Source organism: Phoenix dactylifera, unplaced genomic scaffold (genome assembly GCF_009389715.1).
Source record: "Phoenix dactylifera cultivar Barhee BC4 unplaced genomic scaffold, palm_55x_up_171113_PBpolish2nd_filt_p 000333F, whole genome shotgun sequence".
Taxonomy (NCBI): Eukaryota; Viridiplantae; Streptophyta; class Magnoliopsida; order Arecales; family Arecaceae; genus Phoenix; species Phoenix dactylifera.
Window position 1 is genome coordinate 407,452 of NW_024067796.1, and position 62,549 is coordinate 470,000.

Below are 62,549 nucleotides of genomic sequence, written 5' to 3' on the forward strand. Positions count from 1 at the left end.
AGACGTCTCGGCTGTCCCTGAACTTTTTCTTTCATCTCAAAAATTCTTCAATATGTCCTTAAAAAATCATGGAAACTTGCCTAGACATTTCTTAACAATATTCTTAATAAAATACATGAAATTCTCAATTAAATTGTTAAGATAAATGGAATTATACTCTAGTGTTTTGTATTCATCAAAATCCATTAGGGGGTCAACAATCTCCCCCTTTTTGATGATGACAAAACACTGAGTATATGCAAAATTCGAATTTTAAACATATACACAGTATTTGATCAGATGTACAAGCATAATGTTTTGATTAGAGCTAGATACAGTGTGCATAATTCAAAATAGTCAATTTTTAGTTCTATCATTATGCATAAGATTGATCTTTATAGCTCTTAAGCAATTTTAGCATATCAACTGAATTTGAATTAAGTTAAAATTTGAAAGCTAAGTTCTTTTTGACTCCCCCTTTCTTTTCCAGAAGGGCAATTATCTAAAAGCCAATATTTTTCAATTTTATCTTTTCTAATTCAACTTTGGAGTATGAATTTCGTATTTTGCATTCCAATGTATCCAATATCCATATTGGTTCTACTCTTGGTTCTACTCCCCCTTCTATATATCTACTCCCCCTTTTTGTCATCAACAATGAAGGGGACAAATTATCCTTCTATGAACTACTCAAGGAGATTCAAGTTGTGCTCCCCCTGTCCAAGTTATTTCTATTAAAGAATTTTAGTCATTCATATCACTCCCCCTTTGTTTTGGAATTCATTTCAGACTCCTCTTTTTGTTTAACATAGTTATCACAAGATGTGCTCCCCCTGTGTCATATACATGGATAAGTTGTGTTGAATTTGAATACTTAAGGTATGTTATGAGATTTTTATGGCACATCACAAGAAACACATACACAGTCACAGAATCACATACACAGTAGCACATACACAAGGTTTCAAAAGAAATTGTATTCATGTATCATTGTAAACCTTTGAAGTCAGTACATAGTTAAAAGAAGAAATCATTACAAGTATTGATTTCTACTACAAAAAGTGTTTCAAAATAGCCTAGGGTATACAAAAAGAAGATCCCTAGATGTCTACAAAAAGTCCCTTATCGGCGACGTTGCTCATAAGCCCTACAAGCTGCATCTATAAATGCATTGATTGAATCCATTAGGGTCTTGAACTGATCTCCCTGTGACTTATGGAAGGCTGCCACGAGTGCTTCAAATTCTATGGTTGCCATTTCAATTCTTCCTCTAAGTTGGGCAACCAAGGTGCCCACATTTCCTCCTGGGCTTGTCAACTCTTTAAGACTCTTTGAAATGGTCTTCAAGCTGTCCTTTAGCTCAATTGATCTGATTGTTTGGGTGGCACCCACACCAACTATTTCTTGCGTTGTAGCTTCAATTTGAGCTCTAATTTCCTTCAGCTCTTGTAGAAGCCCTTCATGTGAAGCTCTGATGGGGGCCAACTCAGTAGAGATCATGGATCTCATTTCCTCCCTGTTGACCCCCTAATGGATTTTGATGAATACAAAACACTAGAGCATAATTTCATTATATCTTAACAATTTAATTAAGGAATTCATGTGTTTTATCTAGAATATTGTTGAGAAATGTCTAGGCAAGTTTCCATAATTTTTATGAATTCATTGAAGAACATTTTGAGTTAATGAAAAAGTTCAGGGACAGCCGAGACGTCTCCTGATGGTTTCAGAGACGTCTCTGGCACAAACAGGAAGAACTGGCACACTTGGAGACGTCCCCGGCACCTGCCGAGTCGTCCCCGCGTTAGCGGAGTCGACTCTCTCAGTAGCGGAGTCGACTCTCTCAGTGGCGGCAGAAAGGCAGTTTTCAAGAGATATGCGCGAGACGTCCCCACAGTACGCCGAGTCGTCCCCGCAGGTAAAAAGGAGAGTTCCCGAGTCGTCCCCAAGATAGCCGAGACGGCTCTCTCAGGGTTTTCCAGAGAATGGTTTTTTCGGTGATAAGGCAGCGGAGTCGACCCTGAGACAGCGGAGCCGTCCCCATGCATAAAGTGCAGACGAGCCGAGACGTCCCCTGAAAGAGCGGAGTCGACTCTCTCAGGGAATTCCAGAGGACATGTCTTTCGGAGATAAAGAAGCGGAGTCGTCCCCAAGGCAGTGGAGTCGTCCCCACTCAAAAAGTGCAGACAAGCCGAGACGTCCCCGTAAAGTGCCGAGTCGACCCCAGACAACATAAAAAGTAAAATCCTGTAGGCGAGACGTCCCTCGTTGTAGCGGAGACGTCCCCGGAGCGCCTGGGACGCGACTGACAGCTTTTCAGGTTTGGTTTGAATTTCAAATCCTTCTCTTTTTGTTTCTAACGGATATATTTGCTTTTTGGGCTATAAAAAGGGACCTCTTAAGTGGTTCTCAACAACTCTTCACCAACCAAAAAGCTAGATCATTCAAGAGAGAAGTTAGAAAGAAAAGCTCAAGGGAGTGAGTGCATTCAAGGAAGGAAATCAAGTATTCTCAAGTCTCCCAAGCGATTTCAAGCTCAACCACTCTCGTGCGCTCGGGATTCGAAGCTCACACTCAACCCTACGCGCTCCACCTCGGAAGAATCAACATTTCCCACGCTTCCAACGGCAAAAGGATTCTTCCGGGTTACATTATTCATAATTGTTATATTTGCTTCTCAGAGCTTTTATTTCCTTTTGTAAACTCTTTTATTGTGGTGCTTGTTCCAGTCAAGGGACTTAGAACAAGGGAAAGGCGTCCCAAGCCTAAGAGAAATTGGGGGTTTTAGGGTTTGTTGTGAGCCCGGTGTAAAACAACGAGTTGGGTAGTGAACTCGCAAAACTACCGTACTGTAATCTTGGATTATAGTGGAAATTCCCAAAGGCGCTTTGGGGAGTGGATGTAGGAGCGGTGAAGGCTCCGAACCACTATAAAACCGTGTGTTTGTGGTTGTCTCTTCTTATCTCTTTATCTTTATTTTAGTTCTTATATTAGTGTGTTTTATTTTTAATTAGGCAAAAAGTTTTTAAAACACCCAATTCACCCCCCTCTTGGGTGACCATCTCTGGGCAACAAGTGGTATCAGAGCAGGTGCTCTGTATATTTCTTGAAAGACCTAACCGTCTTAGCCAAAGATCTAGATGGCAACACCCTTTAACAATGTTCCTGCCGAGGGGCAAGCAACCAATAGACCTCCACTCTTCAATGGGACAAATTATACCTATTGGAAGACGAGAATGAGAATTTTCATTCAAGCACAAGACTATGCCTTGTGGAGGGTTATAGTCAAGGGACCACAAGAACCATCACACGTGATGAATGGCGTTCGAGTTCCCAAACCTGAGGAGGATTGGGATGAGAATGATGATAGGATGGCTCAACTCAATTCTAGAGCCATGAACTCATTATTTTGTTCTCTAGATGTAAATGAGTTCAATAGAGTCTCTACATGCAGTTCCGCTAAGGAAATATGGGATAGGCTTGAAGTTACCCACGAGGGTACAAATCAAGTCAAAGAGTCCAAAGTGAACATTCTAGTTCACAAGTATGAATTGTTTAAGATGGAACCTAATGAAACCATTACATGCATGTTTACACGTTTTACCGAAATTATTAATGGTCTAAAAAGCTTGGGCAAATCTTACACTAACCCCGAACTTGTGAGTAAAATTCTCAGGTCACTGCCAAAAGCATGGGAAGCAAAGGTCACGGCGATTGTAGAAGCCAAAGACCTCAACACCTTGGGGCTAGAACAACTCTTGGGCTCATTGATGACGCATGAGCTCACGATGAAGCAGCATGAAGAAGAGTTGCCAAAGAAAAAGACAATCGCACTCAAGGCTACCTCAAGTGTATGTGAAGAAGAGAGCAGTGAGAGTGAAGAAGAAAGTCAAGATGAGGACTTGGGTTTGATAGTAAGGAAATTTAAAAAGTTCATGAGAAGAAAGAAACCATTCCCAAGAAAGAAATTTGGAGGGAGAAATGATTGGGAAAAAGAAAAAGAAAAAGAAAGAGACCCAATCGTATGCTATGACTGCAAGAGACCGGGACATATTCGTTCCGAATGCCCACAACAAAAGAAGCATTTTGGAAAGAAGAAGAAAAAGGCATTGAAGGCAACATGGGATGACAGTGACACATCATCCTCCGAGGAAGAGAAGGAAGAGACCGCCAATCTATGCTTCATGGCGCTCGAAGATGACGAGGTATGTCAAAACCCAACTATAAATTTTACTTTAGAAGAATTATATGATGCTTTTCAAGAACTTATGGGTGATTGTAGTATGTTAGGAGCAAAGAATAAAGAATTAAAAGCCTCAAATCAAAAACTAAAGGAAAATATTGAAAACCTATTAATTGAAAAGGAGAGCGTTAAAAATATGAACACTACTAACCTAAAAATCGAAAATTCAAGACTTAGCACTGAAAATGAAAAGGCAAAAACACTAATCAAGGAATTAAATCTAAAAGTAAATTCCCTACTCAATAGTAATACCTCACTTGCGCAAACTGTTGAATCTCTTAAAAAGGATATGAAAGAACTAGTTAAAGAAAATTTGAATCTTAAGAATGAGGTACATAAGTACAAGCCAATTGTTGAAAAATTCACACAAAGCTCTGAAAAATTAAATCTTATTCTCTCAAATCAAAGAGCTGTTTTCAATAAAGCCGGATTAGGATATAAAACTAATAAGCAACAAAAGTATCTAAAGAATTTCTTTGTAAAAGCAAAAGACGTGAAAACTGAAAAACCAACATGCTTTCTTTGTGGAAAGAACGGACATAAAGCCTACTCTTGTATTCAAAGAAAAATCCAAACTAACAAGAGTACATTTGTAAAAGCTAAAAACATAACTAAAGTATGGGTGCCTAAGGGAGTCAACTACACTAACCACGAAGGACCCAAGAAAACTTGGGTACCTAAGAGCTTCACATGATCATTCTGCAGATATGCCTTGCAGCCGGAAATAAAAAGAGAATGTGGTATCTTGATAGTGGTTGCTCAAGGCATATGACCGGTGACAAGAGTCTCTTCGTCACCTTGGAATCAAAAGAAGGAGGAATAGTCACATTTGGAGACAATGCTAAAGGTCGAATTATTGGTGTTGGTAAAATCTCCATATCACCCTCCTCATTTATAGATAATGTATTGTTAGTTAATGGACTAAAACATAATTTATTAAGTATAAGTCAATTTTGTGACAAGGGCTTTAAAGTGTCATTTGAATCATCACTATGCATAATTAATAGTCCAATTGATAATGAGATCATACTCACAGGACATAGGCATGGAAACGTTTACATGGTAGATCTTGATGATCTCACCATGAGGGATGGCCAATGTCTTGTAGCCATGAATCCCAAAGTCAATGAGACTAGTTGGTTATGGCATCGTAGGTTAGGGCATGCTAGCATGGATTTAATCTCTAAATTGATCACAAAGGATCTAGTCAAAGGACTACCACAAATAGACTTTGAAAAGAATAAAATTTGTGCGGCATGTCAATTAGGGAAACAAACAAGAAGTTCTTTCAAGTCTAAGAACATAGTCTCAACATCAAAACCCTTAGAACTAATTCACATGGATTTGTTTGGACCCACTAGAACTGCTAGTCTAGGGGGTAAGAAATTTGGTCTTGTCATTGTTGATGATTTTTCACGTTTTACATGGATTTCATTTCTTGCACACAAAGATGAGTCCTTTCCCGCTTTTATCAAGTTTCATAATAGGGTTTCAAATGAACTCAATCTTAAACTAAAAGCAATTAGGAGTGATCATGGTACCGAGTTTGAAAATCAGTATTTTGAAAAATTTTGTGAAGAAAATGGTATCAATCACAACTTCTCGGCACCTAGGACACCTCAACAAATGGGGTGGTAGAAAGGAAGAATCGCACACTAGCAGATATGGCTCGTACCATGTTGTGCGAATTGGATCTACCAAAGTATTTTTGGGCTGAAGCAATAAATACTTCATGTTATATCTTAAATCGTGCTTTAGTTAGATCCATCTTAAAGAAAACACCGTATGAGTTGATAAAAGGTAAGAAACCAAATATAAGTTATTTTCATGTTTTCGGTTGTCGATGCTTTATTTTGAACAATGGAAAGGACAATCTCAGTAAATTTAGTGCTAAATCAGATGAGGGGATCTTCTTAGGTTACTCCTCATCTAGCAGAGCATACAGGGTCTTCAACAAGAGAACTCTCGTTGTTGAAGAATCCATTCATGTTGTTTTTGATGAAACTAATGGAGATTCTTCTAGAAAAGAAGAAGATGGTGATGTAGGTATACTTGAAGACCAAATGAAGGAACTCTCCACTCAAGACAAACAACATGAGGATGAGATCAAAGAAGATACAAATCAGCGAGATGAAGGAGATCAACCTCCATCAAGAAATCAAGATCTTCCTAAAGAATGGAGGTATGCACATGGTCATCCAAAGGATCTAATCCTTGGTGATCCTTCACAAGGTATAAGAACTAGATCCTCTTTAAGAAACACTAGTAATTATCTTGCCTTCGTTTCGCAAATAGAGCCTAAATCACTAGAAGAAGCTGAAAAAGATGATAATTGGATGAATGCTATGCAAGAGGAATTAAACCAATTCGAAAGAAATGAAGTTTGGACTCTAATGAAAAGACCCCCTAATGTTTCAATTATAGGCACCAAGTGGGTGTATAGAAATAAACTAGATGAAGATGGAATAGTAATAAGAAACAAAGCTAGGCTAGTGGCCAAAGGATATAATCAGGAGGAAGGAATAGATTTTGATGAAACTTTTGCTCCTGTTGCTAGGTTAGAGGCTATTAGACTGCTTTTAGCATATGCATGCTTCATGGATTTTAAACTCTATCAAATGGATGTAAAAAGTGCATTCTTAAATGGCTATATAATGGAGGAAGTTTATGTAGGACAACCTCCAGGTTTTGAAAATCACTTACATCCAGATTATGTGTATAAATTGCATAAAGCATTGTATGGACTTAAGCAAGCCCCTAGGGCATGGTATGAAAGGTTAAGTAATTTCCTAATTGAGAACAAATTCAAGAGAGGAAATGTAGACAAAACCCTCTTTATTAAAAGAAAAGGAAATGACTTATTGCTTGTACAAATTTATGTGGATGATATAATTTTTGGTGCTACTAATGATAGTCTTTGTCAAGAGTTTGCCAAGCTTATGCAGGGAGAATTTGAAATGAGCATGATGGGTGAGCTCAACTTCTTCCTTGGGTTACAAATAAAACAATCAGAGGAAGGCATCTTCATCAGTCAGTCCAAATACATCAAGGAAATGCTGGAAAAATTCAAGATGAAGGATGCAAAGGAAATCAGCACACCCATGGGCTCAAGTTGCAAGCTAGACAAAGATGAAAAAGGTAAAAGTATAGACTGCAAATTATACAGACGTATGATAGGCTCTCTACTTTATCTTACTGCTAGTAGACCAGATATATTATTCAGTGTTTGTATGTGTGCTAGATACCAAGCATGTCCTAAGGAATCACACTTGCAAGCTGTTAAGAGAATTTTTAGATATCTAGTAGGGACATCTAATGTAGGCTTATGGTATTCTAAACAATCTGACATAAACTTAATTGCTTATTCCGATGCTGATTTTGCCGGGTGCAAACTCGACAGAAAAAGCACAAGTGGCACATGTCAATTCTTGGGTGCCAATTTGGTTTCTTGGTTTAGCAAGAAACAAAATTCAGTTGCTTTGTCCACAGCTGAGGCTGAGTACATTGCAGCTGGAAGCTGTTGTGCCCAAGTTCTTTGGATTAAGCAACAACTTGAAGACTTCGGTGTCAAAATGGATAATATACCAATTAAATGTGATAATACAAGTGCAATTAATTTAACAAAAAATCCTGTCCAACACTCTAAGTCAAAGCATATAGAGATTAGGCATCATTTTATTAGGGATCATGTGCTGAAAAATGATGTGATGATTGAATATGTATGTACAGAAAATCAATTAGCTGATATCTTTACAAAGCCCCTTTGTAAAGAAAGATTCAATTTCTTAAGGAATGCCTTGAGCTTGTATGATCCTAGCAAATGAGTTGAATTTGTATTGGATTACTTTGCTACTCAAACTAGTAATCAACCTCAAGGTAGACATAAGTGAAAACATGAATTCATCTAAGCTAAATGACGAACTGTTTGACTTTCCGGAGGATGGTTACCCTCCCTTGGACTCTTCATGGAGATATTTTCAGAACCTATTTCATAGGTATTCGAAATTTGGTCAAACATTCCTCATTTCAATATTAATAATTCAAAAAATTATCAAATTATTATAGGTTGTATCATTAAGGGGGAGGATCACAAACAAATTCACTCTAAGTTTATCAAAAGAGGTCATGTCGATTAGGGTAATTAACCAAAATTGGGAGAAGATAGAATACAGTCTGAAATTTTTCAGTGCCGGAGACGTCTCTGGCAAATCGCAGAGACGTCCCCCCAAGGGGAGACGTCTCGCCTTAGTCGCGGAGACGTCTCGGGGACCGAATGAGGGCTTTTTAAATAGGTCGAAATCGCTCGAGCCGACTCGAGCTTTCTCCCTCATTCCCGACCAAAACGGAAAACCCTAGCCTCCATTTGCTCTCCACCTCAAATCCCAGCCTCCGTTTGCTCTAAATCACAAACCCTAGCATCCATGGCACCAAAGAAAGCTAGGACAACCCGTGGGAGGCGACCTAGAGTAGCGGCCGACGGTGAGGAACGGCGGGAAGAACCCTCCGCGCCTTCTCCTCCGGTTGCTCCGCCGACCACGACGATTTCCTGTGCAAATCGCACAGTCACGACTGGTAGGTACATCGATTTCTCCTTTTTAGATCATGAGGGGTTCTCTATTGGAGAGAGACTCCGAGCTCAAGGGTGGGAGCACCTTTGCACACTAAATACCTCGACCTATCCCGGCCTAGTTAGAGAGTTTTTTAGCAATATGGCATTAGGGGACCAAGGGTACACTGGATGTGTCCGGGGGACATTAGTGGAAGTAAATGAAGATGTCCTATCCACTGTCCTACAAATCCCTAAGGACGGTGAGGCTCCAACCTCACTTTCCCAAAGGGAATTAGCCCTAAATCTGCTGTTAGGACAAGAGGACTGCGGCCCTCTTGATGTTATCAACTCCCAAGACCTAAACGCCGAAATGAGATTACTTTTAAGTATTGTCAACCGGGTCTTGTTTCCCAAAACCGGTCGCTTCGATTTTGTTTCGGAGCGAGATTTAGCTATTATGCATCATATCCTACAAGGGATCCCTCTAAACCTTCCTAGACTCATGCTAAATTACATTGCCCTATGTCATAGGTATTCTAGATTTAGTATACCCTATGGCATGATCTTTACCTTAATCTTTAAACACTTCAAGGTTCCCATTCCAACAAATGAACCTGCAAAGGCCTTGAGAAACACCGACTACTATAATGAGGGCACAATGAGAAGAATGGAGTTTCATAAGATAGATGGGTCGTGGGTCAAGGTTCCAAAAAGAAAAGCACAAACCATAGAGCCTGAAATCCCACATCATGAGTCTGACCATCACTCTCCTCCACCTAGCCACATGAACATCCCTGATATTCCCTCCAGCTCAGCTGGACCTTCCACATCCATGCCACCACCTCCTCCAGTCAGTGGGCCCTCCTTCCTATCAGAGGATCAGATGCACACCTTAGCATCTGCCATTTGCCAGCAGATAAGGGAGGAGATGAGATCCATGATCTCCACAGAGTTGGCCCCCATCAGAGCTTCACATGAAGGGCTTCTACAAGAGATGAAGGATATTAGAAGTCAAATTGAAGCTACAACACAAGAAATAATTGGTATGGGTGCCACCCAAACCATCAGATCATTAGAGCTCAAGGACAGCTTGAAGAGCATTTCCAAGAGTCTTAAAGAGCTAACAAAGCCAGATGGCAATGTGAGCACCTTAGTTGCCCAACTCAGAGGAAGAATTGAAATGGCAACTATAGAGTTTGAGGCACTTGTGGCAGGTTTCCACAAGTCACAGGGAGATCAATTTAAGACCCTCATGGATTCTATCAATGCATTCATAGATGCAGCTTGTAAGGCTTATGCACAAAGTACAACTAGTAGGCCCCATGAGCAACGTCGCTGATGATGGATATCTTGTAGGATCTTCTTTTTGTAAATCCTAGGCTATTTTGAAACACCTTTTGTATTAGAAATCAATACTTGTAATGATTTCTTCTTTTGACTATGTACTGACTTCAAAGGTTTATGATGACATATGAATAAATACAATCTCTTTTGAACACTTTGTGTACATTGCCAATTCTGCGTATGTGTTTCTGTGATTGTGTATGTGATTGTATGATATGCCATAAAAATTCTTACCACATACCTTGAGTGTTCAAATTTGATACAAAGAAACAATGCACATAAAACAGGGGGAGCACATCTTGTGATAACTATGTTAAACTAAAAGATAAGTCTGAAATGAATTCCAAAACAAAGGGGGAGTGATATGAATACATTAATAGAAATGACTTGGACAGGGGGAGCACAACTTGAATATCCTTGAGTAAAATGAATGCTGAATTCCACTATAAATTGAGTCTTAAGCACCTAAGGATAATTTGTCCCCTTCATGTTGCTGACAAAAAGGGGGAGTAGATAGTATATGGAATGCAAAATTTATAATAGATATTGAATATGGAGATATTGAATGGGGGAGTAGACATGGATATTGAATATGGAATGCAAAATTTTTAATCATACTCCAAAGTTGAATTAGGAAAGATAAAATTGAAGAATATTGATTTTAAGATAATTGCCCTTCTGGAAAAGAAAGGGGGAGTCAAAAAGAATCTAGCTTTCAATTATCTTCAGCATCAATATTTCATTTTAACTTGATTCAAACTCAGTTCATATGCCAAAATCATTTAAGAACTATAAAGATCAATCTTATGCACAAGGAAAGAACTGAATTGAGTGATGCACATTGTATCTAGGCCAAAATATTATACTTGTACATCCGATCAAATACTGTGTATATGTTTAAATTTCAAATTTTGCATATACTCAGTGTTTTGTCATCATCAAAAAGGAGGAGATTGTTGACCCCCTAATGGATTTTGATGAATACAAAACACTAGAGCATAATTCCATTATATCTTAACAATTTAATTAAGGAATTCATGTGTTTTATCTAGAATATTGTTGAGAAATGTCTAGGCAAGTTCCCATAATTTTTATGAATTCATTGAAGAACATTTTGAGTTAATGAAAAAGTTCAGGGACAGCCGAGACGTCTCCTGATGGTTTCAGAGACGTCTCTGGCACAAACAGGAAGAACTGGCACACTTGGAGACGTCCCCGGCACCTGCCGAGTCGTCCCCGCGTTAGCGGAGTCGACTCTCTCAGTAGCGGAGTCGACTCTCTCAGTGGCGGCAGAAAGGCAGTTTTCAAGAGATATGCGCGAGACGTCCCCACTGTACGCCGAGTCATCCCCGCAGGTAAAAAGGAGAGTTCCCGAGTCGTCCCCAAGATAGCCGAGACGGCTCTCTCAGGGTTTTCCAGAGAATGGTTTTTTCGGTGATAAGGCAGCGGAGTCGACCCTGAGACAGCGGAGCCGTCCCCATGCATAAAGTGCAGACGAGCCGAGACGTCCCCTGAAAGAGCGGAGTCGACTCTCTCAGGGAATTCCAGAGGACATGTCTTTCGGAGATAAAGAAGCGGAGTCGTCCCCAAGGCAGCGGAGTCGTCCCCACTCAAAAAGTGCAGACAAGCCGAGACGTCCCCGTAAAGTGCCGAGTCGACCCCAGACAACATAAAAAGTAAAATCCTGTAGGCGAGACGTCCCTCGTTGTAGCGGAGACGTCCCCGGAGCGCCTGGGACGCGACTGACAGCTTTTCAGGTTTGGTTTGAATTTCAAATCCTTCTCTTTTTGTTTCTAACGGATATATTTGCTTTTTGGGCTATAAAAAGGGACCTCTTAAGTGGTTCTCAACAACTCTTCACCAACCAAAAAGCTAGATCATTCAAGAGAGAAGTTAGAAAGAAAAGCTCAAGGGAGTGAGTGCATTCAAGGAAGGAAATCAAGTATTCTCAAGTCTCCCAAGCGATTTCAAGCTCAACCACTCTCGTGCGCTCGGGATTCGAAGCTCACACTCAACCCTACGCGCTCCACCTCGGAAGAATCAACATTTCCCACGCTTCCAACGGCAAAAGGATTCTTCCGGGTTACATTATTCATAATTGTTATATTTGCTTCTCAGAGCTTTTATTTCCTTTTGTAAACTCTTTTATTGTGGTGCTTGTTCCAGTCAAGGGACTTAGAACAAGGGAAAGGCGTCCCAAGCCTAAGAGAAATTGGGGGTTTTAGGGTTTGTTGTGAGCCCGGTGTAAAACAACGAGTTGGGTAATGAACTCGCAAAACTACCGTACTGTAATCTTGGATTATAGTGGAAATTCCCAAAGGCGCTTTGGGGAGTGGATGTAGGAGCGGTGAAGGCTCCGAACCACTATAAAACCGTGTGTTTGTGGTTGTCTCTTCTTATCTCTTTATCTTTATTTTAGTTCTTATATTTGTGTGTTTTATTTTTAATTAGGCAAAAAATTTTTAAAACACCCAATTCACCCCCCTCTTGGGTGACCATCTCTGGGCAACACTCCCTCATCTGCTGGCAAATGACAGATGCTAAGGTACGCATCTGGTCTTCTGATAGGAAGGAGGGCCCACTGATTGGAGGAGGTGGTGGCATGGATGTGGAAGGTCCAGCTGAGCTGGAGGGTATATCAGGGAAATCCATGTGGCTGGGTGGAGGAGAGTGGTGGTCGGACTCCTGATGTGGGATCTCAGGCTCTAGGGTTTGAGCTTTTCTTTTTGGTACCTTGACCCAAGACCCATCTACCTTTTGAAACTCCATTCTTGGCATTGTGCCCTCATTATAGTAGTCGGTGTTTCTCAAGGGTTTTGCAGGTTCATTTTCGGGAATGTGAACCTTAAAGTGTTTAAATACTAGGGTAAATATCATGCCATAGGGTATACTAAACCTAGAATATCTATGACATAGAGCAATGTAGTTTAACATGAGTCTAGGGAGGTTTAGAGGAATCCCTAGTAGGATATGGTGCATGATAACTAAATCTCGCTCCGAAACAAAATCGAAGCGACCGGTTTTAGGAAACAAGACCCGGTTGACAATACTTAAAAGTAATCTCATCTCGGCATTTAGGTCTTGTGAGTTCACTACATCAAGAGGGCCGCAGTCCTCTCGTCCTAAAAGTAAGTTTAGGGCTATTTCTCTTTGGAGATGTGAGGTTGGAGCCTCACCGTCCTTAGGGATTTGCAAAACAGTGGATAAGATGTCCTCATTAATTTCTACTAATGTCCCCCGGACATATGCAGTGTACCCTAAGTCCCCTAAAGCCATATTACTAAACATTTCTCTAACAAGGCCGGGGTAGGTCGAGGTATTGAGGGTACAAAGGTGCTCCCACCCTCGGGCTCGGAGTCTCTCTCCAATAGAGAACCCCTCATTATCTAGAAAATGAAAATCTATGTACCTCCCGGTTGTCACTGTGCGATTTGCACAGGAAATGGTTGTGGTCGGCGGAGCAACCGGAGGAGACGGTGCGGAAGGTTCTTCCCTCCGTTCCTCACCGTCGGCCGCTGCCCTAGGACGCCTCCCACCAGTCCTCCTAGCTCTTTTGGGTGCCATTGAATGGAAATCCTAGGGAAATGAGGAGAAAGAGGCTAGGGTTTGTGTTGGAGAAAAATGGAGGCTAGGGTTTTTGTTTTTGTCGGGGATGAAAGGGAAAGCTCGGGTCGGCTCGAGCTGTTTCGACCTATTTTAAAAACCCTCGTTCGGTCCCCGAGACGTCTCCGCGACTAAGGCGAGACGTCTCGCCTGGGGGGACGTCTCTGCGATTTGCCAGAGACGTCTCCGGCACTGAAAAATTTCAGACTGAATTCTATCTTTTCCCAATTTTTTATTTAATCACCCTAATCAACATGATTTCTTTTGATAAACACAGAGTGAATTTGTTTGTGATCCTCCCCCTTAATAATACATCCTATAATAATTTGATAATGATTTTTGAATTATTAATATTGAAATGAGGAATGTTTGACCAAATTTCGAATACCTATGAAATAGGCTCTGAAAATATCTCCATGAAGAGTCCAAGGGAGGGTAACCATCCTCCGGAAAGTCAAACAGTTCGTCATTTAGCTTAGATGAATTCATGCTTTCACTTATGTTTACCTTGAGGTGGATTACTAGTTTGAGTAGCAAAGCAATGCAATACAAGTTCAATTTATTTGCTAGGATCATACAAGCTCAAAGCATTCCTTAAGAAGTTGAATTTATCTTTACAAAGGGGCTTTGTAAAGATATCGGCCAATTGATTTTCAGTACATACATATTCAATCATCACATCATTTTTCAGCACATGATCCCTAATAAAATGATGCCTAATCTCTATATGCTTTGACTTAGAGTGTTGGACAGGATTTTTTATTAAATTAATTATACTTGTATTATCACATTTAATTGGTATATTATCCATTTTGATACCGAAGTCTTCAAGTTGTTGCTTAATCCAAAGAACTTGGGCACAACAGCTTCCAGCTGCAATGTACTCAGCCTCAGCTGTGGACAAGACAACTGAATTTTGTTTCTTGCTAAACCAGAAAACCAAATTAGCACCTAAGAATTGACATGTGCCACTTGTGCTTTTTCTGTCGAGTTTGCACCCGGCAAAATCAGCATCGGAATAAGCAATTAAATTTATGTCAGATTGTTTAGAATACCATAAGCCTACATTAGATGTCCCTACTAGATATCTAAAAATTCTTTTAACAGCTTGCAAGTGTGATTCCTTAGGACATGCTTGGTATCTAGCACACATACAAACACTGAATAATATATCTGGTCTACTAGCAGTAAGGTAAAGTAATGAGCCTATCATACCTCTGTACAATTTGCAGTCTATATTTTTACCTTTTTCATCTTTGTCAAGCTTGCAACTTGAGCCCATGGGTGTGCTGATTTCCTTTGCATCCTTCATCTTGAATTTTTCCAACATTTCCTTGATGTATTTGGACTGACTGATGAAGATGCCTTCCTCTGATTGTTTTATTTGTAGCCCAAGGAAGAAGTTGAGCTCACCCATCATGCTCATTTCAAATTCTCCCTGCATAAGCTTGGCAAACTCTTGACAAAGACTATCGTTAGTAGCACCAAAAATTATATCATCCACATAAATTTGCACAAGCAATAAGTCATTTCCTTTTCTTTTAATGAAGAGGGTTTTGTCTACATTTCCTCTCTTAAATTTATTTTCAATTAGAAAATTACTTAATCTTTCATACCATGCCCTAGGAGCTTGCTTAAGTCCATACAATGCTTTATGCAATTTATAAACGTAATCTGGATGTAAGTGGTTTTCAAAGCCTGGAGGTTGTCCTACATAAACTTCCTCCATTATATAACCATTTAAAAATGCACTTTTTACATCCATTTGATAGAGTTTAAAATCCATGAAGCATGCATATGCCAAAAGTAGTCTAATAGCTTCTAATCTAGCAACAGGAGCAAAAGTTTCAACAAAGTCTATTCCTTCCTCCTGATTATAACCTTTGGCAACTAGTCTAGCTTTGTTTCTTATGACTATTCCATCTTCATCTAGTTTATTTCTATACACCCACTTGGTGCCTATAATTGTAACATTAGGGGGTCTTTTCATCAGAGTCCAAACTTCATTTCTTTCAAATTGGTTTAATTTCTCTTGCATAGCATTCATCCAATTATCATCTTTTTCGGCTTCTTCTAGTGATTTAGGTTCTATTTGTGAAACGAAAGCAAGATAATTACTGATATTTCTTAGAGAGGATCTTGTCCTTACCCCTTGCGAAGGATCACCAAGGATTAGATCCCTTGAATGACCATGTACATACCTCCATTCCTTAGGAAGATCTTGATTTCTTGATGGAGGTTGATCTTCTTCATCTTGCTGAATTGTATCTTCTTTGATCTCATCCTCATGTTGTTTGTCTTGTATGGAGAATTCCTTCATTCGGTCTTCAAGTATACCTGCATCACCATCTTCTTCTTTTCTAGAAGAATCTCCGTTAGCTTTATCAAAAACAACATGAATGGATTCTTCAACAACAAGAGTTCTCTTGTTGAAGACCCTGTATGCTCTACTAGATGAGGAATAACCTAAGAAGATCCCCTCATCTGATTTAGCACTAAATTTGCTTAGATTGTCCTTTCCATTATTTAAAATAAAGCATCGACAACCGAAAACATGAAAATAGCTTATATTTGGTTTCTTACCTTTTATTAACTCATAAGGTGTTTTCTTCAAGATGGATCTAACTTATGCACGGTTTAAAATGTGACATGCGGTATTTATTGCTTCAGCCCAAAAATATTTTGGTAGATCCGATTCGCACAATATGGTACGAGCCATATCTGCTAGTGTGCGATTCTTCCTTTCTACCACCCCATTTTGTTGGGGTGTCCTAGGTGCCGAGAAATTGTGATTGATACCATTTTCGTCACAAAACTTTTCAAAGTGCTAATTTTCAAACTCGGTACCATGATCACTCCTAATTGCTTTTAGTTTAAGATTGAGTTCATTCGAAACTCTATTATGAAACTTGATAAAAGCGGGAAAGGACTCATCTTTATGTGCAAGAAATGAAACCCATGTAAAACGTGAAAAATCATCAACAATTACAAGACCAAATTTCTTACCCCCTAGACTAGTAGTTCTAGTGGGTCCAAACAAATCCATGTGGATTAGTTCTAAGGGTTTTGTTGTTGAGACTATGTTTTTAGACTTGAAAGAGCTTCTCGTTTGTTTCCCTAATTGACATGCAGCACAAATTTTGTTCTTTTCAAAATCTATCTTTGGTAGTCCTTTGACTAGATCTTTTGTAATCAATTTAGAAATTAAATCCATGCTAGCATGTCCTAACCTACGATGCCATAACCAACTAGTCTCATTGACTTTGGGACTCATGGCTACAAGACATTGGCCATCCTTCATGGTGAGATCATCAAGATCAACCATGTAAACATTTCCATGCCTATGTCCTGTGAGTATGATCTCATTGTCAATTGGACTACTAATTATGCATAGTGATGATTCAAATGACACTTTAAATCCCTTGTCACAAAATTGACTTATACTTAATAAATTATGTTTTAGTCCATTAACTAACAATACATTGTCAATAAAAGAGGAGGGTGAAATGGAGATTTTACCAACACCAATGATTTGACCTTTAGCATTGTCTCCAAATGTGACTACTCCTCCTTCTTTTGATTTCAAAGTGACGAAGAGACTCTTGTCACCGGTCATATGCCTTGAGCAACCACTATCAAGATACCACATTCTCTTTTTGTTTCCGGCTGCAAGGCATACCTGCAAAATGATCATGTGAAGCTCTTAGGTACCCAAGTTTTCCTGGGTCCTTCGTGGTTAGTGTAGTTGGTTCCCTTAGGCACCCATACTTTAGTTATGTTTTTAGCTTTTACAAATGTACTCTTGTTAATTTGGATCTTTCTTTGAATACAAGAGTAGGCTTTATGTCCATTCTTTCCACAATGAAAGCATGTAGGTTTTTCAGTTTTGACATCTTTTGCTTTCACAAAGAAATTCTTTAGATATTTTTGTTGCTTGTTAGTTTTATATCCTAATCCGGCTTTATTAAAAACAGCTCTTTGATTTGAAAGAATAAGATTTAATTTTTCAGAGCTTTGTGTGAATTTTTCAACAATTGGTTTGTACTTATGTACCTCATTCTTAAGATTCAAATTTTCTTTAACTAGTTCTTCCTTATCCTTTTTAAGAGATTCAACATTTTGTGCGAGTGAGGTATTATTATCGAGTAGGGATTTTACTTTTAGATTTAATTTCTTAATTAGTGTTTTTTGCCTTTTCATTTTCAATGCTAAGTTTTGAATTTTTGATTTCTAGGTCAATAGTGTTAATATTTTTAATGCTCTCCTTTTCAATTAATAGGTTTTCAATATCTTCCTTCAGTTTTTGATTGGAGGCTTTTAATTCTTTATTCTTTGCTCCTAACATACTACAATCACCCATAAGTTCTTGAAAAGCTTCATATAATTCTTCTAAAGTAAAATTTATAGTTGGGTTTTGATATACCTCGTCGTCTTCGAACGCCATGAAGCACAAATTGGCGGTCTCTTCCTTCTCTTCCTCGGAAGATGATGTGTCACTATCATCCCATGTTGCCTTCAATGCCTTCTTCTTCTTCTTTCCAAAATACTTCTTTTGTTGAGGGCATTCGGAACGAATGTGTCCCGGTCTCTTGCAATCATAGCATATGATTGGGTCTCTTTCTTTTTTTTTTTCTTTTTCCCAATCATTTCTCCCTCCAAACTTTTTTCTTGGGAAGGGTTTCTTTTTCCTCATGAATTTTTTAAACTTCCTAACTATCAAACCCAAGTCCTCGTCCTCACTTTCTTCCTCACTCTCACTACTTTCTTCTTCACACACACTCGAAGTAGCCTTGAGTGCAATTGTCTTCTTCTTTGGCAAATCATCTTCATGTTGCTTCATCGTGAGCTCATGCGTCATCAATGAGCCCAAAAGTTGTTCTAGTCCCAAGGTGTTGAGGTCTTTAGCTTCTACGATCGCCGTGACCTTTGCTTCCCATGCTTTCGGCAAAGACCTGAGAATTTTACTTACAAGTTCCGAATTAGTATAAGATTTACCCAAACTCTTTAGACCATTAATTATATCGGTAAAACGTGTAAACATGCATGTGATGGTTTCATTGGGTTCCATCTTAAACAACTCATATTTGTGAACTAGAATATTCACTTTGAACTCTTTGACTTGATTTGTACCCTCGTGGGTAACTTCAAGCCTATCCCATATTTCCTTAGCGGAACTACATGTGGAGACTCTATTAAACTCATTTACATCTAGGGAACAAAATAATGAGTTCATGGCTCTAGAATTGAGTTGAGCCATCCTATCATCATTCTCATCCCAATCCTCCTCAGGTTTGGGAACTTGAATGCCATTAACCATGTGTGATGGTTCTTGTGGTCCCTTGACTATAACCCTCCACAAGGCATAGTCTTGTGCTTGAATGAAGATCCTCATTCTAGTTTTCCAATAGGTATAATTTGTCCCATTGAAGAGTGGAGGTCTATTGGTTGCCTGCCCCTCAGCAGGAACATTGTTAAAGGGTGTTCCCATCTAGATCTTTGGCTAAGACGGTTAGGTCTTCAAGAAATACACAGAGCACCCGCTCTGATACCACTTGTTGCCCAGAGATGGTCACCCAAGAGGGGGGGTGAATTGGGTGTTTTAAAACTTTTCGCCTAATTAAAAATAAAACACACAAATGTATGAACTAAAGTAAAGAAAGAGGAATGAGAAAGGTCAATCGCAAACACAAGGTTTTATAGTGGTTCGGAGCTTCCACTGCTCCTACATCCACTCCCCAAAGCACCTTTGGGAATTTCCACTATAATCCAAGATTACAGTCCGGTAGTTTTGCGAGTGCACTACCCAACTCGTTGTTTTACACCGGGCTAACAACAAACCCTATAACCCCCAATTTCACTTAGGCTTGGGACGCCTTTTCCTTATTCCAAGTCTCTTGACTGGAACAAGCACCACAATGAAAGGTTTTACAAAGGATTGAAAAGCTCTAAATAAGCAAATATGACAATGATAAACAATAGAACCCGGAAGAATCCTTTTGCCGTTGGAAGCGTGGGAAATGATGATTCTTCCGATGTGGATCGCGTAGGCTTGAGTATGAGCTTTGAATCCTGAGCGGAAGAGAGTCGTTGAGCTTGAAATCACTTGGGAAGCTTGAAAGCACTTGATTTCTTCACTTGAATGCACTCACTCTCTTGAACTTCTCTTTCTTGCTTCTCTCTTAAATGATCTAGCTTTGGGTTGGTGAAGAGTTGTTGAGAAGCACTTAAGAGGTCCCTTTTATAGCCCAAAAAGCAAATATAGCCGTTAGAGATAAAGTAAAAGAGATTTGAAATTCAAACCAAACCTGCAAAAGTTGTCAGTCGCGTCCCAGGCGCTCCGGAGACGTCTCCGCTTCAACGCGAGACGTCTCGGCTGTATAAATTTACTTTTCACTTTGTTTGGGGTCGACTCGGCACTTTACGGGGACGACTCTGGAATTGTATCGTTTGAATCCTTGTTTTTCTGTTTTTCTGAGAGGGTCGTCTCTGTACTTTACGGGGACGTCTCGGCTTGTTTGCACTTTTTGCATGGGGCGACTCCGCTGCCTTGGGGACGACTCCGCTGTTATAACTCCGAAAAACATGTCTTCTGGAATTCTCTGAGAGAGTCGACTCCGCTCTTTCAGGGGACGTCTCCGCTGCCTTATCACCGAAAATGACATCCTCTGGAAAACCCTGAGAGAGCCAACTCCGCTACCTCGGGGACGACTCGGGAAGTCTGCTTTTTACTTGCGGGGACAACTCCGCGTACGGTGGGGACGTCTCGCGCATATCTCTTAAAAACTGCCTTTCTGCCGCCACTGAGAGAGTCGACTCCGCTACTGAGAGAGTCGACTCCGCTATCGCGGGGACGACTCGGCAGGTGCCGGGAAACGTCTCCAGACGTGCCAGTTCTTCCTGTTTGTGCCAGAGACGTCTCTGAGACAACCCGGAGACGTCTCGGCTGTCCCTGAACTTTTTCTTTCATCTCAAAAATTCTTCAATAAGTCCTTAAAAAATCATGGGAACTTGCCTAGACATTTCTTAACAATATTCTTAATAAAATACATGAAATCCTCAATTAAATTGTTAAGATAAATGGAATTATACTCTAGTGTTTTGTATTCATCAAAATCCATTAGGGGGTCAACAATAGTTGAGAAACTCTATTTTTAATCATCAAAATCAATGAACTAGTGGAAAATACCACTAGGATGGATCAATCACTCCTAATCCCCTCCTAAGCACACTAAATCTCTCTTCACTTAAGGATTTTGTAAAAATGTCAGCTAATTGATCATCAGTGCAAACAAATTGAAGTGTCACATCACCATTCAGTACATGATTTCTTATGAAGTGATGTCTTATCTCAATATGTTTAGTTCTTGAATGCTGAATTGGATTTTTAGTTAGGTTAATGGCACTTGTATTATCACAATTAATAGGAATTTTATCTTGTTTAATGCCATAATCTTCCAATTGTTGTTTGATCCACAAGATTTGAGCACAACAACTCCCGGCTGCAACATATTCAGCTTCAGCAGTAGATAATGCAACCGAGTTTTGTTTCTTGCTAAACCATGAGATTAAGTTTTTTCCTAGGAATTGACATGACCCGCTGGTGCTTTTTCTATCAAGTTTACATCCAGCAAAGTCTGAATCTGTATATCCTATTAAGTTTAGGCTAGATTCTTTAGAATACCATAACCCTATATTCTTTGTTCCTATTAGGTATTTAAAGATTCTCTTGACTGCAATTAGATGAGATTCCTTAGGATTAGACTGATATCTAGCACACATGCAAACACTAAACGTGATATCAGGTCTACTTGCAGTAAGATACAATAAAGATCCTATCATACCTCTATATAATTTCTGATCTACAGATTTACCTGATTCATCTTGGTCTAATTTGCATAATGAGCTCATGGGGGTGCTGATTGACTTGTTCCCCTCCATATCAAACTTCTTAAGCATCTCCTTGATGTACTTAGCTTGATTGATGAAGATGCCTTCTTCAGATTGTTTGATTTGAAGCCCGAGGAAATAATTCAGCTCTCCCATCATGCTCATTTCAAATTCACTCTGCATCAAGTCAGCAAATTCTTCGCAGAGGCGATTGTTAGTAGCACCGAAAATAATATCATCAACATAAATCTGTACTAACAACATATCTTTGTTTTTCTTCTTTAGAAACAATGTTGTATCTACATTACCCCTAGAAAACTCATGTTCTAATAGGAATTTGCTAAGCCTCTCATACCATGCTCTAGGTGCTTGTTTCAAACCATAAAGTGCCTTGTTCAATTTATATACATGATTAGGGTATTGATGATTTTCAAAATCAGGAGGTTGTTCTACATATACCTCCTCATTAATATACCCATTTAAGAATGCACTTTTTACATCCATTTGAAATAATTTGAAGTCCTTAGAGCATGCAAATGCTAGTAAAAGTCTAATTGCTTCAAGTCTAGCTACAGGAGCAAAGGTTTCATCAAAATCTATACCTTCTTCTTGATTATAACCCTTTGCTACTAGTCTAGCCTTATTCCTTATTACAATTCCATTTTCATCAAGTTTATTTTTATAAATCCATTTGGTACCTATAATTGAATATTCAGTAGGTCTTTCAACTAGATTCCATACTTTGTTTCTAGTAAATTGGTTTAATTCTTCTTGCATTGCATTTATCCAATTTACATCTTTTTCAGCTTCTTCTATGTGTTTGGGCTCAAAATGTGAAACGAAAGCTAGATGATTGTTTAAGTTCCTAAGAGATGCTCTAGTCCTAACAGGTTGAGATGGATCATCTAGAATTAATTCCTTAGGATGCCCGTGAGCAAACCTCCAAGCCTTAGTCAGCCCATGATCCATAATAGCCTCTTGGCTTGATGATGCATTTCCAATTAATTTTTGATTATCATCTTGTAATGTCATCTCATCTATCTTCTCTTCAAGAATTTCACCATCATCATCAAAATTAACTCTCTTGCTAGAAGAGATATCACTAAAATCATCAAAAACAACATGTATGGATTCTTCTATAACTAGGGTTCTTTTATTAAAGATTCTATAGGCTTTACTAGTTGTGGAGTACCCCAAGAATATACCCTCATCAGATTTAGAGTCAAATTTTTCTAGATTATCTTTTCCATTATTATGAACAAAACACCTACATCCAAAAATATGAAAATAGTTCACTTTTGGTTTTCTGTTTTTCCAAAGTTCATAAGGTGTTTTCTTTATGATGGGTCTTAATAAAACTCTATTTAATATATGACAAGAAGTATTGACAGCTTCTCCCCCAAAAGTACTTAGGGAGGTTACTTTCACACAACATGGTTCTAGCCATTTCCTCTAGAGTTCTATTTTTCCTCTCCACAACTCCATTTTGTTGTGGTGTCCTAGGTGCAGAAAAATTGTGTTATCCCTTTTTACTACAAAACTCATCAAATAAATGATTTTCAAATTCGGTACCATGGTCACTTCTAATAGCTATTACAGAAGTATCTCTAGCATTTGTTACTTCTTTATGAAATTTTTTGAAAATTGAAAATGCTTGATCCTTATGGCCTAAGAACATGACCCAAGTATATCTAGAATAATCATCTACGATAACTAGACCATATTTATTTCCACCTAGACTTGTGGTTCTAGTTGGTCCGAATAGGTCCATGTGTAGTAGTTCTAGAGGTCTAGAGGTAGAGACACAATTTATAGATTTAAAGGAGTTCCTTGATTGTTTGCCAAATTGACATGCTTCACATATTTTATTCTTTTCAAACTTTAATTTTGGCAAACCTATCACAGAATCTCTTTTAACTAGTTTAGATATGGTGTCCATGCTTGCATGACCTAACTTACGGTGCCATAACCAACTAGCATCATTATCCTTAGTTTCATTAACAACTAAACATGGGTTGTGTTTGGCAAGATCCTCAAGGTCTACAACATACACATTTCCACGTCTTATTCCTTTAAAAACTAAACTATTGTCATTTGGGTTTGTTATGATGCATAGTGATGGTTTAAACATAACATTATAACCTCTATCATATAATTGACTAATGCTTAATAAATTATGCTAAAGACCATCAACATATCGAACATTATCAATAAAAGTTGAAGGGGTAATTTGTACTTTACCTATACCAATGATGTGACCTTGGTTATTGTCTCCAAAAGTCACAACACCTCCCTTCTTAGCTTCAAGGGTGAAGAATTGATCCTTGTCACCCGTCATGTGTCTTGAGCAGCCACTATCCAAGTACCAACAATTTTTGTCGACCTTGGCTGCAAGACACTCCTACACAAGCAAATCATATAATCTTAGGTACCCAAGTTTTCTTGGGTCCTTCATGGTTAGTAATGTTGGTTCCTTTTGGAACCCAAACCCTCTTAATTTTTCTTTTAGTTTTTCCTTTCCTATACTTACACACATTTGCTTTATGTCCTAAAATTCCACAACAAAAGCAGGTTATTTTCTTAGTTTTACTTTCCCCTGCTTTAACAAAGAAGTTACTAAGAAGTTTTTGCTTATGTTTAGGTTTATACCCTAAACCCGCTCTATTGAATACCGCTCGTTGACTATTAAGTATCATATTCAATTTTTCAGAACTATATGTAAATTTTTCAACCAAGGATTTGTATTTTTCAAGTTCTTTAGTTAGTGTTTGTTTTTCTGCTTTTAGATCATTTAGTTCTTTTGTGAGACTCTCATTTATATGTTTATTGTTTTTGGGTTCTAATGTTTCTTTGTTCAGCCTTTCATTTTCTTTAGTTAAGGTATTATTCTTTTGTATCAAGATTTGGTTACTTGTTTTAAATTCTGCATTTTCTTTGATAAGAACATCTTTATCCTTAACTAATGAATCATACTTACGGAGATGAATTTGGTTAGTTACTTTTAGTTCTTTGTTTTTAACGTTTATTATTTTGTATTCATCCATTAATTCATTGAAAGCATCATATAATTCATCGAAAGTAAAATCTAAATGTGATGCGGAAGTTACCTCATTTTCATTGGCCATGAAGCAGAAATTGGCCTTTTCTCCTTGTTCCTCATCCGATGATGATGATGAAGTGTCGGAGTCCGATAGGGTGGTGACAAGGGCTTTCTTCTTCTTGTACTTGCTCTCCTTCTTCAGTAAAGGACACTCAGCTCTGATGTGTCCCGGCTTCTTGCACTCATAACATCCAATCCCCTCATTTTCCCTTTTCTTTCCTTTATCCTTTCGATAGAAATTTGAGGGGCCTCTCCTTTGATGAAAGGACTTCTTTTGGTTGATGAATCTTCTGAACTTACGTACGAGAAGAGCCTCATCATCCTCTCCCTCATGATCTTCTTCTTCACTGCTGCTACTGCAAGACAAGTCTTTGTTAGATGATGTAGATTTGAGAGCTATTACCTTTTTCTTATGGGAGGACTCTTCTTCGCTGTGTTGCTTCATTGTTAGCTCGTGCGTCATTAGGGATCCAAGAAGCTCCTCAAGTGGTAGCTTGTTCAAGTCCTTGGCTTCTTGGATTGCCGTCACCTTGGCTTCCCATGACCTTGGTAGACAGCGAAGAATCTTCCTGACAAGATCACTGTTAGTATAGTTTTTGCCAAAGCTTTTTAGGCCATTGACAATGTCAGTAAATCTAGTGAACATGCAAGTGATCGTTTCATTAGAATCCATCTTAAATAGTTCATACTTATGAACCAATATGTTTATTTTGGATTCTTTGACTTGATTCGTGCCCTCATGGGTCACTTCAAGTCTATCCCAAATCTCTTTTGCAGAATTGCAAGTAGAGACTCTATTGAATTCATTCCTATCTAATGCACAGTAAAGCACATTCATTGCTTTGGAATTGAGTTGTGCCTTTCTCATGTCATGGTCATCCCAATCCTTTTCGAGTTTGGGTACAGTGACACCCTCTACATAGATGGATGGAATGTATGGTCCATTTACTACAATGGTCTACATCTCATAGTCTTGGGCTTGGATAAATATTCTCATCCTAGCCTTCCAATATGAGTAGTCGGATCCATTAAAGAATGGGGGTATTTGGGTGGACTGACCCTCAATGTGGGAAGATCCAAATGGGGTTGTCATTTTGATCTTTTACTCTTAGGGTAGAAGAGTTTAGGCTCTGATACCACTTGTTGCCCAGAAAAACAACCCAAGAGGGGGGGTGAATTGGGTTTTAAAATAATTTTGCAATTAAAACGTTTGTGGATGACTAATTAATACTTTTGCAAGATGATTAATTAGTTGCTATGTGCTATGAGTGAAATGAGAGTGAGAGAGAGAGACACAAGCAATCACAAACACAATGTTTATAATGGTTCGGAGCTATCCCTTGCTCCTACGTCCACTCCCCAAGTCTCACTTGGAAATTCACTATAACCCCTTGGATTACAGCCGGTTGTTTTACAAGCTCACAACCCAACTTGTTGTTTTACGAGCTCACAACGAACTCGGTCGGTTTTCCCAGGCTCACCGACTAGAACCACCCCGATTGTTTTTCCGGGATCACAATCGAACCCTTACACGTTGGTTTTACCCTCGGCTCACCAACCAACCTCTACACTCTTGATTCAATCCCCTGATTGAATCAAGCAAAGACAAGATGGAAAGAACAAAGACAAATAGAAAAACAGAGCTTCTAAAAAGCAGATATACAGCAATATAAACTAGAGAGAAGTTAAGAGCCCTCAAACACGTTTGAGTTGGAGTAGAGTAGGACATCTTGAACTGTGAGTCTCCTCTTGAATGTCTGGTCGACTTGAAGGCAGGAGGAGACTTCTTTAAATGCTGGGAAGAGGTAGCTGGATGGAGTTAATGGCGCTCTTCCTTCTTTTCTGTTGAAAACCAGTTGGCCGAGATAGGATGGTTGATTTCTTTGAGTGGAATGGTGCTTCTCTACCTTGCTACAGTCCTCTATGGCTATTTAAGTCATCCCCCACGAAAACTAGCCGTTAGACACTTTTTTCTGCCCGTTCTGCACACTCTGCACATCCTGACAATATGTCCGTTGGGGTCGGAGTCGACTCGCGCGATCTGGAGTCGACTCGGCTGTAGCGGGAGTCGACTCATGCTTTTCTGGAGTCGGCTCAGCAACTGTTCCGGATTTGAATTAAAGTGACCTCCGCGACTGGGAGTCGACTCGACTTAACCCGGAGTCGACTCGCCAACTTCTGGAGCTGACTTGCCATTTTCGGAGTCGGCTCATCCCATGAAGTCCATGGAGCTAATTTTTCAACTTGGCCCACTCGAGTCGACTCGACAATCCTGGGAGTCGACTCGGCGCTCAGAGCCCGAACTCCCGATCTTCTGTCTTTTGGCTCGTCCAGTCTTGGAGTCGACTCGAACTGTTCCGGAGTCGACTCGGCTCTTAGTTTCCGAAAACTGCTCTCTGACTTTTGCCTTGTGTACCACTGAGAGTCGACTCTACGCTTTCTTTGGAGTCGACCTGCCAACCATCGGAGTCGACTCGCGTTCCACAGGAGTCGACTCGAATCTCAGGGTCGAAAATCGCTCTCTGACTTTTCTGTCTGTAACTCCTTGGAGTCGACTCATACTACTCCGGAGTCGACTCGGTAATCATCGGAGTCGACTCGCGCACTTCAGGAGTCGACTCGCTGACAGGTTTTGAGTTGAGTCTTTCTGTTCGTCTGTCAGTTCTCAGTCGGAGTCGACTCGTAATGATCCGGAGTCGACTCGACCCGTGCCAGTGATTCTGATACGCTTGGAGTCGACTCGTAATATCCCGGAGTCGACTCGAGTCTCAAACTTTGGTTCAAACTGACTTCTTAACTTATCCAAAATATCTTGAACCAAGTCTAGAAATACTTAGACAAGATTTTCACTGAAACACTCAATTGAATTCATTAGTAAACAAAAGATATACTCAAATGCTTTGAGCTCATCAAAATCAAATAGGGTTTTAATCAATCACTCCACAATAAGGGTCCCCAAATATATTTGATTGGTCCCTCCACTAAAGTTTTATTATAGAACAATACCCTGTAATTAAGTATTAGTCCCTGCAATGAATTGTGTTGCATAAATAATCCATTAGAGACCAACTTTGGGGGCCCCATTGGGCCAAGTCTATGTGGGCCCATTGGGCCGTGTTCGATATGGCCCCTATCGGGCCATGCCTACTATGGACCAACTCTGGGCCCTGTTGTGTCGTGCCCAGTAGTATTACTTTTGGATTTTGCTTAGCTCTGAAATTAACAAGGGATTAATTATATTTAAACAGGTGAACCTGATCCGCCTATCTGAAGTAGGGATTAAGCGAGAAGAGGTAAGTAACTTAATGCTTCAAAGTGCATTTTTCAAATTATTTAGTAAAATAACTATTAGTGAATTAAATTTCAAAATATGATTTGTATTTAGTAAAATGGGTCGGGCATGTCTAAATTTCATCTGAAAATTTTGTTATATGCTCTGAAATCTGTAAACTATAACTGGATAATTTATGAAATCTGTTTTATATATATATATGCATTCTCAGCATGGCTATGATCTATTTTGTTCTGTTCTGGCCCCACCAATGGAGATTATACGTTGGACCTGTCGACTTATAATCTATGAGAAACCGGTTTCGACACCGCGCCACCGGTGATTAGAATAGTGGTTTCTGGACACCGTTGCCACCGGTGACTAACAATAGTGATTTCTGGTACTCTGTGCAACCCATGCCACTGGGTTACATGGCCGTAGCCTATTATGTTGAGATTCTGGTATCAGAGTTTTTAAAAAAATGATAATAAGTTTTGAAAATAGAAAAACGATGTTATTTATATTTATTCCAGTCATTCCTGTATTTTGATCTGATATACTCTGACCCCACTTTGAATATTTTGTTGCTTACTGGGCTAGTGTAGCTCATTATTTTATTTTCTCTATTTTTTCAGATTCAGAGACTTGATCGCACGGGATTGGAGAGTGCGTTAGATTTTTCGATTATTTCTTCAGTTATTAGCATTTTAGATTATCTTGGACATTTGAATGATATTAGCAAATGTTATTTTGAAATTTTGTAAGACTGCTTTTGACCAACTTAAATAATTATGTCATCTTTAAACATCTATGATTACTTTGATATGATCTGCTGCCTTGCACACCTTTACGGCCCGCCGTGTGGGCGTGCGGCGTCTGCCGCGCCTCGGGCTCGGGGCGTGATAAATTTGGTGGTATCAGAGCCAGGTTCAGATTCCTAGGGATTGTGTTTGAAATAGTCGGATGGAGCTTAAGTTTTAGGATCTTTAGGATTCGTTGGAAAGTTTGAGAGATGGGCAGACATTAGGCCATTAGATGAAGGTATTTATTTACTTTTGCTATTGATAAATTTATGTTATTTTATCAAATTTTTGAAATGTTAAAATTAGAATGCAACCTAATTATGGTGGTAACCAAAGTGTGAATAAGTTATTCTGAGAGTTTTCTTGGTGGAGCAATTTGTATTTCAAATTATGATTAATTAGATTTTGACTAAATTAAGTGAAAGAATATTAGTCATGGGATATTATTGTGTAACGTAATTATTTTAGAAGTTTAACTTGATATCACTGTGGATATTGCCTCTAGTTCAAGTTAATTATTTTGGTGGCAAGTTAAGGTTCATTTCTAAAAAGTTGTTTAAAGTTTAGACTAGAAAATATTTTATAATATTCATTGAAATATTAACTCTGTGATTTGGAAATAGTTTCTGATGGTTTTCCTTATTAAGGAGAATTTTAATGTCAAAGAAAAGTATAGTATTTTTTATTTTGTTTGATATGGATATCATTGTGTTATTAGTAAATTTTCTAAGTCCAGTAGATTTACAAGATCCCGAAATATTTGTATTCCAAATAAAAATATTTTACTTATTTGAGGAGTTAATCTCAATGTAAAATCATAGAGATTATATCTTAGTAGAATTTCTTGTAAATCTTTGAACCAGATCATTAGATTCTTGTGAGTTAAATATTTATAAATCAAGGCCATGAGTTGATTATGGATTTTGTATCACCATATGAGAAAAGCAAGTGTGATATCGTGAGAGGCCCAAATGAGTTTAGCCTAAAAGAAAAGATTCAGAATGATTGAGTAAGCTCCTGAGTAAGTTAATCTAGAATCTTTTAATCGAAGCTTGGAATAAATATCAACTTATATAATGGAATTGTCAAGGGAAACTAGAATTGGCTTAGTTCAAATTTGGATCTAGAATATGATTACTTGATCATATGATGGTACAAATACGGCAACTTTCTCAAGCATTAATCATGACCTAGTGTACTTGGGAAGCAAGGATAAAATTTTGCTTGGATATAAAAAAAAAATGTTGATAATCTGGGATCATTAAGAAATTTTGGAGAATATTGATCAGAGTTGCGCAGCGAAAGTATGATGGACTGAGTAAATTTTAACTGGCCAAAAATATTGACTGTGTTTTGGTAACATGTTATGATGAAAGACTATATTGTTCAATAATGAATGATTTTATTAATAAGAGAATGTGAATACTATTGATTCTCTGGTCAATCATGATATGATTATGTTATCTCTTGGATAGACTTTACTATTTTTGGGTATGCTAAGAAAATAATAATAATAATAATAATTTGAGCGTATCATGACTCGGGTTAGTTGATTGTTGACCAAATATGGTCTAATTTGTTAAGTATCTAAATAAACCATGCATTATTTGCTCCCATCTTATGATTTATAAGTTTAAGTTAAAAGCTTTGTGGCATATTGAATCATGGTATCAATACTTTGCCTTCTCAGACATGCTTTTATGATTTGATGCAAATCATTTTTGAGATAGACCGTTGCTATCTAATGATCATCACTACATGTTCATTTTGTGAATTACATTTCTAGCCATTTAATGATTTGACTCTAAGGTTGGTCATTATCCTTTGAGGGATCAGCACACTACCATGACAAGTGTATGAGATCTATTTCATTTCAAGTTCTATCCCAAACACAACTAATTTTAATCAATCATATTGTGAATCGATTTTGATCTGATCTTGAGTCAACATGCACCAAGATGATAATTTCAATCTGAGAATTCAGTTAGTCACTTATCTAGTGCTAATCTTGCGAGTGTATATGAAAGTTTTGATAATTGATTCAAAGTTATCTATCACATTGATTTTTATCGAGAAGAATGAGATCTTGGATTTATATTATTTAATAGGCTGAGCATTTCTAAATTTGAAAGGCATAGATCTCTCAAATTTCGAGGACGAAATTTTTAAGGAGGAGAGAATGTGAGATACGGGGCTGAAGTCGGCAGCCACAACCGACTTCAACCCCATTCCCCTTTTGGAAGGGGCCAGAGCAAGGGATCGCAGACGCGATCCCCTCTAGCTTTCTTCGGGCGCAGCAAGGGCGGGGTGCCACGGGCGTTACGTGGCAGCCTCGCAGTCGTTCCGCAGCCACCCCGCAGCTGCACGAGCGGCCGTTGATTTCGCCCAACCGCCGCAATTTTCGCGGCGGAAAGCCCTTGAAATAGGGTTATAAAACCCCCATTTCCTCCTCCCTTGGATCCTCCACCGAGCACCTCCTATCCTTTCCCCCCTCTCTTCCCTGCTTTTCCTCCTCCTCCGGTGACCGCGTGCGCCACCCCAACCAAGCTTCTCCACCCTAGGTCATCTTCTTCCTTGGATTTTTTTTGGTTCCCTCTGCTTCCCCTGTTTTGAGATCTAGTTTGGCCATTGGAAACCCCACCGCCGTCGTCGCTGCTAGCTGCCGGATCGAACCACCTGCGGTCGGGATCCGCCGCCTCCGTCGACCGCCGGTAAGCCTCTTCTTCTTGTTATTCATTCTATTGCCAAATAGCTTTGATTCTTCCCTTTGTTTTGGCCCCAAACCGAGACCAAGCTCGGTTGTTCTCGACCCCGACCACCGCAACGGCCACCGGCCGTCACTGCGGTTGGCTGGCCGTCGACCGGACGACGGCCTCCGCCATCCAGGCTGGTCGCCTAGACCCCACCCCCGGTCCTTTCTTCCTCTTCTTTTTCTTGTCCGTGGGGGTTTGGGGAAGAAGAAGGGCCCTGTTCACGGGCCCTATTCACTGCGGGCCCAACTTAGGCCTGGTTCGAACCCAAAACCCGAAAAAAGGAAAAAAAAAACCCAAAACCCGAAACTCAGTTCAGACCAGCAACCCGAAACCCAGTTCAGACCCGAAACCCGAACCCGTTTGGCCAATAAATAGAATTTTGTTGTGAAGCCCTGGACAGTATATTATTTCACAAAAGAGCCTTCTACAATTTATGTTTGTTCCCTATAAGAAAGATTATTAAATAAGGATCCCTAAATATATTTGATTGGTTCCTCCACTAAAGTTTTATTATAGAACAGTACCCTATAATTAAGTATTAGTCCCTGCAATGAATTGTGTTGCATAAATAATCCATTAGAGACCAACTTTGAGGGCCCTATTAGGCCAAGTCTATGCAGGCCCATTGGGTCGTGTCCGATATGGGCCCTATCGGGCCATGCCTACTATGGACCAACTTTGGGCCCTATTGTACCGTGCCCAGTAGTATTATTTTTGGATTTTGCTTAGCTCTGAAATTAACAAGAGATTAATTAAATTTAAATAGGTGAACCTGATCCGCCAATCTAAAGTAGGAATTAAGCGAGAAGAGGTAAGTAACTTAATGCTTCAAAGTGCATTTTTCAAATTATTTAGTAAAATAACTATTAGTGGATTAAATTTCGAAATATGATTTGTATTTAGTAAAATGGGTCTGGCATGTCTAAATTTTATCTGAAAATTTTATTATATGCTCTGAAATCCATAAACTATGACTGAAAAATTTATGAAATATGTTATATATATATATATGCATTCTCAGCATGGCTATGATCTGTTCTGTTCTGTTCTGGCCCCGCCAATGAGAATTATATGTTGGACCTATCGACTTGTAATCTGTGAGGAACCGGTTTCGACAACGCGCCACCGGTGATTAGAATAGTGGTTTCTGGACACCGTTGCCACCGGTGACTAACAATAATGGTTTCTGAAACTCTGTGCAACCCATGCCACTGGGTTACGTGGCCGTAGCCTATTATGTTGAGATTATGGTATCAGAGTTTTTGGAAAAATGATAATAAATTTTGATTATAGTAAAACGATGTTATTTTTGATTTATTCCAGTCATTATCCTATATTTTGATCTGATATTCTCTGACCCCACTTTGGAGTATTTTGTTGCTTACTAGGCTGGTATAGCTCATTATTTTATTTTCTCTATTTTTTCAGATCCAGAGACTTGATCGCACGGGATTGGGCAGTGCGTTAGATTTTTCGATTATTTCTTCAGTTATTAACATTTTAGATTACCTTGGACATTTGAATGATGCTAGCAAATGTTATTTTGAAATTTTGTAAGACTGCTTTTGACCAACTTAAATAATTATGTCATCTTTAAACATTTGTGATTGCTTTGATATGATCTGCTGCCTTGCACGCCTTTGCGGCCCGCCGTGCGGGCGTGCGGCGTCTGCTGCGCCTCGGGCTCGGGGCGTGACACTTGGTTTCTTCGCTACCTTCAAGACAGAACCGACTGGGAGGAAAACATTCTTTGCGTTTCCTCAGCTTGGGAGAAATCGGAACGCCCTTTGATCTCCCCATGTGAAGAACACCGCCCACCGCAGCAGAAAATATCACCTGAGCTCTGATACCAATTGTTGCCCAAATCACTGGACACAATGATGCAGAACAATACGAAGAATTGAGAGAGGAAGAGAAAGAAGAAATCAAACACAAGAATTTTACCTGGTTCGGCAATGTACCTACGTCCATGGGAGCGAAACGGCTGTAACTTTCACTATCTCACAAATAACTAGGGCTACAAGATATTTATAGTTAAACCCTAGCCCCAGTGTCCCAACTCTTATCAGCATTCCTGTTAGAATAAAACACTACATAATTATTCCAAAGATAAATATATCCCATGTACCACTCAAATAAGAATACCACTTAATATGAGCTACTTACTCTTAACATGAAGATAATCTACTGAGCACTAATTTTTGTTTTGACACTGTTCAAAATATGCTTATGTAACAAAGAGGACATTAAGAAAAACTTTGACCGGAAGTTAGAAAAATTAGAAATGTTCTCAATTTTTAATAAGGAAAAATTCCTGCTTGAAAAAGATGATCTGTAAAACATGTTCGACTGATCTATGAATATCATAGAAGTATCTTTGGCATATATAAGATTTTTTAAACTAGAAAAATATAATCATAAAACAGAAAAACTGGAGAAAAAATTAGGAAAACTGTCTAAAATCTAACACTAGCATAACAAATGGATAACTAGATCTAAGAAACAAGGAAAGTAGAAAAGAAGAAAGAAATGATGAATCAGCAACAATTGTCTAATTATTAGGTGTATCTTAATTTCTAGGAAACTGGAGATTTAATAAAATTATCTATGAGCACCTGAAGTTCTGATTCTAGAGATGTAAGAATAGTTGCAGGAATGATTCCTTTAATTCCTCCTCCATCAATGCTGAGAATAGTGATTACGTTTCCATAGGTTGGGGCCTGTATCTGACTGATGGATTTTGATTTTTGCATGATTGTTGAGCTGTTGCTGATCAACAATAAGGGAACTACTTTGGGGACACAAAAGTTTTAAGTGATCCAAGTAGGGATAGGTAGAAGTTTAAATAGACTTCGGCATCACTACAAAAGAAAGGAAATCTCCCGACGCTTTTTTTGGTCTATACCGACGCTTATAAGCGTCGGCGAATTCCCAGCCCACGCTTCCCAAAGCGTGGCTCAGACGTCGGGCAGGTGGGCGTGGGTCGGGTTTAACCCGACGCGTTTAAAAGCGTCGTTGGTCTATGCCGACGCTTTTAAGCGTCGTTCCTTTTATCATACGCCGACGCTTATAAGCGTCGGCGAGAGGGGTTGCTTTTCCCGACGCTTTTAAGCGTCGTTTCTTCTATCAGACTCTGGGGAGAAGGGTTGGTAACTACGGGTTTAGGCCGACGCTTAAAAGCGTCGTTACAGGCTTGCTTTTCCCGACGCTTTTAAGCGTCGCTACTTATATCCTATCAGTCTTTTAATCTCCAATCCTCGCCACCCACCCAGCTCCTGTCTCTCTCTCCACCCCCTTTGAAACCCTCCCAAGTCCCCACCCCACCTCTCATCCACTCCATCCCAATCCTCGCCACCCACCCAGCTCCCGTCTCTCTCTCTCTCTCTCCACCCCCTTTGAAACCCTCCCAAGTCCCCACCCCACCTCTCATCCACACCATCCCAATCCTCGCCACCCACCCAGCTCCCGTCTCTCTCTCTCTCTCTCTCTCTCTCTCTCTCCTTTTTTTTTTTTTTGCTGAAACTCTCTCTGTCTCTCTCTGCCTTTGGTCTCGTGTGGAGAGTATCCAAGCTTTTCGCTGGGGCTTTTCGCTGGAGAAGGCCTTGCTGGGGCTTTTCGCTGCAGTGACACTCGCCATCGCCGTGTCCAAGCTTCGGGGGAAGCGCTTCGGCGACGACCTCAACCCTCCAAATCTGACAGCCCTCACCAAAGCTTCGGCGACATCTTCCTCCTCCGCATGGGCCAGCGGAACCTCGTCGTGGTCTCATCCCCCGAGATGGCGTCGAGTTCGGCTCCCACACCCGCAACGCCATTCTTCGACATCTTCACCGGCAAAGGCCAGGACATGGTCTTCACCGTCTACGGCGAGCATCTTGGCGAAGGCGGTGGTGGGGATGATGGCGAAGACACGGCGCATCAGGCCGTGGGCTCGGCACTTGGACGCCAAGCCCAGCGCCTTCTTCAGGACCAGCATCTCCATTCTCCACCTCCGCCCTCCTAATTCCCCACCACCACTCGTTGATCCGCCGATGTGGGGCTAAATCGTTCATTTAATTGATTTTATTTAACTGAAATCGAGAAAAAGCAATGAGGAGCGGAGGGGAGGGGGGTGCGGCCTCTGATTCAAAATGGCCTCCGACGACGCTTTCGAGCGTCGGCTTTTTTAAAATTTTCGACGACGCTAATTAGCGTCGTCTTAGCCCACGAAGCGTCGTTTACTGCCGACGTTTTTTTAAACCGTGGACAAACTGTGGTGCTAGACCAAAAATTGCCGACGCTTGTGACAAGCGTCGGCAAAAAAGCGTCGGTAAAACCCATTTTTTTAGTAGTGCATACATGAGAAGGTAGATGTTTAAATAGACTTGGGCATACATGAGACGTTCCTAATATTCTTCTTTGGAGTGCTAGTCCAACATCGTACTTCGATAATTTGAAATCAGCATGTGGTCATATGGCATGCCTCCGTTGAATGATTTAATACGTGAAGGTGGCTCGTCAAAGTACGTACGTATCATGATTTGTACCAAAAAAAAAACGGGACGTATCATGATTCATTGCATAGAATAGAATAGTTGGATTAGCTCTTTTAGAGAATTGTTGGTGAGAGAAACGATATTGATTGTTAGGTGGCTTTGTTGCGCTGAATTTTAAAATCTTTCAATAGTTGACCGAAGAAGAATTAAGAATGATTCCAAATGAGGGCATAAATACAAATTACAATTGAAAGAAGCCTTTTTATTTGATTATATTAGGCCTTCAGAACAATAAACATCATACGAAGCATACTTAATGACGTTGCTAAGCTGAAACTTAACAAGTATACGTACCTTTATGTGGGTTTTGATCTCTACACTTTATTAATGGTAAAATTTAGTATGGAAGAAACTTGTTCACAGTCAAGTGATATAATAGGGGGGCGGCCGATGGTTTTATTGGAAATTTGGTTTTCAATGATGCATATAAGTGTTGTCCTGGAGCAAAGACTATGACGACGCTCATTAGTGTCGTCTATTGTCTACGCTTTTTAAAAGCGTGGACAATTTTGGCACTAAATTGAAAATTGCTGGCGCTTGTAAAAAGCATCGGTAAAACTGACTTTTTCTATAGTGAAGGTACTTGTTCATATATAGTCAAGTGATCTAATAGTGTTTCCTAATTTTCTTTTAAGATGGAGAATGGTAACGTACTGAAATATCTGAATACCACTACTTCTATAAATTTAATCTACAGTTAAACCTAAAGCATACAAAAAGTAAACCAGGAAACAACCATAATGACTTTACCTAGCAAATTCTTGTCTTCTAAATTTTTGTTTATCTAGAATATGATTTTCCAAAAATTTATTATCATCAATAAATAAATCATATGTTGATTTTGTTATACCTCAGATCCGGAATATGACATGGCCGTGCCACTGATAGGTACAGCCCACGAAAATATGAAGCTAACATTACTTTTAGCTTTCAAATCCATCACAACAAAATATAACAATTAAATGTCTAATTTTATCATCTATTAAATAAAATCAATATTTGTTCAAAACGTCTAAATCCAACATCAATACCCAAACACATTACCCACAATATTCAAAAAATCATTACCTGCAAATTTATGGTCAGTACTAAAATTCTTTTACAAAATTGCCAAGCTTTCTAGCACGAATTCTAAGCCTGAACCAACCTTCGTCTCTACTGATTTTATTTGCTTAGAGAGAAAAAAATAAAAATAGATCTATATGAGCGACACAACTCAGTAAGTAAATCTTTCACTACCTTACTAGATCAAGCATAAGTTTTCCATGTCAATGCATCATTTATGAAAAATAACAGATATTTCTAAATAAGCATTTCATAATACAGTATATTAAAAACAGGTCATAAAGCAAATCATGCATTAACAAAGCATCCATCTTTAATAATCATAGTGCCAAGTTTATATTACATATAAATTTGTAAATCATTCTTCAAGTCATGTAATCCTATCATGGATCAAAACATTGCTCACAGATATTTCTGCTATGGTCATTATAACCCATGAAAGGGCCATTTTCATAATTGATAAAATATCATCGTTCATATTCGTTACCAACTTTAATCCGTTGGCAGAGAATCGTTTTCGTTAGATGCTAGCTCTAAGGTGTCGATTGACCCCTATTTTTAGAGGTGGTTATAGCAATATGAGAACCTTTGAAAAACTTACATCTTTTTCTTAAAATATACATATAAATAGGTGAAAAATACTAAATAGCATGATCAGATTCATATTTCATAATGAAAGTATTTTTATCAAAATATTCATAAAACTATTTTTCATAATAAAACATGTTTTTCATAACACATACGCTTGTCCATAATTTTAAGAAAAACATATATTTCTACAAGCAAATTTTATACACAAAAAATATGATCATTTGAAAAATAATAAGGAGTGCATACCTCTTCCATCTTAAGATATGCTTGTGGAAATATGCTTTATTACCTCTTCCATGTTTGTGGAAATATAAGTTTTCTAAAGACTCTTAGATTGCTATGGCTGGCTCTAGAAATGGAGGTCAATCGATACCTTGGAGCTAGCATCCAACGAAAACAACCCTCTACTAATGGGTTAAAATTGGTAAAGAATATAAACTATGATATCTTGTCGATTACGAAAATAGCCCTGTTATGGGTTATAGTGATCATAGCATGAATATCTGTGAGTAATATTTTGATCCATGATAAAATTGCATGACATGAAGAACGATTTACGAATTTAATTACTATATAAATTTGGCACTATGTTTATAAAGATTGATGATTTATTCATGCATGATTTGCTTTATGACCTATTTTTAATATATTGTATTATGAAATGCTAATTTTGAAATATCTGCTATTTTTCTTAAATGATGCATTGACATGAAAAACTTATGCTTGATCCAGTAAGGTAGTAAAATATTTACTTACTGCGCTGTGTCACTCATATACCTCTATTTTTATTTTTTTCTCTCTCCAGACAAATAGAATTAGTAGGGACGAATGTTAGTCTAGGCTTGGAGTTTGCGCTAGCAAGCTTAGCATTTTTTTAGAAGAATTTTAGCATTAACCATAAATTGGTAGCTAATAATTTTCTGATTGTTGAAGGTGAAGGATTTGGATATTGATGTTGGATTTAGATGCTTTGAACCAACATTAGTTTTATTTAATGGATAATGAAATTAGATATTTAATTGTTATATTTTGTTGTGATAGATTTGAAATCTAAAAGTAATGTTTTTTTCATGTTCTTGTGGGCTATATCCCTCAGTGGCACGGCTATGTCATATTCCGGATCTGAAATATGACAATAATAGTATTAGAGCAAACTCGGCTCATAATTTATGTGGACTATAGGACATTGCAACACGAGTTCATGGAAGCTGACCACGTGCCGATCGTGGTACTTGTGATTAGATTTGAATGGATTTAAACCCGTAGACTGATGAGGACGTCAGGGCTTGAATGGGGGGAGTATGTGAAGATCCGTGCGGGCATACGTTTAATCCCATTTTGATTATTCGCCGAAGAGATCATGGGTATTTATACATGACTAAGAAACTCAAAAATTACCTTCTGGCTAGTCTTTTTGGATGAGGTTCTAGGTTGTTACAGATTTAATAGCATAGCAAAATCTAACACCAAAGAGATAATGATTTATCCACTGCATATTTAAAATTGGGATAAGTAATCCACTATATACGACGGTAAATTTCATAATTAGGTTTTAGCTTTCAGCCTTACGCTGTTAAACGTAATCTGCAGATTACTTCTTTCTGTATTAAAAAAAAAAATCAGAAAATTAAGATGTGAACATAATGTAGAAGGAACCATCTGTATTAATTTTAGGATCTTTGTGCAAGCTTTTCAATTACTTGCATTCATCAAGCAGTTGTCCTGATAATCTTCAAGTGCTATTTGGTTTTCTAGACCGAGTTAGTTTTGCATGAAACAGTTGACATGTATATCTTCTGCACATTTCATTTGAAGCTAAGAAGACCAATAATTTCCTTCTCATATTTGGATTTGATTCTCAAGATACTTGGTTTTCTTCTATCTTTTTCTTTTTTATTTTGAAGATCTCTTCATCAAGGCATATTCTATCGATTCTTTGTTCTTCTTTTTGACAACTTCGTTAGCAATACAGAGAACCAAACCAATATTACCCAAGTGATATAGTTGTCAAACTTGCATTTCTTAACCTCCAAGGAGTGTTAAATTGTTTTGTATTGCAAACTCATTACATTTCAGAAAATTGAATATTTTACATACGGACACCTTTTTTAGCTAGCCTGATTATATGTCTATATTCATTTAATTGGTTAAATCAAGAGAGAGCTTTTAATTTGTATCTTCCATGGAGTTTAGGTCTTCACCTCAAACGCATATGAGTGAGAGAGAGTGAGAGTGAGTGAGAGAGAGAGAGAGAGAGAGTCCAGCTTCACCAAAACAATCATTAATACTTACACAGGACTTTTAGAATAGAATGAATGAATTATATTGCCTTTTTAAAATGTACTAATCTACAGAACTTTCCTTCTGGCAAATTTGCCTACAGTGTCGCAATGCTATTATTTCTTGAATTGCATGAATTAACTTCATCCACCATATATGAATTCGTATATTGCTTGCATACAGTGTACAATTGGCTTCTTCTCCCGTCAAGAAAGGAAAAATTTCATGGAGTTACACCGAGCGACGCACATTAATGTTTTCTGGGCATTTTCACATGCGGGGATCTTGACTCACGGAGTCCTCTTTCATGTGAAAGGAGTTTAGCAAACCTGCGAATATACACCAATTAAGTTCAACTAATCTTTTTGTCACAAATCTAAATTGTTAAAAGAAGGTAGCAACAAAACAGAAATGATTCTCTCTACCTTCTAAGAGCATCTTTGTTTGTTCCTTCTCCATTCCCTACTGTTTCAAACACACCAGTCTCCAGGTTCACCCTTGAGACTGGTTTCTTCAACAACTGCTCACCCCTCTTAACGAGATCCTGCAAGTTGTCCTTCGTGGAGACATCAACAGAAGATACAGTCCCGTTCAAAGTATCATCCTACGTTTCCATTCAAGAGAAACCATGACATATAAGGCTTCATTTATAACAAAACAAGCCACCAGTTTTTTTTTTCTTTTTTTTAATGCTTTCCTGATCACATGTTCATACCTCAATCCGAAGATAATTTGATTCAGACCGGAGGGCCTGAAAGACCACTGAAATGTGTATGTCAACCATATCAGCACTTGATTGCATAAACACATCCACCAATGGCGTGGATCCGCCACTCAGCAACCACCCCAGAACTCCCCATTTGCTAGCACGTTTTGCTGTGTACCTTTCTTCAACCTTTGCTGAACCGGTTCCTAATGATATAAGTAGAAGTTTGCGATAGTCCATAGGTCTGTAGGGGAAGTAATCTGGGTTCCCTTTGTGCACCTCCTTCGTTACTTCTCGAATCGCAATCAATGCCTGAAAGTTCACAATTAGAGAGCTTAGCATCATCAATCCATAAATCATAATCAAATTTCATCATCATGGTTTGATGCGTACATACTGGATTATTAGCAGCAACTCCTCCATCAATAAGGTGGAACTCTCTCACGTTCCCTTTGGCATCCTTGGTTTCAAAGTAATGGGCTGGGAGGTACGTGGGTGCTGCAGTAGTTCCAATGCAGATGTCCGAGAGCTGTGCATTCAGAATGCTCTTACGCTTCACCTGCAAAATTTCAGCTGGATACATAAGATTAATGGATAACCGACCAAAATGATAAGAGATAGGGCTTATCTACTTTGTTATCAGTTGGCCTAGCTTTTCTCATTTTGTTCTGAACTTTTTATCTAACCTACAGATGGAAAGCAAGATATGCACATTGTCAGCTACCCTTCAAGCACTTTGGAGTTTGGCAGTTATATATATACTGGTCATTATGATTGTTGATATCAAAAGAGCAACTAATATATTTTAAATAACACTGCTAAATCTGATTTGCTACGAAAAGCTAAGTATGTGACAGTTTTAGCCCATTTCAGGGTTCATGAAGTTCTCTAGAATAAAATATATAGTCAATAGTAAATCCCTATTACTTTAACCTTATATGAATTCTTCTTATATTTACAGGGCAACTGTGGCTTCTTTTTGACTTTGCATCTTAACTCTCTTTTGGCCTGATGATTACAGAGTCCACATCAGGTTAAAGAAATATTCACAAAATTTCATCTGCTTTCTGCCATGAATTTTTTCAGCTATTTTTTGAAGGGAAAGAAGGGGATGGACCCCTTCAGCTACCATGTCACAGTCAGATGATTTACACTTTTAGCTCCCAATCATATATTAGTATCTGTCGTCCTCTGTGCTGTAAGCAGAAGCATGGAAATGTAGATGGAGAAAATAAGATATACAGGATTAAAGAAGGATCGCACCTCATAGCTGGAGAAAATGGTAGGGTGGAGCCGCTTGATGTCAAAAGTTGGAATAACCACGTTAGTTAAGGTTTGGTGCAGTCGCATGCTTCCCAGATTTTCCCTGATAAGTTTATGAAGATATTTTCCGTTGTACCTGGGACCCCATAGAGCTCTAACCATTCGCATTATTGGAGCCAAAATTCCTCTAAAATAAGAAATTTATGAAGGTTTCTTTTTTGTCAGAAGTGGAATTTGAACCCGAAATTTATGAAGTATTAACTGGAAATTTTTATCAATTGCTAAAGAAAAGATTGGGTGGAAATATCTTTACTAATCATTTGTCATAATCATACTTACCCATATTGTGGAAATATTTTTGGGCTTTCTGCTAGGTAGAAGGATTCTATGTCTTTTGCTGCAAACAGTGGGCGATTATCTTCATCTGGTGCAGTCAACATTGCTGTCACAAGACCACCGGTGCTCGTTCCTGCAATCACATCAAAATAGTCGGCAATCCTTGCATCCTCACCATCAAGTTTCTGCACAAATCAATGAAAAAGGCCTCTTCAGTCATAGTTGTAAGGAAGAAACAGAAACAGTAATAACAGATGTGACCTAATTTAAATGTCTAAACAAGCTGAAACATCCAATGGAGAATCAAGGCAAGTACTTCTATTGCATCTCGAAGTACATCATACCTGAAGTTCCGATTCTAAGAAGCTGAGGATGACAGCAGGAATAATTCCTCTAATTCCTCCTCCATCAATGCTTAGAATGGTTATCAGATTCCCATACGTTGGGGCCTGTATTAGATTGATGTTGGATTTTGATTTTTCCATCAAGACTACTTTGTAAGTATGAATTAGGATGGAAATTCTCAACAAAAACAGTGTGCCTCTAAGAACTTTCAATTATGTACTGATAGAATTCTGCATATCAGAATGTGCTTTTATAGAAGAATAATTCATCAGTCATACTTCTGGAGTTCTGGTCCAACTAAACTATCAACTATGACCTCCATGGCTGCCTCAAGAATTTGACGGCTTTTCGTATAAGCGTGTGGTCGTCGGCCGCCAATCTATCATTATGACCATACCTCATCCACTTCCAAAATGTTCTTAATTAAGGTACAGTGTAAGATGTCACCAGAGACTTGTAGGTAGGAAACATTACATTGGAAGTTAGGTGGATTGCATGACCTTAGTTTGAATTGCTGTTAATCTATCTTTTGTTGACCAAGGAAGATCAAGTTAGCATTCCAGAAAAAGCATTTAGGAGGGTGATGAGATAGACACTTAAGCGTTCGGATCTCCAGATATTCTTGTTTCACACTGGTTAGAATATTCAAATTTGGAACATTGATTTAGCGTCGGGCACACAAGAACAAATTAATGTGTCTAGGCATCATATTGTATATGATTCAACATAAATATGCATTTCGATGCCGCCCATGTGAGCATAGAAGGAAAAAGAATCCTAAATGAATTGACACTGGATTATTACAATGAAAGAGATATGGTCGTAATTTTTCAATTTTTTCAGGAAAAAAGACGAGAGAACATTATCACCACAAATATTTTAGTTTGGTAGACCTATCAAAGAATCGGTTTAAAAATCACGTTGAGCAAAAGAAAAAAAAAATACTATTGAAATGATAATAATCCAGTTAAGTGACTTATATATCACTTTCCTCAAACTCACTAAACAGTACATAACAAAGGAAAGAGGACTCAAAACAGAATGTAGCAGTTAATTTATCTTTAGAAAACCTATAGACATGTCGTTGATTATAGATAGCACAAAGCTACTGATGAACAATGAATGATTAATACACAAAGTCTCAATGGAGTGACACATGTCAGTAGAAAATGTTGTCCCTCGTATGTGCAGACCTTTTCTCTTGCTATTTTTCAACTAAATCAGCATTGTCTTTTGCTTTTTTCTTCACATGTCAGTGATTAGCTGATGAACTTCTATTCTCAGATTTTAAATTTATATTATTATGTTGTTTGTCAGAGTAAATTTGTATATGAAGAAAGACTTGGACCAAATTATCTTGCTGTACACCCTGAATACAACAAACTAGGTAAGAAACATCAACATTGATGAGGTCAAGGGAGATCGGCCTCCGGCCCGCGTGTCCAGCGCTACGGGGGATCTGCCGCCCTTCGACCTCGTCCCCACCAGTCTAAATAGCGGAAGCGACTGCTTCTCCTTAAAGGTATTGTCCGCTTTGAAGGAGGTTTTATAGTCTCTTTCCAACGCACGGTTTTGCCCCGCAAAAGGCGCCTCTGAAGAGAAAGGGGTAGACCCCCTCCATTTAAGGAATAAATCTCTTCACTATTTAGTCGATATGGGACTAAGTCTAGGCCTCTTTATTCTCATAACATAGCCCCCCCAGTGGGGAGGTCTGTGCCGGGGTCAAGGGGACCTGTATGGGCCACCAGTAATAAGGTCAAGGGAGATCGGCCTCCGGCCCACGTGTCCAGCGCTACGGAGGGATCTGCCGCCCTCCGACCTCGTCCCCACCAGTCTAAATAGCGGAAGCGACTGCTTCTCCTCAGAAGTATTGTCTGTTTTGAAGGGGATTTCATAGTCTCTTCCCAACATATGGTTTTTTCCCGCAAAAAGCGTCTCTGAAGAGAAAGAGGTAGCCCACCTCCATTTAAGGAACAGATCTCTCCGCTATTTAGTCGATGTGGGACTAAGTCCAGGCCCCTTTATTTCCACAACAATCATAATATTAGCTACTATTTGATACTAAAGCAGAACAAAAACATTTTTCTTCTCAAAAGGTTCTGCAAGTTCAAGGATCCACTTGTAAGTAGCATGCCCTCTGCATTCTTATCAATATATAATGTACTTATTAACTGTCTGTTAGTTCAAGAGGTGGTTTTTTTTTTCCAGGTTATCACAGCATTCAACTTTTTTTTATTTATTTATTTATTTTGGCATCTTCATTGGCACCTTCAATATGTGGCCCCTCGGTATTACAGATTCACACTCTTCTGCCTTGTAGTGCTTCTAGTAGTTTCCTCAGCATAGATTCCTTAATGTGGTGCATTGGGTGACATTTAGACTCCAAGGAGAGTCTTTGAATCTAAAACTGTCTTGAGATATCTAAATGAATGCAAGCATAAAATTGAATGCATCTATGAACAAACAAAGCTTATAAACTCTGAAGAAACAAATATACTTCAGTTGAAATATTCTAGAGTAATAACCAAACTCAAAGAGTCAAAAAATCTGATTAGTATATGATCAAAGATATGACAATGCGTTAATGTTGTTTATTGAATACTCTCCGTTTCATTGGTGATGCCTGATAACACTGACCTATGGACATCGATTCATTCAAGTGACAGGCAAAGCTAAAATCATCTGGTCGGTATCTGCATCTATATAACTCAATTCCGATCTCTGCTGATTATTTTACAAATAAGATCATTCAACATGGGTATTTTCTTTCCTTATTAAACAACATTGGATCTGTATTCGTTTTAATTCTACACTATCAGTATGTTACCAGAGCATGTGTTTCTCTTTCATCTTCATTCTACAATGACCATACCATCTCAACAAGGAGTCTTCCAACCTAATCTGTTGGTTAGAGAAGTAGTTAATTTTTCAATGAGGAAAAGATAGAAATCTCAGCATTACCTTCCCAAAAATGGTGATTTGTCCAAGTTCATGAAATAGAAAATGTTCAGACTCATGTATCTAATCAAGTTCATCAAAAAGAATATGTTAAAGCACATTTTTCTACTACTGAAATCATTAGTGTTGAGCTAGTTTCAGAGCATAATGTTATTTTGGAAGCGGGATAATCTTGCAGTTGATAATAGCGCAAGTGTGATAGCTGAATGTGCACAATTAGGACACCAACCTGAAAATGGAAAAGAGCATTCTGTTGATGCTGATGCAGTAGCGTTCAGTTACAAGTGGAGATCACAAGAACACAGGCACTCGTCCAATCGAAGAGAAGGCTACTAGCAATGTGAGAATTGGGCCCGAATGGGCTGAAGTCGGCAGCCCCAGCCGACTCCAGCCCTTGGCCCAAAACAGAAGCGGAACAGGGGATCGCGATCGCCTGCTCCGCCTTCCTCGGGCGAGATGGGGCGGAGGCGCCGCGGCCGTTCCGCGGCAGCCCCGAGGCCGCTAGGAACGGCCGCCGATCGTGCTCAACCTCCGTGGGAATCACGGCGGTGAACGAGCCACAACCCCATTCGGAAACCTCTATAAAAACTCCCCTCCCTCTGCCATCGATCCACCGCCGCGCCTTCACCTCCCTCCTCCTCCTTCTCCGGTGGCGGGCGTGCCATCCCGACCGAGAACCGCCGCCGAAAACTCCCTCTTCTCCCTCTATGCCGTCCGAGTGCCCTGTTTTCTTTGATTTCCCCTCGTCGCCGGAAGCGCAGCCGCCGCCGCCGCTTGACCGCCGGATCGAGCCACCCTCGGCCGAGATCCTCCCCTCCGTCGACTCGCCGGTGAGCTCCCCTTCTCCTTACTTTTCTTTTCTTAGATAATCTATTCTGGACCAAACCGAGAATGCTCTCGGTCTTCTTCCACCGTCGGCCATTTGCCACTTCCGCCGGACGCCACCGCGGTCGCCGCCGCTTCCGTCGCCGGCTCCACAATGCCGGACCTTCCGGCATCACCTCTCTCTCTTCCTTCTCTTCCCCTTCCTCCCTGCTTCCTAGTTCACGGGATGAAAAACATCATTTGGGCCGTCATTGGGCCATGTTCATCCAATTCGGGCCGGTTCACTGGGCCTGCTTGGCATTGCCATTATGGGCCAAACTTAGCCCAATTCAGCCATTTTAGGCTCTATTGGGCCGCGCATATTATGGGCCAAATTTGGGCCCAGTTCAGTCATTTTGGGCCTCGTTGGGCATATCCATCGTGGGCCTAGTTCGGGCCCTGTTTATTCTGTTGGGTCATGTCTATTGTAGGTCGTGTACCTTTTGGGTCGTGGTGGCCCTGTTCACCATGTTGGGTCGTGTCCATTGTGGGCCGAGTTCGGTTCCTGTTCACCCTATTGGGGCCGTGTCCATTGTGGGTCATATTCATTTGGGCCTTGTTCATCTATTGTGGGACGTGTCCATTGTGGACCGTATTTATTTTAGGCCTTGTTCACCCATTGTGGGTTGTGTTTATTTTGGGCTTTGATCAGTGATTTTGGGCTCTGCTTATCTATTGTAGGCCGAGTCCGTTCATTTTGGACTAGATACATTGATTGATCCAGGTCGACTCGGGCAAAATTTCTCTTTTCTTATTTTGGTCAAATCGAACTAAATAGGCCAAGTTTATAATTGAACCTAACTGGATGGATCAGGCCCAAAAGCTTAACTAGCCTTAAATCATGTGTCTCTTCTCAGCAAGCCCATATTCTGACTAGATCTAGACCTTTCCCTTAATGGTTGATCCAAACCACTCGGACCGAGCCTAATACTAGGATCAAACTAAATTCAGACCCGAGCTGAGATTCCCTCTCCTCCTTTTTCTTCCTCTAGACAAGCTTGGGGATCATAGTATAAGCCATGTTCTTCTTGTAGCTCGGATCCAAGTTGACTCAATTTAAAAACCCCGAACTACTCGGTACCTCGGCAGTTGACCAACCATTACTTTAGTCCCAACTAGATTTACCTTTATTTAACCCATTGAATCCTCCTAGCTCAGACTGACCTGAGCAGTTGGGCACTATCACCCAACTAACTTGATCTGGGGGCATTAGACCGTAGTATTCATTTTTGACTTTTCAAATTATATTAAAATTTATAATATATTAATGATATTAAAAAGGTGTATCTGACACGTCTGCCTAAAGTGGGATTTAAAACGAAAAGAGGTAACCTAATACTTCAAAGTGTATTTTCTAAATTATTTGACAAAATAATAATTAGTTGATTAAATTCTGATATTTTGTTTTGTACTTAGTAGAACGGGCAGGCATGTTAATAATTATTTTAAAATTATGTATATATTATGAAATCTGAAAAATGTGACTGATAAATTATGAAAAATCTGTTTTGTATGTATGTATTCTCAGTGAGCAACATAATACCTCAGAGTGGGGTCAAAGCATGTCAAATATTTAATTAAAATATAAAATAATGACTGAAAAATAAATCAAAAATAAATATATTTTTTAAAATTTATTAAGTATTTTCATAAAAATTGTATTAGGATCTCAACATCAATAAGCTATTGCTATGTAACTTAGTGACATGGGTCGTACAAAGTGCCAAAAACCGTTATTATTAACCACCGGTGGCAATGGTGTCTGTTGCTGGTGGTCCAAACCGAGAACGATTGGCACAGCGGTGTGAACGGGATTCCGTCTGAGTTGCCTTGGTTGGTGTTGATTGCGCTCCACCTTCCACCGGAAAACCTGCAAGCAAGCCTCGCACCACCACTGGGGTAGTGGGGGCCCTCCGACGATCAAGTCAGAGGAGATTGGAGGAGAAGGAGAGATAATAGTAGCAAGTAGGAGAATGCTCTGGAAGTTCTTGCTTACTCCCCCCCTTCTCCCCCCAGCCACATATATACCAGGCTGGGGGTTCCTTCTGGGGGGTTGGTCATCGTGTGGTACGATGGAGTTGCCACTGACATGGCCGTTACAGGGCGTCGTGGGGCAGCGCTGGGTACGGCCATGACAGGGCGTAGTGGAGCTCCGCTTTGTACGGCTGTTACAGGAGATCGTGGAGCAGCGCCGGATACGACCGTTGCAGGGAGTAGTGGAGCAGAGGGTCGCGGCGTGCTTCAGGGGAACAGCCTGTCGTTGTCGAGAGATTGCCGACTCGGGGTCGGATTGCTGGATCAAGGGGCAGCCGACTCGGGGTCGGGCTGCGAAGCCGAAGATATCCGACTCGGGGTCGGACTGCTGGATCAAGGGGCAGCCGACTCGGGGTCGGGCTGCGAAGCCGAAGATATCCGACTCGGGGTCGGGTTACTGGATCAAGGGGCAGCTGTAGTCTTCTTGGGCGCGCGTGCCAGTCACGTGGGGCATGGTGGCTGAGTTCCCCCGTAACAGTAGCCCCCCACTTCCGAGCCTGGAACCAGAAGGGGAACGGGTGAAGGAAGTGATGCTTCGAGATTGCCGCCATCCCTCGGAGAGGCGCGCGCGCTTCGAGCTCCCCGCCTTCTTTATGGCGTATGGCGGTTGTTGCTGACCTGGCAGTCTGAGGATTTCGGCGGACATCCTTCCTTAATGGCGTCGATTCGCCTTTGGGGCGCGAGCGACCCTTCGACAGCCAGGCGTCCTCTGGCGTCACCGAGGCGTCACCCACCTTTCCGCCTATTTAACCGGGGGTCCTCCTCCGTCCGCCTTTCTCTTTACAGACATCTTCGAGTTTCTCCTTTGCGCTGCCGTCATCGCCGTCGGACTGTTCGCTTGCTCCTCCTTTGACGCTCTCGGAGCCGTTCTTCCTTCTCTTCCAGTGAGTTGCCCCATTCTTTAATTTAGGGCTCTCCATACTCTCCTTTTGTATTAGTGTACTCCAGTCGTTCCGGTCTTTTCCCCCTTCTTGACCCTGTCCTAACCGTAGATTCACTGGCCATTAGGGATGTGCGAAGTGAGAGCAGACCGCATTAAGTCGGAGTTGGTCGCCGAAGACCTAGATAGGTTCGTGGCTCGATACCACCTTCCCGAGGCCTGCAATGTTACACTCCCGGGGCCTAAGGAGAGGATGTCCCATCCTCTTCCAGGGAAGGTTGCCATCAATGAGGGCATTCTTCAGGCCGGGTTCCGCTTTCCCCCCTCGGACTTAGTCGTTCAGGTGCTTCGGGGTTTAAGAGTGGCGCCGACGCAACTGGTGCCGAACTCATGGCGCGCCCTGACGGCCTTTCAGGTTCTCTGCCGCATGCACGAGGTTCCCGCCACCCTGAATGTCTTTTGGGAATGCTACGGCCTGAGCAGCCACCCCCAGGATAAAGGGTGGTGGTGCTTTGCGGCGCGGCGAGGGTGCGGCCTCGTCAAGGAGGCTCCTACCTCCATTCACGGCTGGAAGGGGCGCTTCTTTTTCGTTGACGCAGATCCCTCTTGGGGAATCAGGGCAACCTGGGAGACGCCGATGAAGTCCCCGATTGGCCTATCGAAGTTGTCGAGGGAGGAATCCGATGGCGTCGCCGTCTTGAAGGAGTTGGTTGCCGAGGGCCGGCTCCCCCCGGTGGCTCGCCTTATTTCCGAGGATACCTTGGTGAACGTCGGTCTGAGCTCGGTCCCCGCTGACCGTGAGCCCGCCACCATTTCTTTTTTAGCTCCTTTCTCCTCTTTCGTCTCGTTCTTTCCTTCAGTTTCTCAACCTCCGACCACCTCGTCCTTTTTGCAGAGATCGACGACGTCATGCGGTTGGACAAGGCAACGGCTGTTGGTAGGACGTCCCTACTGGAAGCAGTCCGGAGGAAGAAACGAGCTCCTCCGAGCGGGGCCCCACCGGCGAAGAAGTCCCGCCGGCAGGCGACTCCGACGCCGACAGACGGGTCCGGACCCGCCGATCAGGGGGACGCCGCGGGCGCGGACTGGCAGTTGATGCTGTATCAGCCCTCCGACGCCGAGACTACCGTTTCTCCGGAGGCATCACCCGGACGCGCCCGGGATGGACGGGTTGGACGTGATCGGTCCCCAGCCCAGCATTCGACTCGGTCGGCTCCGGATGATACGAGGAGGGACGCGCCGAGGCCCCGGCCGAGCGGGACCCTGTCAATTTCAGGGGCGGTCCCCGCCCCGAGCATGGTCAGCATGACTCTTCCCCAAGCGATGGGTAAGGGTAAGGCTGCAGAACCACCGTCCGACTCCGGGGAGAAGTCGGGGTCGGCCTTCACTTTCGCCGGCGCCCGAAACCTCATCGAGACGGTGCTGCTGGAGAAGGACCGCAGGCGGGTCCGGGAGATGAGGGTCCCTGACGTTGGGGCTGCCAGCTGCGTCTGTCTCATGTCGGTGAGTGTTCTTTTGGTCGCTTTCATCATTTATAGGCTCTGTTGATCCCCGCCTGACGCCCTCGTTTTTCCTATCTCTTAGCTTGCCCAGTACATGATCCGCCTGGAGGAGTGCTACGAGGAACAGGCGAGGCTTCTGGCGAGGGCCGAGAGCCAACTGAAGGCAGTAGAGGAGGGAGGTCAGGCTGCGGCGGGGAGGACGACCAGGGACCTCGAGACGAGGCTCCAGGTGGCCGAAGAGCGGGCACTCGGCTTCGCCACCCTCGAGAAGCAACTGTTGGAGGCTCGGGAGCAACTCAAGGTTGCCTCGGGTCTCGAGGGCGAGATCAAGAAGGCGAAGGAGCGGGCCGAGAAGCAGTCCCGGAAGGCTGCCGACTACCGGGAGAGGTGGGAGAAGGCCCAGCGGTCAGCCGACAACGCCCGCAACCGGACCCGGTCTCTTGAAGCCAAGCTGGGCGAATTGGAGTCGGCCTTGGAGAAGTCCCGCGCGAGCGACCAGGAGCTTCATTCGCGCCTGGAGGAGGCTGAGGCTGCTCGCATCGCTGCCGAGGCGAAGCACAAGGAGGCCCAGGCTGATCTGCTGAGGGTCTCCTCCGAGGCGGATGACCGGATTGTAGCGAAGGTCTTGGAGGCAAAAGCTCAGATTATGGAGCGAGCAGAGGCGGCGCTGGCCGAGAAGAGTGCGGAGATCGGGCGTCAGGCGGTACAGGCTTATCGTCAGTCCGCCGAGTTCACCCGTGACATGTCGGGGGTGGTACAGGCCTATCGTCAGTCTGACGAGTTCGTCCGTGACATGTCGGACGCGGGGTCCGACTCCTTTGTCTTAGGCTTCGAGGAAGGCCTGGCAAGGGTGTCGGCTAAGTACCCCGAAATTGACCTGAGTGGGATCTCCCTTCTCGACTCCCCTCCGGCGCCATTGCCTGTTGATTCTCCAACCGTCTCCCTACCCCTTGCAGACGTGCCGGGCGTTCCCGACCTGGGGGTTCCTCCAAGCTGACCCTCTGTACTTTTCTTTGTGTGTTGGCGTTTTGCCAGGTTGTACGGGTCTCGGCCCTGAAACAATGAAAGTTAATGCAAATAGAGTTTCTTCATTTCACTTTCGTCCTTCTTCTTTCTAACTCTTGGTAGCGTCTCGCTGACTCCCGACTCTTGAAATTCTTCTGGCGCTAGGCCAGGTATCTGAGGGTTAGGCCTCAGGAAATTCTTCCGGCGCTAAGCCAGGCATCCGAGGGTTAGGCCTCAGGAAATTCTTCCGGCGCTAAGCCAGGCATCCGAGGGTTAGGCCTCAGGAAATTCTTCCGGCGCTAAGCCAGGCATCCGAGGGTTAGGCCTCAGGAAATTCTTCCGGCGCTAAGCCAGGCATCCGAGGGTTAGGCCTCAGGAAATTCTTCCGGCGCTAAGCCAGGCATCTGAGGGTTAGGCCTCAGGAAATTCTTCCGGCGCTAAGCCAGGCATCCGAGGGTTAGGCCTCAGAAAATTCTTCCGGCGCTAAGCCAGGCATCCGAGGGTTAGGCCTCAGGAAATTCTTCCGGCACTAAGCCAGGCATCCGAGGGTTAGGCCTTAGGAAATTCTTCCGGCGCTAAGCCAGGCATCCGAGGGTTAGGCCTCAGGGAATTCTTCCGACGCTAGGCCAGGCGTCCGAGGGTTAGGCCTCAGGAAATTCCGCTCGTTGGTCGGCCAAGGCTGGCGCAAGCCGAGGCGACCGGTCGGGGCTTCAGGCTAGTCTGCTCCCGGGATGATCATCGGGTTAGCCTGGCATCCGAGGGCCGAGCCTCGGGAAATTCCGCTCGTTGGTCGGCCAAGGCTGGCGCAAGCCGAGGCGACCGGTCGGGGCTTCAGGCTAGTCTGCTCCCGGGATGATCATCGGGTTAGCCTGGCATCCGAGGGCCGAGCCTCGGGAAATTCCGCTCGTTGGTCGGCCAGGGCTGGCGCAAGCCGAGGCGACCGGTCGGGGCTTCAGGCTAGTCTGCTCCCGGGATGATCATCGGGTTAGCCTGGCATCCGAGGGCCGAGCCTCGGAAAATTCCGCTCATTGGTCGGCCAGGGCTGGCGCAAGCCGAGGCGACCGGTCGGGGCTTCAGGCTAGTCTACTCCCGGGATGATCATCGGGTTAGCCTGTCATCCGAGGGCCGAGCCTCGGGAAATTCCGCTCGTTGGTCGGCCAAGGCTGGCGCAAGCCGAGGCGACCGGTCGGGGCTTCAGGCTAGTCTGCTCCCGGGATGATCATCGGGTTAGCCTGGCATCCGAGGGCCGAGCCTCGGGAAATTCCGCTCGTTGGTCGGCCAAGGCTGGCACAAGCCGAGGCGACCGGTCGGGGCTTCAGGCTAGTCTGCTCCCGGGATGATCATCGGGTTAGCCTGGCATCTGAGGGCCGAGCCTCGGGAAATTCCGCTCGTTGGTCGGCCAAGGCTGGCGCAAGCCGAGGCGACCGGTCGGGGCTTCAGGCTAGTCTGCTCCCGGGATGATCATCGGGTTAGCCTGGCATCCGAGGGCCGAGCCTCGGGAAATTCCGCTCGTTGGTCGGCCAGGGCTGGCGCAAGCCGAGGCGACCGGTCGGGGCTTCAGGCTAGTCTGCTCCCGGGATGATCATCGGGTTAGCCTGGCATTCGAGGGCCGAGCCTCGGGAAATTCCGCTCGCTGGTCGTGCGCCTGTCGCTTGCCGCCCGACGGGATTTCTCCGTGGCCAGCTGCGATCGTGTTTCTCCTCCTCTCCAAGCGTTGCCTGGGGAACACCAGATGGGCATTAAATGCTAATTGAGGGGTTACCTGGGAAATCGGATCGCCAGTTGCTGCTTGCGAGGAGTGTCAGTTAAGCGGCCGCGATACGCGCGTTCTTCGAGGCGGATGCGGCCTGGGCGCGAGCGGAGATACGTGGACCTAGGGGTACAGGCCACCCGGAGTGTCCTGCACAAAGAATGCGATTAAGGAGAATGACGCTTAGGAAATCGCGGGAAGATACGCCTCGAGAGCCGGATCGGCCCCGGATTCAATGCGCCCGCCTTTATTGGAGCCACCCGCATCGGAACGACCGGGGGGCCGCAGTTTGGCTATAAATATAGGTGCAGGTGCGATGGAGCCTGCCAAGCCGGAGCTGTTCAGATTGCCATGGATCGTGGGCCTCCTCTCCGGCGCATGGTTGAGAGACCCCTATCGAAGGAACGGGAGGCGCGCCCTTCGCGACTTCCGCCAATTAGCCGTTTCATCTGGGATCAACAAGGAGGTTCTCCCCGGCGGAACTCCGCTCTAGGCGTTTCATCCGGGATCACGTCTCCCCTCCTTGAAGTTCGGCCTCCCGATTGAGCTCTGCACCAGACGCTTGATCCGGGACCGCGCCTCCATATGCTCTTCTCCCTTGTATTCCTTCTCTCCCCTAACACTGGAGAGGACCGGAATATCCCTTGGAGGTGGCGTTCCCCTGGAGGCAGCGGGAGCTTCTTCTGCGGCGGCTCCTCGTCTTTTTCGTGAGGCGTGGATGGCGCCTCTGGGTAGGAGCAGTGTGGACTTCTCCTTCGTCCACTTCTTCTTCATCCGCGCCGGCTCTTCGTCTTTTTCGTGAGACGCCGATGGGGCCTCCGGTTGGAAGCACCCACTTCCGGCGGGATTGCAGCCGCTTCAGATGGAGGTTTCGGGATCCCAGATCTTCAGCTCCTCGGAGTCTTCACCTCTTCTTTACTTTCTTTACACCCTAATTCCCCTCTGGGAATTCCTTGTAATCATACGAGCACGCCATTGTAACCAGAAATTATTGAAATGAAAAGTGTTATACATTTTTGAACTGTCTTTCTGGCATTGTCGTTCTACTGGTAATACATCCGCAGGTTAGCGGAATTCCAGCTCCTTGGAATTTCTCGACCATCTAGGGCCTCCAACTGGTAGGAGCCAGGTCGGTTTACCCAGCGAACCCTATACGGGCCTTCCCAATTTGGCGCTAGCTTCCCACCTTCCGCAGGTTGAGATGCTTTAGCTCGCCTTAGCACCAGATCTCCGATTCTGAAAAGCTTCGGTCGGACCTTGGAGTTGTAATATCGGGCCACCCTCCGCTGATACATCGCCATCCGAACCTGCGCCATTTCCCTCGCTTCTTCCAAGAGATCCAGGTTCCCTCGGAGTTGCTCCGAATTGGCCTCGGGTCGGTGCGCGGCCACCCGAGGTGAGGGGAGTCCGAGCTCCACGGGGACAACGGCTTCCGTGCCATAGGTTAGGCTGAAAGGCGTCTCCCCGGTAGGGGTCCGATGCGTGGTCCGATACGCCCAAAGGACATTCTCGAGTTCTTCGACCCAAGCTTGCCCCGTCCGACCGATTCGCGCTTTGATTCCTTGGAGGATTGTCCGATTTGTGACCTCGGCCTCGCCGTTGGTTTGGGGATGCGACACAGATGTGAACCGATGCTCGATCCCGAACTCCTCGCAGAAGTCACGGAAATGCTTGTTGTCGAACTGTCGACCATTATCCGAGATGAGGACCCGAGGTACCCCAAATCGGACAATGATGTTCTTCTTCACGAACTTCCGGACTTGCGCCTCCGTGATAGTGGCCAGCGGCTCTGCCTCCACCCACTTGGTGAAGTAGTCGATTGCAACAATCAAAAATTTCCGCTGAGCTGAAGCGACGGGGAATGGTCCGAGGATATCCATTCCCCACTGGGCGAAGGGCCAGGGTGCAGTGATTGGTGCCAAGGGGACAGAAGGGACTCTCTGGACGTTGGCGTGGCGCTGGCAGGCGTCGCATTTCCGTACATGATCCTTTGAGTCCTCCAACAAGGTAGGCCAATAATAGCCTTGCCTCATGATCTTGTGTGCCAAGGACCTAGCCCCCAAGTGTGATCCGCAAACGCCTTCGTGGACTTCGCCGAGGACGTAGGCCGCTTCCGAGGGGCAGAGGCACTTTAAGAGGGGGGCGGTGAACGAGGTCCGATACAGCCTCCCTTCATAGAGTACGTAGTGGGCGGACTTCATAACAAGTCGCCGAGCTTGATCTTCGTCTTCAGGGAGGATCCCTTCGGCGAGGTAGGCGACAAGCGGGTCCATCCAAGACGGCTCCGGATCAATCGCCATCACCGCTCCAGCCTCGCCGATGCTCGGGGCATCCAGGGTCTCCAGGTAGATCGCCCTCGACAAGTTGTGCGCGTCTGCGCCCACTAAGCGGGACAACCTGTCGGCCCTGGCATTTTCACTTCTCGGGACCTGCTGGATGTCGACACTGCCGAGGTCGGAAATGAGTGCTTGCACCTTCCGGACGTAATTCTGCATGGTCGGGTTCCGAGCCTCGAACTCCCCACGGACCTGCCCGACCACCAGCTGGGAGTCGGTGAAGACCTTCAGGCGCCGGATGCCGAGTTCCTTGGTGAGTTTGAGTCCCGTGACTAGGGCCTCGTACTCCGCCTCGTTGTTGGTCACTGGAAATCCGAACCTCAAGGCATACTCGGCTATCACTCCATCAGGACTGGTAAGGACCAGCCCGGCCCCTCCACCTTCGGGGTTCGACGATCCATCGATGTGAAGCGTCCAAATCGGGAGGTCGAGGCTGGGTGTTTCCGGCGACCTAGGTTCCGCCTCCTGCACCGTGCACTCAGCGAGGAAATCCGCGAGCACCTGGGCCTTGATGGCGGGTCGGGGCTGGTAGCGGATGTCGAACTCACCAAGTTCTACTGCCCACTTCACCAGCCGTCCCGCATTCTCAGGATTGCTGAGGATCTGCCGCAGCGGTTGATCGGTCAAGAGGGTGACAGAATGGGCCTGGAAATAGGGGCGAAGCCTCCTGGTCGCGGTCAGCAGCGCGAAGGCGATCTTTTCAGCCTTCGTATACCGCGTCTCGGCATCCCGTAGGACCCGGCTGATGTAGTACACAGGCTTCTAGAGCTTTGCCTCTTCCCGAACCAGTACCGCACTGACTGCAGTTGGGGAGACCGCCAGATAGAGGTAGAGCATCTCCCCTTCTTGCGGCTTGGACAGCAGGGGAGGAGGCGCCAAGTATTCCTTGAGCTGGTCGAATGCTGCTTGACATTCGGCCGTCCAGAGGAAGTCTTTCGGGCGTTTCAACACCTTGAAGAAAGGTTGGCAGCGTTCGGCCGATTTTGCCACAAATCGTCCGAGCGCGGCGACCCTCCCAGCGAGCTCCTGAACCTCCTTCACTTTGGTCGGAGGGGACATATCTTGGATGGCCTTGATTTTGTCCGGGTTGGCTTCGATCCCCCGCTGGTTGACAATGAAACCGAGTAACCTCCCGGCCGAAGCGCCAAAGGCGCACTTCGCTGGGTTCAGCTTCATGCAAAACTTCCGCAAGGTGGCGAAAGTCTCCTCCAGATCCGCGATGTGCTGGTCTGTATGGCGGCTCTTCACCAGCATATCGTCCACGTACACCTCCATGTTCCGGCCGATTTGCTCTTTGAAGATTTTGTTGACGAGGCGCTGGTAAGTGGCGCCAGCATTCTTCAGACCGAAGGGCATTACCTTGTAACAGTACAGCCCCTGGTCTGTTATAAAGGCAGTTTTCTCCTCGTCCTGGGAGCCATCATTATCTGGTTGTAGCCGGAGAAGGCGTCCATGAAAGACAGCAGCTGATATCCGGAAGTCGCGTCGACCAGTTGGTCTATCCGCGGAAGCGGAAAGCTATCCTTGGGACACGCCTTGTTCAGGTCGGTGTAGTCGACGCACATCCTCCACTTCCCGCTCGCCTTCCGGACAAGTACGACATTTGCCAGCCACTCGGGGTAGCTCACCTCCCTTATGAATTCTGCCTCCAAGAGTTTGTCTACCTCCTGGTCGACCACCCGGATCCGATCCGGGGCACAGTGTCTCTTCTTCTGTTTTACTGTCGGTGGGTCGGGTCGACGTTGAGGGCGTGAGAAATGACCTCCGGGTCGATCCCAGGTACATCGGCCGCCGACCAGGCAAACACATCGACATTGGCTCGGAGGAATTCCACCAACCGGGCCCGAGCTCCCAGGTCGAGATTGGCGCCGACCCGGATCGTCCTGTCAGGGCGACCTTCCTCGAGGGGAACTTCGATCACACCCTCGGCCGGCTCCCCGTGCCGCAAGGCCACCTCGTCTCTGGCGTCGAGGGACTCGACGCTTAAGGTTTCTACGGGCTTCTTCCCTTTGAGAGTTGCTAGGAAACATTGCCTTGCGGTCGGTTGGTCACCTCGGACCTCTCCAATCCCGGCCGCCGTGGGGAACCGCATGAGCAAGTGGTACGTAGAGACCACCGCGCGAAGGGCGTTCAGTCCGGGTCGTCCGAGGATAGCGTTGTAGGCCGAGGGAACACGGACGACCAAGAACCCGAGCCGCACCGTGGCTTCTGCGGGTGCAACGCCCGCAGTCACAGGCAGCTCAACGACACCTTCGGCCGTGATAGCGTTACCAGTGAATCCTATGAGGGGGGTGGATGTTTTGTGCAACAATTGTCTGGACAAGCTCATCTTTTGGAAGGCCTCGTAAAACAAAATATCAGCTGAGCTTCCACTATCCACAAGAACACGCCTTACATCATAGTTTGCCATAGTGAGGGAGATCACCATGGCGTCATCGTGGGGGGTCTGAACCCCCTTTACATCTTCATCACAAAAAGTGATTACATTACCGACCCTCTGCCTCTTTGCGACGGCTGCCCCTGACGCTTCGGTCGAGCCCCCTGCGTTCCTCTCGGGCCGGGGGCAGCCCCCAGTGATAGTGTGGATCACGCCCGCGACGGGTCGATTCTGCTCCCGAGGCTCCTGAGGGGCCGGGTCGGCCGGACGCGGGTCTGCGGGGGGACGTCGGTCGTTCACATATCGACCGAGACGCCCTCGGCGGATGAGAGCCTCGATCTCGTCCCGAAGCTGGAAGCAATCTTCGGTGTCGTGGCCGTGGTCCCGGTGGTACTCACAGTACGCCCGAGAGGGCCTCCTCAAAGGAATCTTCTTCATCTGTCTCGGGACCGGGAGGTCCTCCCGCCCCTTGATTTCCATGAGGATCTGGGCCCGGGGAGTCAGGAGAGGAGTGTACCGGTTGAAACGTCGGGGCGGAGAACGAGGGCGTAGGGCGCCGTGGTTCCTTGCCGGCGACAGGCTTCTGCGTCGACGTTGAGGCGTCGGGCTCCTCCTCTGGCGTGCTTTTTTTCGCCTTTTCTTCCCGAGCTTTGGAGGGATCTCGGCGGCCTCCTTGCTCCGGTGGGCGGCCGCCTCCTCGGCGTCCGCATACTGGTTCGCCCGGGACAACAGCTCCGGAAAGCTCCGCGGCAGGCGTTTGTCCAGGGAGAAGGTGAGTCTGCCCTTTCGGAAGCCACGCTTCAGGGCTGAAAGAGCCACTTCCTGGCTCAGGTTCCGGACTTCCAGCGTAGCCTTGTTGAAGCGGGTAAGATAATCCCGCAAGCTTTCTCCCTCGTTTTGCCGGACATCAAAGAGGGAGTCGGAGACCAGTCGCCGCCGGCTACTGACGGCGAAATGGGTGATGAAGAGGCGAGTAAACTGGTCGAAGGACTGGATTGAGTTAGCCTCCAAGCCGGCGAACCACGCCCTTGCCGGGCCACGGAGGGTCGCCGGGAAGGCCTTGCAGAGGAGAGGATTCGATGCTCCGTGGAGGAGCATAAGGGTCCTGAAACTCTCGACGTGATCCCGCGGGTCCGCCGCCCCATCATAGGGCTCGATCGCCGGTATTTTAAACCCCGGCGGATTCGAGGTCCGCAGGATCCTCGAGGCAAGCGCCGGCTGGGAGGAGATCTCCAAGTCGGCGAAGGAATCTTTGGAGTGGCCCTTCAGGACCTGGAGTTGTCGGTGGAGATCGTCCACCCGTCGGTCCAGGGAGCGCGACCGATGAGTGGGAGACAAGGTGCACCGAGAGGGGGACCGACTGGAGCGTGGGTTCCTTGAGGACTGGGGGGTCTGGGAACGCGCCCGGGCCCGCCTCTCGTACCCCGCGCAGCTCCGATGGGAAGGTCCCGGCAGAATGGACCGTGCTCGAGAATCTTCCTCGCGCCGGCGCTCCTCCCCATGGGAGAGGAAGGAGCGCGAGTTGAGGAGGACAGGTGAGCGCTCAGGGAGCAGCGGCTCCTGGGCCCGCTGCGGCGCCCGAGACATCACACCCTGCAGGTTCTGCACTGCCTCCGCGAGGGTGCGAACCTGCTGGGCTAACTGGTCGAACTGAGCGGCTTCGACCATCTGAATGGGGGGTGGAACGGTGGAGTGTTGCTGAGAATGTGTTGGAGACGCAGCGGCCTCCCGGCCGGAGGCGCGAGAGGCCCCGCGACCGGAGGCATTGGAAGCTCCACGACCACCTCGCCGTGCCATTACGATCGCTCTGAGATTCGGCCCTTCCTCTAGCGCCAACTGTTGCTGGTGGTCCAAACCGAGAACGATTGGCACAGCGGTGTGAACGGAATTCCGTCTGAGTTGCCTTGGTTGGTGTTGATTGCGCTCCACCTTCCACCGGAAAACCTGCAAGCAAGCCTCGCACCACCACTGGGGTAGTGGGGGCCCTCCGACGATCAAGTCAGAGGAGATTGGAGGAGAAGGAGAGATAATAGTAGCAAGTAGGAGAATGCTCTGGAAGTTCTTGCTTACTCCCCCCTTCTCCCCCCAGCCGCATATATACCAGGCTGGGGGGTCCTTCTGGGGGGTTGGTCATCGTGTGGCACGATGGAGTTACCACTGACATGGCCGTTACAGGGCGTCGTGGGGCAGCGCTGGGTACGGCCATGACAGGGCGTAGTGGAGCTCCGCTTTGTACGGCTGTTACAGGAGATCGTGGAGCAGCGCCGGATACGACCGTTGCAGGGAGTAGTGGAGCAGAGGGTCGCGGCGTGCTTCAGGGGAACAGCCTGTCGTTGTCGAGAGATTGCCGACTCGGGGTCGGATTGCTGGATCAAGGGGCAGCCGACTCGGGGTCGGGCTGCGAAGCCGAAGATATCCGACTCGGGGTCGGACTGCTGAATCAAGGGGCAGCCGACTCGGGGTCGGGCTGCGAAGCCGAAGATATCCGACTCGGGGTCGGGTTACTGGATCAAGGGGCAGCTGTAGTCTTCTTGGGCGCGCGTGCCGGTCACGTGGGGCATGGTGGCTGAGTTCCCCCGTAACAGTGTCCAAATACCATATTTAATCACCGGTGGTGCGGCGTCGAAACCAGTTTCTTATAAATTACAAGTCGACAGGGCCAACGAATAATTCTCATTGGCGGGGCCAGATCATAGCCATGCTGAGAATACATACATACAAAATACATAACTTGCCTAGTAAAATTTTCCAAATTTTATAACACATACATAATTTTAAAATAATTATTAATATGCTCGATCCATTTTACTAAGTACAAAATTAAATATCACAGTTTAATCAATTAATTATTAATTTTACCAAAACTTTAGAAAATATACTTTGAAGCATTAGGTTACTTTTCTCTCCTTACTTTAAAAATCCTACTTCAGATAGGCAGATAAGGTTCACCTGTTTAAATATCATTAAAATATAATTAATTTTATTGTTAATTTAAGAGCCAAGCAAAGTCAAAAATACTATTGGACACGACCTCATAATAGATGAATAGGCCCAAGGTGAATACAACCCGAACTCGGCCTACAATGGGCATAGCCTAATAGGATCCGAACTTGGTCCACAATGGGCATGGCTCAACAGGGTTTGAACTCGACCCACAATGGGCACAACCCAATAGAGTGAACAGGGCCCGAACTTGGCCTACAATGGGTATGTCCCAATAGGGCCTAAAATGGCTGAATTAGGCCTAAGTTTGGCCCATAATGGGCATTGCACAATAGGGCCTAAGATGGCTTAATTGGGCCCAAGTTTGGCCCATAATGTGCATGGCCCAACAGGGCCTAAGATGGCTGAACTGGTCCCAAGTGTGGCCCATAATGGGCATAGCCCAATAGGGCCCAAGTTTGGCCTATAGTGGGCACGACCCAATAGGGCCCAAACTCGGCCCAACTCGGCCCACGTTGGCTTTCTTCTTCCCAATGGACAAGGAGGAAGAAGGGAAGGGAAGGAAGAGAGGGAAGGAGAAGCCGACAGGGTGGCCAGGTCTGGGTGGTCAGAGGCCGTAGTCCGGTCGATAGCCAGTCAGCTGTAGTGGCGGTCGACAACCGCTTCGGGGACCGGTGAGATGGAGAAACCAAGAATAATCTTGGTTTGGGGCCGGAACAGAGGAAGAAGAGCAGCTTGGGTTGTATTGGAACAGAAGGACTGGGGACAGGAGAGCTCACCGGTGAGTGGTGGAGAGGAGGGATCTCAGCCGAGAGTGGCTCGGTTTGGCGGCTAGCGGCGGCGATGGCGGAGCTCTCGACGAGATGATGGATCTCGGAATAGTGGAAGTAGGGGAAACCCAAAGAAAAATCCAACGAGGGAGATCCGAGGTGGCGGAGCTCAACTGAGATGGGTGATGGCCATAGCAGAAGGAGGAGATGGGGGAGGAGAGGGAGAAGAAGGCTCGGGTCAGGGCTCTCAAAGGGATGAGGGGGGTTTTATAGGGCTTTTTGAGCGAATAAGCCCAAGGTCTATTGCACAGGCCACGAGGATCGTGGGCGGATAAGCACCACAAGACGACCGTTCTAACTCTCTGCATAGTCGGGGAGTTTAACCGCCCGCGGAGTCATGCCGATTCCGCGGCCTCTCCACTCCAAGGAAGACGGAGCAGGGGCTCCTCTGTTCTGGTTTTGGGGCCATAAGCTGAAGTC

The 62,549-nt window shown here is 43.7% G+C and overlaps 1 protein-coding gene across 3 annotated transcripts; it reads right to left on the bottom strand.

The window, feature by feature from the left end:
- Positions 1-40,019: 40,019 nt before the first annotated feature.
- On the bottom strand, positions 40,020-46,644 carry LOC103724289 (patatin-like protein 2). Of its 3 annotated transcripts, XM_039118315.1 has the most exons (8): positions 45,838-46,644; positions 42,650-42,754; positions 42,309-42,490; positions 41,970-42,156; positions 41,104-41,265; positions 40,716-41,018; positions 40,426-40,604; positions 40,020-40,329 (listed from the first exon to the last, which is right to left on the bottom strand). In XM_039118315.1, exons 3-8 carry the CDS (start codon positions 42,407-42,409, stop codon positions 40,251-40,253), a joined length of 1,011 nt encoding a protein of 336 aa, XP_038974243.1. In that variant the 5' UTR covers positions 42,410-42,490; positions 42,650-42,754; positions 45,838-46,644; the 3' UTR covers positions 40,020-40,250. The 3 variants fall into 3 exon arrangements, with proteins under 3 accessions (XP_038974243.1, XP_038974244.1, XP_008813724.2); XM_039118316.1 differs by lacking the exon at positions 42,650-42,754; XM_008815502.4 differs by lacking the exon at positions 45,838-46,644 and having other exon boundaries at positions 42,650-45,812.
- Between the last annotated feature and the right edge of the window lie 15,905 nt (positions 46,645-62,549).

Coding starts and splice junctions, on each gene's coding strand:
- LOC103724289 (XM_008815502.4), bottom strand. CDS start 42,790: ATGGAAAAATCAAAATCCAACATCAATCTAATACAGGCCCCAACGTAT. Junction 42,491..42,649: donor TCTTAGAATCGGAACTTCAG/GTATGATGTACT, acceptor TGATTTGTGCAG/AAACTTGATGGTGAGGATGC. Junction 40,330..40,425: donor AACAAAGATGCTCTTAGAAG/GTAGAGAGAATC, acceptor GTATATTCGCAG/GTTTGCTAAACTCCTTTCAC.